A 61,138-nucleotide genomic window follows, 5' to 3' on the forward strand; every position below is an offset into this window, starting at 1 on the left:
ACACACACACACACACACACACATACACACACACATACACACATACACACATACACACACACACACACACACACGGACCTCGGAGCGTCGCGCAGCCCGAACCCAGACGTGACCAAGGCCCTCGCGTCCGGACTCCAGAGGGTCTGGGCCCGGGTGTCCGGCCGAGGCAGACAGACAGACAGACAGACAGACAGCGGTCAGAGGTCGCCTCGGGCTGGCGGATGGAGGATGGGTGGACTGCTTGCGGGAGTGGGTCTCTTCCAGGAGGGGAATGTTCTAGAATTAGGGTGCGAGGCAGCGGCACCAGGGGGCGGGGCCTGGGAATGGCTCCTGGCTGGCCAAGCACTCCCACACCCAGGTGCCCTCCCACAGTCCTTCGGGACCGGGGCAGCGCCATCACCCATGTCGCAGGCGGGGAAACTGAGGCTGGAAGCAGGAGCAACTCACCCCAAAGGCCCAGGGGCCGGGACCCAGGCTTCCTAACACCCTGCCGTACAGGAGACCCCACTCAGGGCTTCCTGACAGACGTGGGGGACCTCGACACCCCTTCCTGGGACGGACAGGCCCCGCGGCAGGACGGCACGAGGACACGTTGGCCTGAGGGCACTGGGAAGCCGTTGAGGAACAGGCCCCCCCCCCCCCCCCCCCCCCGGCACAGCGGCACTTCCTGTTCCCACGGTCCGCTCACCAAGAGCGGCCGCGTCCCGGACCAGAAAACCACCGAAGTCAGACCAGAAACCGGACGGAGGCTGCCCTGGGGCCACCAGGGGGCGGAGCCAGGGATCAGTGACAGACGGCGGGGACCCAGACAGAGGAGGTTAAACCACAGCCTCCAGGTGACACGAGTGAAAGAAGCCCCCGGAGGAGTCTGAGCGGAGACCAGGGGCTCTGGGTCGGCGGCCCTGCCTCCTCCTGCTGGGCCCTTGGGCAGTGCCGCTTCCCAGAGCTCCATCTGCTTCCTCAGCGGGGACCCGGGGAGACGGCTCCCCACCCCGTCCAGGAGGGCGATGGGAGAGAACAAGGCGGCCCGGCCGGCGAGGCTCAGGGGTTGAGCGTTGACCTAGGAACCAGGAGGTCAGGGTTCGATTTCGGTCAGGAGCCCGGATTGCGGGCTCCATCCCCAGTGGGGGGCGTGCAGGAGGTGGCCAATTGATGTTTCTATCTATCCCTTTCCCTTCCTCTCTAAAAAAAAAAATCAATAAAAATGTATTTAAAAAAAAAGAACAAGGCAGGGCCATGACACAGCCAGCACCGGGCACGCCTCCCAGACGCACCCAAGGGAGGCGGCTCTTCAGCCTCTGTTCTGTGCGAGGCTGTCCTGGCGAGCCCGGAGCCCGGAGCCCTGCCCCCTCCGGCCCCCGGCCAGCGGAGCCCGTGCCAGGGAAAGGCCTGTGACTGCCGAATGCTGAGCCTCCCTCCTCCGCGCCCAGCTGGCAGCCACCTGCCCGGGCAGCCTCCACCGGCAGAGCCCTCCTGTCCCCCAGCCCCCCCCACTCCCCCCCGCGCGGCACCTGCCCCTCGGGATGCTGGCACTGAAGAGGGGGCTCCCCTAGTCACGGTGCGTGCTGACAGCTGCTGGATGACCTGCTGGCATCGTCCTGGGGCCCCCTGACAGGGAACGCGCGGGCAGGTCGCGCCAAACCCTAGGAAAAGACCAGCTCAGCACACGGCCGCCTCCAGACCCGATTGCACCACTGGTAACGACAGCCCCCGAGGCCGCCGGCGATGCACAAGGCGCTGACTCACGCTTCGCGCTTGGAAACGCTCCGGGTCCAGCCACAGCCGAGCCCCCGGGACCAGCATGCGGCGGGGGACGTGACCGCCGCGGGGTGAGGGCCGGCTGCTGCCAGACTCGGCGGAGAAGTCTCTGCACAAAATATGCTTATTTGACAACTTGTCCAGGAATCTGACCTCCTCGCGCATCTGTGGACGCCCACGCTGCTTCTCTTCCCCGGGGCGTGAAGCCTCTCCGCGGGAGGACTTCCCAACGCGAGGACGCCAAGCAGGCCTGGTTCCCACAGTCCCGGGGCTCCCGCGCCGTCTCCTGAGCCTCACGGACGCCAGGGAAGGCGAACGGGATGACGCCCAGGCAGCCCAGACTCAGGTCCTCATTCAAGACAAGTCACGGCCCGGCCGGCGTGGCTCCGTGGCTGAGCCTCGACCTAGGAACCAGGAGGTCACGGTTCGATTCCCGGCCAGGGCACGTGCCCGGGTTGCAGGCTCCATCCCCTGTAGGGGGCGTGCAGGAGGCAGCCGATCCGTGATTCTCTCTCAGCCTTGATGCTTCTCTCTCCCTCTCCCTATCTCTGAGATCAATAAAAACATGTTTAAAAATACATTTTTAAAAAGCAATTGAAATGGCTGCACATCTCAGTTTCTCTTCCTTTTTCCTTTCTCCCTTCCCAGCGGCAGGGCAGGAGGCAGGTGGCGACTCAGGAGGGGCCTCACTCCCGGACCCCGGGCGGCAGCGAGGCCACCGGCTCGCGGAGCTGGTGCGACACCGCTGTGCTCCTCCAGGGACCCCAGCAGCCACCACAAGGCGGAGCGAAGCCCCAGGCCAGGTGCGTTTCATGACGACCCTGGCTTCACCCACCGACCGTTGTAGAAAGGAAACGAGCTTCTCCAGAAGCCAGCCGGCCTTCAGGAGGGACGGGTGACCACAGGTCCTCAGAGACGCGGCTCCTCCAGCCCCACAGCCCGTCCTGCAGGAAGGGGCCTCCGAGCGCATCCGTCCCCCACCCCCCCGCCCTGCCGAGGCCTGAGAGGTCGGCGGCCGGTCACCTGGGCAGGTGACAGCCAGGACGCGCCAGAGCCGTGTCAGCTGTCGCCCCCCCCCCCCCCAGCAGCCTTCCCAGGAACCCTCGGCCCTGCCCAGCCCGATTCCTCCTCCGAACCGAGCCGCCAGAGCTACTCATTCGCTGAGAATACAAGCTCCTGGAAAGTCTGACGGCTCTGTCCCCGGCACGAACTGCGACCAGATCCCACAGCTCCGACCGGCAGGCGCAGAGCCCGGCCCGCAGGCCTGCGCCATCGCGAACGACCACAGTGAGCTCACGGCCCCCCACCATCGCTCCCTGAAGGCAGTTATTTTTTTAATATGTTTTTATTGACTTCAGAGGGGAAAGGAGAGAGAGAAACATCCATGATGAGAGAGAATCATGGACCGGCTGCCTCCTGCACGCCCCCCACTGGGGATGGGGCCCACAACCCGGGCCTGTGCGCTGACCGGGAATCCAACCGTGACCTCCTGGTTCATAGGTTGCCGCTCAGCCACGGAGCCACGCCAGCCGGGCAGCGTGCTCTCTTTTGAAGGGCGACACAGTCCACCACCCAGAGACCCCGCACGCCTCCCGAACGCTGCCCGCCAGCCCAGGGACCTCCCTGCGGCACGCCCTGCCTCCCTGTGCTCACTCTCCGCTCCCGACAACCCCCGCAGGATCCCGCAAACCCTGGGCCCTCGTGTCTTGGAGGCTCCGTCCTCATCCCCATGCGGCTCCTCCTCCAGAGGCCTCCCCGACCCCCGACCCCCCCCCCCCCCACACACACACACACACACACACACACACTCCGACCAAGCCTGAGCCAGACCAGGGGCCAGCTCACCTCCTCAGTGACGGCAATGACCTGCTGCGGCCGGGCAGCAGCGGGTTGAAACCTTGGCTCCGGGCTCCTGCCCTCGGGGGCACCTCCGGGAAGCCGAGGGCCGCATGTTAGCGGGTTAGCCTAGCGGGTTAGCCGGCACATGGGTGGAGAGCCGAACCTCCCATTAGGGAGCGACTAGATGGCTGCGTCTCTCAGGCACCTGTTTCCTCCTTCCTTCCTTCCTTCCTTCCTTCCTTCCTTCCTTCCTTCCTTCGGCCATGCCCAGTGCCTCCTCTGAGCCAGGCAGGCGGACGGTCGGACGCACAGGGGGCAGGCACACTGCGCGCGGAGCTCCCCACACATTCGCAGGGAGAGGGAGGGTGGACACAGGACGCACCCCCTGCCTCTCCTCCCCGTCCAGGCCACGGGCACCTTCCCTGGCGGGCCACTCGCCTGCCCCCGGGAGCCTACTGCGGCCTCAGGCCAGCGGGACAGGGCCTGCCTCCCCACCCCACACGCCGGCTGTGGCACTGCCAGGCCTGAGCGGCTCAAGGACTCCACCTCCCTGGCCATCAACCAGGGGCCTGACGGGGCCAGTTACTCGGACCGGGCGCAGCGAGACCACAGCAGTCACGGCCGCGCAGTGTGGACAAAAACAGGCCATGTGCTTTCTAAGTCGTCACCTCACCCCAAAGCCACAGCAGCTCACTCCGCGCCGGGTGTGCAGCGCGTCCCCTGCCAGGCGCGTCCCCTGCCAGGCTTCCAGTGAGCGGCTCTGGTTCCGGAACATCCGCACACACAGCGCAGCCTGACCGCTCCGCCCGCCCAGGCTCTGGCCAGCAGCCTGGGTCCCTCCCGCCACCTCCTCACATGTCCCGTCGCTGCACCACCCTAAGCAGGGTTCTGCTCGGGCTGATGCCTGCTCCCAGCCTTCTGGAAACTTCCTCCATCCTGCCCGACGCGCCTCACCGCTCTGGGCTGAGCTCCCGGCCGGCGCGCTCTGCGTGAGGCTGTCTGGGTTCAAATCCAGGCTGGTGGCCTCGGGCAAGGAGTTCAACCTCAGTCCTCGTGCACTTGGGCACGCAGACTCGTCCCCCTGAGGACCCATGCGTGGCACCCCGGCACGAGGACGGGGCACAGGGTGGGCACCCGCAGGCGTGCGTTCCCTGCCCATCCAGTCCCTGCAGGTCACGGCTCTGAGGGTGGGCACCAGGCCCCCCTGGGGAAGAGACCCTCCCAGTCCTCCGGCACCCACTGGCACGTTCCTCTCTGCCAGTTACATTCCCGCTGAAAACCCAGACAAGCCCGCCCCCCGGCCCCCTCCCTGCACTGCCCGCGGCCGCAGCGGGGACACGGCCAAGCCAAGGTCCCGTCCGCCCGTCCCCTACAACCCGCATTGCTTTCCACCCGGTCTCTCCTCTGTCTGGAGGGAAGCCTCGCTCTGGAAGGTCGAGAGAGAGAGAGAGAGAGAGAGAGAGAGAGAGAGAGAGAGGGGGGGGGGGAGACTCTGCCCTTGCCCCCCCCCCCCCAGGAGCCCCGCTTGTTGACAGGAAGATGTGTGAGCGGACACTCTCCTCTCTGCCCCGCACATCGCCTCCCATTTCCTGCCCCGGAGGCCCGGAGGCCGGGAGGCCGGGCGGGGGGGGGGGGGGTGCGGCTCCTGGGGCGCCGGGCAGTAACCCCCGCGGGGCCGGTGCGCATCGGGGGAGACCTGGGCGCCGGGCGGCGACACGCTTCCTGTCCCGGCAGGACCGCGACACAGTGAACGGGGGGCTCACTGTAAGGGGGTGGGGGGGGCAGAGAAGTCGAAGGAGGAGCGCCAGGCACGAGCCCTCGTGGTCCCAGCACCCGGCTTCCTCCCACGCGGCGCGCACCTCCCGGCCCCAGGCCCCCGCCTGTCGGTGCCCCCTTCCTGCCTGTCCCGTCCGGTCCCCGGTGCTGGGTGGCGCCCCCCGGGCACCCAGCAGCCGCCCTCCAGGCGGGACCCTGTCCCCCGGACTCAGGACCGAGCGCGCGGGGCGCGCACTGCGCACGGAACCCACACGGCGGGTCCAGACGGAGGGGGGCGCCCGCCGCGCTCCCCTGCCTCTCGGGGTGCCGTCGGGCCGCGGGGCCGGGCTGGGCCGGGCTGGGGGGCGGAGGGGCGGCGGGTACCTGGGCCGCAGGCGCCGCGCTGCAGGACGATGACGGGCGGCCGCTGCAGGCGCTCGGCGCGGCGGCTGGCGGCGCGCAGCCGGCACGGGTTGGCGTAGGTGTTGGCGTCGCTGCCGCACACGGGCTCGCCGCTGGCGCACACGCAGAGGCCGGGCTGCGCGCGCCGCCGCACCGTGGCCGAGGCGGGCACCCCGGAGGGCACCACGCACTGCAGCCCCTCGCCGCACGGGCTCTCCGGGCCGCACTCGGCGCCCTCGGGCGCGCCGCACACCTCGCAGCAGCCGCAGGCGTCGCGGACGCGGCCGGCCTCGCAGGGTCCCGGCGGCCGGGGGCAGCGCTCGGGCTCGCAGCGCTCGGGGCAGCCGGCGGGGGCGGGCGGCGAGCGGCCGGCCCGGGGCAGCTGCGCCCAGACGGGCGCCGCGAGCAGCAGCAGCAGCAGCGGCAGCGGCGGGAGCAGCGGGGCGCGCGCGGGCTGCATGGCGGCTCCGGCTCCGACGGCGGCGGGAGAGGCTGAGAGGCGCCGGCGGGACCGCGAGGGACGGCGAGGTGCGAGTGCGCGGCCCGGCCCTGTGCGCGGCGAGGAGCCGCCGGGACGGGCACGGCGCCCGGGGCGGGGGCGGGGGCGGGGAGGGGCCGGCCGGGGGCGGGGCTGGACGGGACCGCCCGCGGGGGGGGGCAGGCGGGCGCCGGGCGGGGCGGGGCGGGGCGGGGTCCTGGTCTGCGGGTCCCGCTCGCTCTCCTTTTGCGGGGTCGCCCATCGCGACTCAAACTAGGAGGAGCCTCTGCAGAGGGCACCCTGGGCGGCCCCCGGAGCCTCGGCACGTCCCGCAGCGGCCCAGCCGGGACCCGCCCTGCTGCGGGGCGGGGCGGGCGGGAGGTGGCGGCGCAGAGCGGGGCCCCGCGGCCTGGGCCCCGGGCAGCGGTGCAGCGGGCGGCGCCCCGGGCCTGCGGGGATCCCGGCCCCGCCGTTAGCGGGGGATCGGCCCGGAGCGGGGACTGGGACACCATCCCGGTCCGATCCTCCTCCGGCGGGATCGCTCAGGAAGGAGGCGGGCGGGGCTAGTGGGGGCGGGGGGGGGGCTGTGGATTCTCACCCTCAGGATGATTTATAAACGTTGTTGTTTTTCAATAAAACGGCTCGCCTCTGCGCTTCCACTTGAGTGTTTGGTGCATCTTTGGGGACAGACGGGAGCCACCGGGAGGGGAAGAGGTGACCTTGGAGGAGGGTCTCCGAACTGGGCCGCCCTCAGGCCGGGCCCCAGGCCACGTGGGCCGGTGGGCTGAGCCCCACGCGAGTCCCATGAAGAGCGCGGAGGAACGGAACCGGCGCCGGGCTGTTGTCGATCTCTCCGCCCCAACATCTCCACCCCCAGGAACTGCTGCTTGTTTTAACAGATTTGTATGGATCAGAGAGGAAGGGAGAGGGATAGGAGCATCCATGAGAGAGAATCATGGACCGGCTGCCTCCTGCACGCCCCACACTGGGGATGGAGCCCACAATCTGGGCCTGTGCCCCGACCGGGAATGAACTGTGACCTCCTGGTTCCTAGGTCGGCGCTCACCACTGAGCCACGCAGCCGGGCTGCAGGGCTGAGGTGAGGCCTGAGCGCTCGCAGCCCTCAAGGCAGGTGCCTGGGGACCCGCTGGCCTGGGGACCCCTCTGGGTGACAAGGACTAAGCCAGCGTGTCCCCCCGTCCCGTTCCTTCTCTGCTCTCACTGGGGGTGCAGGGGGTGAGGCCAGGCTGCAGAGACCCCCAGGGCAAGTCTGGGGCTGGGGTGGCGCTGGGGGCCAGTGGGTGGGACAGAGAGGCCCCTGCTCGCCTGCACTGAGCACGGAGGGACTCGGTGTCCATCGGAACGGGACGTGGTCAGACCCCTGCCGTCACTCCTGGGCCACAGCCGGTCCGGATGGAGAAGGTGCGTGCTGGGGGCAGGGGGCGTGACGCAGTGACGCAGGTGCTGCCATCGGCTCAGGCCGGGGAGGAGTCACTTCTCAAGTCCCGCTGAGGTGCCCGGGCTGGGACACCCCGAGAACTCTGCCCCCAAAGCCCATGGCCGCAGGCAGGGCCTCCTCCCGGTCACTGGCCGAGGTCCCTGCTGCCCCGAGCCTCGCCCTGAGCGTTGGGAACCGCGGACGCCCCGGCGCCGGGCGGACCCTGATCCGGTTCCGTCGGTGACAGGATCGGGCCGGCGCCGGGTTCTGAGTCGGGTCACTTCCCTGCGGGGCGCGGAGAGCGGGTGGGGCGCTGCTGTTTACAGAAGATGCTGAAGGTTCAGAGGGAAAAGTCCTTCGTTTCCTTTTATTCCCGAACGTTCCGGAGGTGGAGAGATTGAGCAGGTGTGGCCGCGATGCAGGGACCCCGGGTTCAGGGTAAGTTAGGGTTTGGTCCTGGCTGCGCAACTTTTCTCCAAACCTAACGTGATTTCAAAGCTAAAAATAAACAACTTTCTAAAAGGAAAACAGGCCTGGCCAGTGTGACTCATTGGTTGAGCGTTGTCCTTGCACCACAATGTCGCCAACTCGATTCCCGGTTGGGGTGTGTGCGGGAGGCAACTGATCATTGTTTCTCTCTCCCTCACTCTCTAAAAAAAAAAAAAAAAAAATGTTAATGATTATAGTATTTTTTAAAGGAAAAAATACCCTATCAGTGAATCAAAAACTTAGAGAAGGCCCCCTGGGCCACGTGACCTCTCAGAGAGAAGGCCCGTATGTGTCACGTGACCCCTCAGGGAAAAGGCCCATATGTTTCACGTGACCTCAGGGAGAAGGCCCGGCTCGGCCATGTGACCTGGACCACGTGACCCCTCCGGGAGATGGCCTGGCTGGATCATGTGACCTGGACCACGTGACCCCTCGGAGAGGGGCCTCCACGTGACCCCTCAGGGAGAAGGCCCGGCTGGGTCACGTGATCTGTCATCAGCAAAGCAGGACCACAACCAGACACCACTGCACACGGGATCTCTGGCCAGAAGCACAGGTCCGGGGACAGGCGGAGAGGACAGGATGGGGAGCGGGGAACGTGGTGTGGCCACTTTGGACCACGGTCTGGCCAGTCCTCAAACAGACAGTCACCATGGGACCCAGCAGGCCACGCTCGGCACCTGCCCGAGAGAAGCAACAGCACGTGACCGCACAGAACCGTGCTCAGAGGCTCAAAGCGGTATCTCCCCCGAAGGCCGCGAAGACCCCCAAGTCCAGCGGCTGTGCCCTGTCTGTGCAGCGGCTGCTCCCCAGCCCGGAGGAGAGGGACGCCGATCATGCCCCAGCGCGGCGACCTCGGACACATCACCTCAGAGAAAGAAGCCAGGCACAAAGGCCACAGTTCGTGACTCCATTCACACGAAATGTCTGGAACGGGAATTTACAGAGAGGGAGGGAGGGAGAGAGAGGGGGGACTGGTGGCTGCTTAGGGCTGGGGGTGAGGGCAGAAAGGCATCGCTACCGGGTAGGGTTCTTTTTAAGGTGATGACATGTTATAAAATTCACGGTGGTGGTGGTTGCACGTATTTGTGAGCACACTTAAAACCTTCGCATGTGTACACTTTCACAGAGAATTGCATGGTATTTGAATTCCATCTCAGTTTAAAAATAAAAACAAAAACCCCTCGGGGGTGCAGCTGAACACCTGGTGCCAGGTTTTCAGGGACCCAGGGACCCCGGAGCCGCAGGCTGAGCCCACAGGCAGGCCGCTGCCTTGTAGTGACGTCATGTGGATACGTGTTTACACGCCTGTTATTCCCTGGCCAGGGCGACTCCTGAGAGACCCATCCCTTCACCCAGCCAGTCTGTTCCCATGAACTCCCCATCGCCGTCCCAGGGGCTGGGCGTGGCCTGGAGCCCGGAGCCTGCCTGGCCCGCTGTGCCAGCCCCACCACCCCCGCGGCGGGCACGGGCCGCCTCTTGGTCCAGTTAGAAGCTCGCAGTGGGAGCAGGTACAGCTCTGAGGTTAACCCATGTTTATCTTGATTTTTCTTTCCTTTCTTCCCTGAAATTGGTTCCATTTTTTAAAAATATATTTTTATTGGTTTCAGAGAGGAAGGAAGAGGGAGAGAGAGTCAGAAACATCCATGATGAGAGAGAATCATTGATCGGCTGCCTCCTGCACGCCCCCTACTGGGGATCGAGCCTGCAGCCCAGACATGTGCCCCAGACATGTGCCCCTGACCGGAATCAAACCTGGAACCCTTCAGTCTGCAGGCCAACGCTCTATCCACTGAACCACACCGGCTAGGGCTTGGTTCCATTTTTTATGTGACCTCCAGCTCTCAGCACTCCCAGCGGCAACGGCCCAGCAGGGCCTTCTCCCTGAGGGGTCAGGGTGCCAGGCCACAGTCTCCCGGAGGAGAGGGTTAGGGTGTGGTCTCTGCCGCCGTGGCGATGGCTCGGTGCTAGGGCTGGGATTGGCTCCGGTCCGGAGCCAGCTGTCAGCGGGGGTCATGCTGGGCGGGGTCATGAGGGGCGGGCTGGTTTCTGCAGTTGTTCTGGGCCTGGGGCTAACCAGCCCCGGGGGCCTGGGTGTTATCTCTAGTTTGACTGAAACTGTCTCTGTGACCCCCATGCCCCCAGGCTTCCTCCTAGGATGACTGGGTGCTGAGTGGAATGTGGCCCTGAGGCTAGACACCTACGTGCCGGGGAAGGGAGGTGGCGGAGTCGGGGTGCCGGGTGGGGCCAGGCTGAGTCACAAGAGAGGAGAAAAGGTCATGAGCACTGCAGAATCGCTGGTCCGCGGGCAGCCCTTGGCCCGGCTGGGAATTGGATGCGGCCTTTCTCTGCTGGGGAAGCCCTGGCCGGGCCCCAGCGATGTGTCCGCGGCACGGCTAATGCCTGTTCCACCTGCAGCCTACAGACAAGATCGCCCCAGGCCACGCTGTGGTGTCAGCACAAATCCCAGGACCAGGGAAGCTGGGCTGGAGGGGGTTGGAGTCAGCCCCGCCCAGGGCCTATTGCCCGAGCGGAGGGGAGCCGCCTCCTGGGGGGGAAGCTGCAGAGCCAGGACCAGGTCCCAGGGCCTGAGGCCGGGGAGGAGACCAGGGAGGGAGCTACTGTGGGAAAACTGCCTCAGGACTTGAGGGCAAAGGGGGCCACGTGCTCCCCTAACTCAGGGGAGGCCTACGTGACGCCGTGCAGAGCAGAGACCTCACGTGGCTGCGAAGGAGGGTCTGAAACGCAGGCCTCATTGGAGAGCAGTCTGTGGGGCGTAGTCACGTCCCAGGCCAGTGTCTGCCCTGACAAGGTCGGTCTCACCTTCCCTGAGCCCGCTGCCTCTGCATCTCAGATAACACCTCCGAGGCAGGGTCACTGGCGCCTTCCTCTTTCTGGACCACAGGTTCCCTCCCTCCTGGGTTGGTGATCTGGTTAATGCCGACGGTTCCCATCGGGCACCCACCTCAGTCAAGAAGCCTGTGTCTAGCATTTTACCGTTTTACCCCACCTCAGAGGGTCCCCGCTTGGCTTTCTCCCGCCCCCCTCGTCTATCACCGGTGGGTGTCAGGAACCCCCTTACGTCTCCTCCTTAGGTTGTAAGGTTAAAAGGGGAAAACCCGCCATTCTCCGGGGCACTGTCTCCTTACGATGGGATCGTGCTTCCCACAACTGTCCACAGTTTGGCTCAAATAAACCCACGGAATTCTTCACCGGTTTGAATGTTTCCTCCCTTAACTGATTCCCCTCGGGCTCCCACCCTGGTGTTTAGTGTGAAACACTGCCTTTCTCCGGAGCTCTATCCCAATCCCTGGAGAGCCTGCTTCCCGGCAATTGTCCGCAGTTTGGCCCAAATAAACGCACAAAAACTGTACAGGTTCGAATGGTTTGTGCTGTAACACCACCACGTGAGCAGGGGTGTGGCCGAGCCCGCCGGAGCCGTCACGTGAACGAGGGGCGGGAGGAAGAATTCCAATTCCTTTCCAAAAAGCTTTAGAAAACCTTCCAACTTCCTCCAGTGAGGCTGGACTGACACCACAGAACAGAGACATGCAGCCAGGTCCCATTTATGCAAAAACCCCAATAAAACAACAGCAAACAGCAAGCAGCCACTTAAAAAGCAACACAACCTAAGCAACCGGCGTTTCTCCCAGAAACGGGACCAAGTTAAACATTAGAAGATGAATGAACCCGGTCCGCCCCCCGAGGCGCCTGGGGAGGGTCGGTGTGTGCGGCCTTGAACCTGTGGCCCTGGCCCTGCGCTCAGCCACAGCCGCCCCCCGGGAGCCGGGCCTCCCCCCGTGGGGACTCCAGGGCCTCCGTGCTGCCGGGGCTGAGCCCCCACCCCTCGTTTTACTTTCTCTTCCCAACAGGCGGCTCACCCCGTCCCCGCCCCTCACCGCCGCGGGCCGTGTCCTCTGCGGGACCGGGGCGACCGGACCCTCCGCCGCCCGCCCTCCCCGCTGCACCTGCCCCCTCTGCGCCCGCCTGGCAGCAGGGCCCCCACGGGCACCCACGCACACTCGGGCCCGAGGCCACGCCCTCTGCTGGTGCGGGGAGCCCCCCCCCCCCCGCCCTGCCTCCTGAGGACCTGGTTCCAGCGCTCCCCCACCTCCCGCACCCCCAGTCCTGGGGTCATCCCTCCCCAAAGGCCCCCCTTCCGCCTCCGGAGACCTGGCCTCTGCTCCCACCGCTGCTGACCCCGCGGGCGGCTCTGGCCCGGCCTCATGGCTCAGTGGTGAGCGCCCACCTAGGAACCAGGTCACGTTCGGTTCCGGTCAGGAGCCCGGGTGGCAGGCTCGATCCCCAGTGTGGGGCGTGCAGGAGGCAGCCGATCCAGGATGCTCTCTCATCATCGATGTTTCTCTCTCTCCCTCTCCCTTCCTCCTTGAAATCAATAAAAAATATATATTTTTTAGAGACAGCTGTTTGCCCGCACCAGTCCACCCCACCTGCTCCTACGAAGGTCACCAATGGCCTCCTCATCGCCAAACCCCACAGGTGAGGCGTCTGATCACCCTCCTCCTCGTCCCTCCTCTTCACGGGGCTCCACACCCCCACACTCTCCCCGCCCTGCGAACCCGGGGTGAGTGCCACAGGGACCCAGGCAACACGCAGGATGTATGGGAAGGTCACAGCGGAGTGGACGTCCCGGGACCGAAGGACCCGTTTGGAAAGAACGGCAGCCTTGGCCGGTGTGGCTCAGTGGACAGAGCGTTGGCCTGCAGACCAAAGGGCCCCCGTTGCTCAGCTGCAGGCTCCTCCCAGCCCAGGCCCTCCCTGGTCAGGGCGTGTGCACGAGGCAACCAATCGATGTGTTCCTCTCACATCCATGTTTCTGTCTCTCCCTCTCTAAGATCAATGGGAAAATATCCTCGGGTGAGGATTTCAAAAAAAGAATCGTAAACACTTCGCATCGAGAAGTCCTGGGGAGTCCCCGCCCCGCCACGCCCTGCGGGAGAAACCAGCGACCCGTGTAAATGTCAGTTTGGAAGAGAAGGAAGCAACGAACCCTTCAAATTCTAAGGGAACATTTTACAAACCTCTTGTCCTGTCACGGTGTTTGCTCACAAGTCCCCGGCAGCGCCTCAGCCTCGCCCTCCCTCCCGGACCTCGCGGTCTCCACGTGTCACTTCCAGGCCACTGTAGTTTTCCAGGCTTGATTTTATCACGTGTTGCACTTTGTTTCTTTTAAATATATTTTTACTAGAGGCCCAGTGCACAAATTCGTGCATGGGTGGGGTCCCTCAGCCTGGCCAGCGATTGGGGCCAATGGGGGGCCGTCTCACCCAGTCTCATCGGGGCCGATGGGGGCCAGCCAGTTGGGGGGAGGGACTGCAGGAGGTTGGCTGTGGGAGCACACTGACCAACAGGGGGCAGCTCCCACATTGAGCGTCTGCCCCCTGGTGGTCGGTGTGAGTCATTGCGACCAGTCGTTCGGGCAAAACAGTCGCTTAGGCTTTTATATATATAGATTGATTTCAGAAAGGGAGGAGAGATAGAAACATCAAAGATGAGAATCATGGATCAGCTGCCTCCTGCACGCCTCCTACTGGGGATGGAGCCCACAACCCAGGCATGTGCCCTGACTGAGAATCAAACCATGACCTCCTGGTTCATAGGTCAACGCTCCACCACGGAGCCATGCCGGCCAGGAACGTGTTGCACTTCGCATCTCTGCAAATTCCTGGTGGGGTCTTCCTCGTCTTAGGTCTCCTGTGGGCTGTGCACTGGGACCTGAAGGTGCAGGTTCGACCCGGGGCCCATCGGGTGGGAAAACACCAGGCGACTAGCACGGTCTCCACAGCCGGTGCCAGGGCAACCCCGGCGCCACGAGGCTGTTGCGTTCAGTGCCCGGGTCGGCAGCCTTAACTCCACGTCAAAGGCCAGAGCGTACACTCTCTCAGGGTCACACTAGCCATTACTGCTTCTCAAACGTCACATTTAAATGTGTGTATAGAAACCTGTCCCTTTGAAATACAAGTCCTGTTCTGGAAAACGCCGAAAGCAGGTGGAATGCAAACTCAACTCATTTAGTAACCTGGAGGTAATGCGATGCAAACAAACGAAGGGTCGTTTGCAGGACTTCTGCCGAGGCAGGAATACCAGGATGGATCCGCGCCCAAACTTTGGTATAAAACAGGATTTTAGACCTAATTAGATTTGGGGCAAGTGACTCTTTATTTCCAAGGCCGTGGAACTGGCAGTGGGGGCCACAGGAGGGCAGCAGTGGGGGACCCTGTGCTGACGGATGCCCGGGGTCCTGACCGGATCCGTGTCAATGTGCTGGTTCTGTTTTACTCGTTTTTCAATGTTATCCCTGGGAAAACTGACCACAGGGCATACAAGAGCTCTGAGGTTTCCTTGTAACTAGTGAACTGAGTACAATTATCTCAAAAAAGAACTTAAAAAGTCATTTGCATATCTCCTCTAATCTTCTATGAGCAAAATAAAGTGAAAGACTCCTCAATTGCTTTACTTTTATTATTTCTTTAAAAATATTTTTATTGATTTCAGTGAGGGAGAGGGTAAGATAGAAACATCAATGATGAGAATCATTGGTAGGCTGCCTCCTACACTCCCCGCCCCCCCGACCCCAGGGGATCAACCTGGAACCCAGGCACGTGCCCTGGCCGGGAATCGAACCCTGACCTCCTGGCTCATAGGTTGATGCAGGGCCCAATTGCTTTAAATTTAGCAATGACACAACCAGAAGGTGGCGCCATTACCACATGACTAAGGGCATCATTCATTTTAAGCATCCTATATAATAAAAGGCTAACATGTAAATCAACCGGAACCACCGGTCACTATGACGCGCACTGACCACCAGGGGGCAGACACTCAATGCAGGAGCTGCCCCCTGGTGGTCAGTGTGCTCTGTGGGAGCGCCTCTCAGCCAGAAGCCGGGCTCAAGGCTGGTGAGCGCAACGGCAGTGGCGGGAGCCTCTCCTGCCTCTGCAGCAGCACCAAGGATGTCTGACTGCTGGCTTAGGTCCACTCCCCGTGAGCCTAAGCCCACAGTCGGACATCCCCTGAGGGCTCCCGGACTGCGAGGGGGCGTAGGCAGGGCTGAGGGACACCCCCCCCCAAGTGCACGAATTTCGTGCACCAGGCCTCTAGTGTCATAACGGAATAGTATGATTTTATCAATAGAAATTCAATGCTAAGCCCAACTCAGCCATATTTTCAATCCACGTTCTGTGTGAAGCTTGGAAGAAATACAATTTTCAAAAATCATCTGAAAACAACACAAATGCTTTTGGGTCTGCGTAGCACAGGCTGTAACTAGAAAGCAGACCCTCCAAGTGTGCTTTTCACCAGGGTCTGTGTGGGCTGGCAAACCCTGCCCAAGACCAGGAAGACTCCCAGCCAACCGGGACTCAGCGCCAGCACTGCCCTTTGCACACAGCACTTCCTGCCTGGCGGCGTGCCAGGCCTCTGACCGAGGTCCCTTGGGGAAAAGTCCCGAACAGCAGCCACCAGTGAGAGAGGCTGAGGACGGGACCGCTCCTTTGGTAAAAGCAACAAAGTTTAGAACGTTCTCATTTTTTAAAAAACCCTACACACGTCCTAGGGAGGGAGAGGAAGCTGCACCAGCTCATGAAGATGCCCCGCAGGTGCCCGTGGTAGATGCCCGTTACACAGCAGACGCCCTGTCCAACGGGTGTCCGTCCCCGCCTGGCACCGGGCGGGCCCTGACGAGCCATCCACAGCCCCTGGGCATCCATGCCCCCCCCCGCCCCCCGCCCCGTCATCTCCCCACCCAGCCTGCACGGCGAGCCCCGGCCATCCACCCATCTCTGAAGCCGACGGGTAACTTTCTCGGGAGACCACGTTTTACTGAACAAAGTAAGTAAGCTTTTTCCCACAGACTTTTGTTTTCCATGTGCAATGTCTTTCGAGGCTCACCAAGCAGCCTGCCCTCAGTCCATACATTCGTCATTAGCCACACCCACCTGCCCAGCTGTTCACTGTTCACAGAGCACAACCAGACCACGTGAGAAGGGAGGTGGATTAGTTCTGAGCGGTTTATTCTCGTTGTTACAGTGTCCCACCACGGGATTATAAAGACGCGTGTACAGGTAAATGCTGGGAGGCACACGCGTGTCCCCATTCTGAACGAAGGCATGTTACATGTACAGAAAAATGCAGCAAACAGTAAGGTGTTCAATTTCTGACAATTCAGATGTGACATGTTTACAAAGAAAGCATGTTTTAAAATAATTAAATAATTTTCATATTATTATAAAAGTACTGAGATAAATATCAGAAGACCCCAAAATCACAAGAATGTTTTCCTATGCTATTGAGTACAAGGGTAGTTCCATAAAAAGTCCCAAAATAGATAGCATTTTGTCACTATGAAAAACATCAAATTACCAAAATATGAGAAATAAACATGCGATGCGGAAGCGGTACCAAGACCTGTCCGAGGTTCCCAGCCGGCGTCCACACCAGCTCCCGGGCGTGCTGGGGGCCTCGGAGGAGCCGGCACAATGAATAAAAAGTGAGAGCTACTCACCACCTTCCCTCCTGACACTTTCAGATGGAGCTGCAGAGAAGGAAACTCTGAACAAACATTAAAGACATTAGCTTATGCGTCAGGAGGAGGTGCATTCTTCCCGCGCCGGGCGCTGAGGTGACGCTCTGGTAAGTAGTGTCATGGACAGTGACCTCTGGACCCACCCACCGCGGCAGCAGGAAGTCTCTTTCTCAGACAAGAACTCATCTTAGAAAATGAGGAGACACGGGACATGTATGAATTCAAAACAAAACAGGACTGGGAAATGGTAAAATGTCACAAAAATAGCAGCATGTGAATTCAAGAGTCTTTTCTGAAAGCAAATGTTTACGACTGAACTGCAAACCGGCACCTGCTCAGACGGTCTGTCATCAGCGCCTCGGACGGAGAGCTTTGCAGAGGCGCTGCTGTTTATGTTTATGTTTATGTTAACGACTCCCCAGGACAGTGTGGACTAACGTGTGTTCTCAAACAAAAATATTGCACGGGCAGTACACATCAGCATCTGGTATCTCTAACATAAAATGATGCCTTACTCAGCACAAGGGTTAAACCCATCAGGCAGGACTCGAGCACAGCGACGAGATGGCACACAGGCACTTGAATAGAGGCTGTTAGTGACAGTCGAGGCCCATCGCAGAACTAGGGAGGTGTCCTTACATATGAACCTGGCGTCTCTCACGGACCCAACACAGAAATCCGAACTTTGTACAAACTTTCATAGGAAAACCAGGTCTCCAGAAACGTCACACCAAATGATTTCCACTGAATACAGCAATGACTACTGCAGCCTTAACCTTTTTCAAACAGATGTCCAATAGACAGCTTTTTAAAATCTACTTTTCCTCTTTTCTCCACCCAGTGCAGCCTACAGCCCTCCCCAACAGACCAGGAACCCCCTCTGTGCGAAACTCACGCACCTGGAGACCCAGGGCACCAAGCCTGTCCTGTCAGACCTGCCCGCATCCTGGGATGGGTCACAGCACCAGACATCGGGGCTTAGGTATCTCGATCTGGCAATTTTCATTCAATGATATTAACCAGCAACAATGTGTAAATACTGATCATCTAAGAGGAAGTCATAGTAGCAATTTTTTTAAATGACCGAGATAACTGATAAGCATTTTTAATGTTTTAAATGGATAAACATGTAATGATCCAATTCATTAGGAAAAACCATCACACACGTTTTCATCACCCAAGTGAGGCCGCACGACACGGAGAGCGGAGACGAGACTCTGCTTCTGTCCTTCCGTTAAGAAGGCGCCGCCGCGTGGCCACGCCCGGCCCTGGTTCACCAGCTTGAGGAGCACGTCCGAGGCCGTGCGACAGGCCGTGGAGACCTGTCACCCTGTCATCTTTGGCTGAAGCCTCAGGAGAGGGAGGGCTGGCCCGGAGGCTGCCGAGCGTCCAGCTCACACGTCACTGACCGGCAGGCTCGCGTCGTCCAAGTCCAAGTCCACGGGGCCGCACTGCCCCTCCCGCGGGCCGTTCCTGCCGGGAGGGGCGGGCAGGGCGCGTGCGCTCACTTTGGAAGCTGGTTCTCTTGGAGGGACAGTCTGGACCTTGAAGCTCCCTGGCTTGACCTTGGCAAGAGACTCGCAAAGTCCTCGCTTCTCCAGGGTAAAGCTTGAGACCAGAGAGCTGCTGCGAGCGGCGGCGGGACGCGCTGCGGAGGCGCGGGGCGCGGGCCGGGGCTCGGGGCCACCGGGCTGCTCCTGGAAGGGAGTGGGGGTCAGACACGGTCAGTCACACACGACACGGTCAATAGCTCATGTGAGGCTTTATTCTCTGAGAAACAAGCAACACACACACACACACAGAGCAGAAGCGTGAGCCATGCAGCAAGCGTGTGCATGTTCTCCAAAGCCAGGCGCGTGCAGGAGCGAGTGTGAAGCAGTGGCGGCCGCCCTCACTAAGGAGCCAGCCTGTCCCGCGCGGCGCTGGGAGCCAACCCCGAAGGCGCAGCCAGCCTGCGAGGCGCACGGGTCCAGGCGCCCGCTCAGCTGTGCTCACGGCGGCCGGCTGTGCTCCTTCGTTTCAAGTTCGCGGTCAGTCAGCACTAGGAGGTCGGCGACACGTTCTACGTGTCCAGCACGCCTGACTGCCGCTGCGGCACGAGCACAGTCTCTTCTCTCTATGTAACTGCATGTCTAGTTCTGTGTGTCATGCATTCATCTGACTTAAGATTGTCAGGGAACACGGGGTACAGACTCAGCCAGTGGGGAAGCTGCGGGGAGTGGCTCAGCTGTGACTGCTGATCTCAATTCGCGTCCAGCGGGCTCAGACCCGCAGGTGCCTCGCCCGCAGCTCCTAGTGCGCTGCGCTCGTCCACGGCACCAGTGGCTCCGAGAACAAAGTGCTGCCAGTTCCCCACGTGACCGATGCCCACGGAGGCGGAAGGTCACCTGAGACTCAGTGCCATGCAAACTACAGCAGAGTCCGCCCAACACCCGGGCATGCACGACTGCACACGTTAGAACGAGGATGCGTGTTGAGTGGTGTCATGGGAAAATGTCAAAACACAGAAAATACAGAAACTGGCATTTCCACCAGTTGAGTTTTAGGCGACGGCATCTCCGGCCTTTCAGTCGGTCAAGTTGTTTTTCGCTACTTTTTCTGCTACTCGGACCTGAGGGCTGTTAGTGTCACAGGTTACGGCAACTGCAGGAGGCAGTTTGTTAGCTCAACTTTCTAGGACGGACGGGTGAGTAGGGAGTGAGAAGGCACGTGCGTGCGCGCCCACATACGTGCCGCATCCCCCAGTCCTGGGTGTGTACCTCTGAATACAAGGGTTCGACAGCCGTCTGGCCTGCCGCATCTGGAACACAGTGCAAAGCTGGGGTTAGAGTGGACCTACCCGGAGAGGAGGAGCTGAGTGAGCGGACAGTCCGCGGCCCGCCACCAGCACAGACACGCCCCCCCCCGCTCCTCTCCCCAGGCAGCACGCTCGCAGAACCTCACAGCGACCGGGGAGGTCACAGGCACAGGCGGTGACCGAGAAACACCGGGAAAGGGACTCTGATAGTCCAGAAAGGACGGGGAGAAGGCGTGATTAAGAAGCGAGGAAGGTGGATTTGTATGGACTGGTCTGTGGTGACTAAAAGCAGGAAACCATTAAAAGGCAACGTTACCGCCCGGCCGGCGTGGCTCAGGGGTTGAGCATCAACCTATGAACCGGAAAGTCACTGTTCGATTCCTGGTCAGGGCACATGCACAGGTGGCGGGCTCAATCCCCAGTGGGGGGTTTGCAGGAGGCAGCTGGTGTTTCTACCTCTCTCTCCTCCTCCCTGAATTCAATAAAAATCTATTAAAAAACAAAAGAGCCGAAACCGGTTTGGCTCAGTGGATAGAGCGTCGGTCTGCGGACTGAGGGGTCCCAGGTTCGATTCCGGTCAAGGGCATGTACCTTGGTTGCGGGCACGTCCACAGTGGGGGATGTGCAGGAGGCAGCTGGTCGATGTTTCTCTCTCATCGATGTCTCTAGCTTTCTATCCCTCTCCCTTCCTCTCTGTAAAAAATCAATAAAGTATATTAAAAAAAAAAAAAAAAGAAGGCAACATTACACCAGGGAAATGCATCACGTGACCAAGTTCCTTATCGGCCCACGTTCTGCAGACCTGAGGGGCACCGCGCGATGCCTTCCCGCCTCAGCCCATCGGAGACCAGAGACCGAGGGGGTCTGGAAGTGACCCTTACTCCTGTGCTGTACCTGAACGTGGGACATTAAAATTAAAAACATCCTCCTCACTATTTCTGAGCATGTTTAGCTGCTTTAATTTTCCCGATACGACCACAAAGCCAATTAAGATTGTGAACAAAAGCCGCCTTTCCAATTCGAGGGCAGAAACCGAGAAGGCCCGGGAGCTGAAACCCTGCCCTCGAGCCGTCGGTGCATGAGGCTCCGGCCGCTCGGTGGTCTCGGACAGGTGAGCCCACAAGACCCTCGCCGACACCACAGGCCCCCCCCGGCACTAAGAAGTGGCCGCTGTGCCAAACCGGACTGACCAGGGAGGACCTGACACCAGGCAGGGAGCCTCCTTCCCGTCCTGCTGTGCACGGAGACGGACGACGCGGCAGGGAGCTACGCATCCGTCCCCACGGGAAGCACATTAGAAATGCAGGGCTGTCCTGCAGGACCAGGTGGTGTGGAAGTCACCGTGACGTGCATCTCACCGGAAAGAAACCAGGAGGGGGAGGGGCGGGGAAGCGTGACGGGATGGGGAGCCCCGGGAGCAGCACGGCGCAGACACGTACAGAAGACGCCGACCGGCCGGGCCCGCGCTGCGCCACGATGGCCCCCGACACGGCTTTGATCCAGCTGTGCATCTCTTCGGGGCTGTCGGCCTGGGGGAGAAAGGGGCGTTCAGTCCGGTTCCCACACCAGCTCCGGCACTAAGACCCAGCCTCGGAGCTGGGAATCAATAGCCTCCACAACAAAACCATTCTAAGACAATGGCTTCAAACACGTTTAGAAATCACTTTAAACCAGGTAGGTGTTGCTGGGTAAGCGGCTTTTCTAGAAATAATTCAGAGGAGTGCCATAACCCTAACGCAAGTGCTGGCAGTCAGAGCCCACAGCACCTTCCTCGATGGGCCCGTGGCTCCCCACGTGGACTGCAGACCTCCTGTGACTTCCACCCCCCGACACGGGCCCAGGAGGGCGTGGAGACACTGTCCTTCACCTCTAGTCTGCACTCTACAAGGTCAAAAGTTTTAAAGAATCAAGATAGTATTTTTGAACCAAGGCTATTAAATACTTTTTAAAAGAAAAACTTCAAAGTAGGCAAAAGTAAAGCATATACCTTCATTCACTGCAAATAGGAGGACATGTCAAGAAATCAAGTTGGCAAAATAAAGAGGTTTAAAAAGGTTTGTGCACTAAGAGTTACTCTAGAGCTAGAAACTCATCCTGAAGAAGAAATTTATTTACTTAATCCTCACCCGAGGATATGTTTATTATTTTTAGAGAGAGAAACTCCCATCGGTTGTTGCCTCCCATACCCGCCCCAGGCAGGGATTGAACCCACAACCCTTCTGGGGTATGGACGACGCTCCAATGAGCCAGCCGGCCAGGATGCACTATATTTCATGACTCTACTTGTTTTACAAATATATGCCTTCAGAAAGGCGGTACAAGAAGAGAATGCTTGCCCGAGTGTGGGATCCTGTGTGTTTTATAAACCACCCTTTTCTTCACATTTTTCTATAATTTCTAAGTTTTCTGCAATAAGCATATGTAAGTTTTATAAAACAAAAACAAATCTTGTTTTTTAAAAATTCCAATCTGATTAATACGATGAGCAAAGAGTATGTTTTAAACTTAGATGCAGATGCCTATCTGCCATCAGTACCAATTTTACAAAATTGCCAAAAATGATGCACAAAAATTCCAAAATATGTGCAAAATAATCCAAGTTCAAAGTACACACTTAGCTTCTAAGTAAAGTAGATTTCCCTTCCTCCAAATACTACTTAATTCTACTCAACTAACTCACGGCAAAGAGCATCCTCGTTTGCTGAACATATGACCTACCAATAATTTCAAACATAACACTTTTTGATGAATTGCGGTTGTCAGGTTGATGGGGGACAAAAGGGGACATATGTCATAATTTCAACAATGATTTTAAAAAAAAAGCTGCAGTTGTCATTATGTTTTGCTTATTCTCATAACCTACAAGTTCACATCCCTCTGAAATTATTAATTCTGGGTGAAGAGGATCTATAACCTTCAAATAAGTATCTTACCTGCACATAGAAAGTTCGAGATGATGTTACAATTTCAAAGAGGTTGTCCCTCATCATTATGTCACTGTTAACATAAAAAATTTTCAAGTCTTAAACAGCAGTTTGATAGGTTTTTTCATTTATTTACCCAATACCAAATATCTATAATAAAAGTGTAATATGCTAATTAGACCAGATAGCAGAACGACCTCCCAGATGAAGCTGTGACGGCGGGGGCCAAGGCAGAGGCGGTTAGGGGCGATCAGGCAGGCAGGCAGGCGAGCAGTTAGAAGCCAGCAGTCCTGGATTGCAAGAGGGATGTCCGACTGCCAGTTTAGGCCTGATCCTGCAGGGAGCAGTCAGACATCCCCCGAGGAGTCCCAGATTGCGAAGAGTGCAGGTCAAATTTCATGCACCGGGCCTCCAGTGTATCAATAAGAAAATAAGTATGAGGTAAAATACTAATTTAACAAAACCAAGCTATCAATTTTTTCAACTTCTTTTTGCACTAAAGTTTATATAGTTATATGTATATTTTATTTTGTATTTATTTTTATATATTTTTATTGATTTCAGAGAGGAAGAGAAAGATAGAAACATCAATGATGAGAGAGAATCATCGACTGGCTGCCTCCTGCACGCCCCCCACTGGGGATGGAGCTCACAACCCTGATCGGAATCAAACTCGGAAGCCTTCAGTCCACAGGCTGACACTCCATCCACTGAGTCAAACCAGCCAGGGAATTATGTGTGTATTTTAGATAAGGTACATAAAACTGCCTTAAAATTCAAAGTTTTTAACATGAAGAAATCAGTTTGCACTGCATAATGACTACATTCTCACGCAGCTGTTCTGCACCAACCTTGAAACACTAACATGCTAATCACCAATTTGCCAAATATGATAAAGCTGTTCACACTGAAGTTTTTCCTTTTCATTAATAAGCTTAAGGATTGTTTCCTAATTTTTAGTTTTCAAACAAAAAAAAACTCACTACTTTAATCCGAGGGTTTTGAAAGGTCTAGCGTATCACAACTGTAAGAAGTGGAAAATGACACAAATACAGAAAACGCCATCTTGCAGCACACCCATCAGCCTGCACACGCTGTGCGCGTGACGCCAGCACACGGCGCGGCTCACCTCTGCTTGCACTCCTGGACTTTGTGCACCTCCTTCAGGGGGATCACGCGGAGAGGCTCCTTCTCCTGGCGGGAAAAGAGCAGACAGACAAACACGTGACGTCTCTTCTTAAAAGCCTCTTCGGCTGTCTGACCTGGAGACGTGCGTCAAGATGATGCTTCCTGAATCATGCAGCATCAGAAGAGCCAAAGACTACCCCGAGGTGCCAGGCAGTGACACCCAAACACTTTGAGCTGAGTGAGTATTTTAAGACGAACACTTTTATACGAATGCATTATTTTAACAAGCACATTTCATCGAACATTTACTAGGTGTCAGGGCATGTGCTAGATTTTAAAGGTCAGCTCCCTGGAATTTCCCACCCCCTACACACATGCACTAGTACTCACCTGAGGGACCTGAGGGTTAGATATGTAAGCACCTGACCCAAGGTTACAACACCAGACAGAAGCCCGGCCACAGGCCATCACTGGCCCTAACAGCGTCACCCCACACACTATGCTCCATCCAAGACTAGGACCGCAGGCCGCTGACGAGCACAGCCTGACCTGACGTGCTGCTATTTTACGAGCACCGAGGAAAAACGTAAACCACAGTCGAACACTTTTAAAATCACAAATCTTTAAGGTTTTACAAAACAGTTCATTTAAAAATAACTTCTGACTATAACGCTTCTGTATACCCTGCACCCTGTAGAGACGTGGTTCCCCTCAAAGGTCCCATCAAACAGGAAGGGGGGGGCGGGGTGTGAAGCACAGAACTGCACTCAATGTCCCCATCAGGCTATTGCAAAACGTGGGTCACGTGGCAAGGATCCCATATAATAAAGAGCTCATATGCTAATTAGACCGAACAGCAGAACGACCGTCCGGATGAAGCCAGGGCTGCGAGGGCGGCCGAGGCTGCGAGGGCCGAGCCACTTGCACGAATTTCGAGCATCGGGCCGGTAGTGTTTTAGATAAGGATGCTACTCAAACTGAGGAGAGGGAATTTCAATCTTTGATTCCTCCTTCAGACAGAACAAAACCATCTCGTGTGAAGAAACTAAGTGATCTGCTCCCAAAGCAAAGGTGGAGAGGGCAGGGCAGACGGCAGGACCAGAGGCCGATGCTGAGACCCAGTTCCTTCCGCTGCTGCCTCCCGCCTCCAGGCCCTGAAGGAAACCTGCAGACTGAGGGGTTCTGATGTTTTCAATCCTTTGAAGGTGAAATGTCTCTGAAGATGCAATCTTTTCATTTACGATCATTTACGATCCATCTAACAGAGACCATCCACCAACACCACGACGCTCCTCTCCAACCACATGCTCACTATCTCACCAGGAGAAAACAGGACTGAAAGCAGACACTGCCTGCAAGAACCACCACAGCGTAATGACCCTCCAGCACCTAAAAGCACGTTTACGACAAAGCGACGTACCAGTTCGGACTTGAAGTAGCCTATTGTGTTTTCGTCCAATTGGAAGTACCTCCTCTTCCAGTTCTTCATCTACGAGAGACCGGACAGACGTGAGACTCCGCCTCCGAGACGCCCGATGTTGATAACCACGACCTGCTCTGAAGCGACCCCGCCACAGGCACGCAGGCACGAGGAAGCCCCGCTGCCCTCCCCTGGGGGAGACGGAACTTCATCTCTTTCGCCATCAGGCCTTGAACTCCTAACTCAAGCACGGTCCTGGCCTTTAGCTTTTATCACGATGGTATAATGGAGCTTCATAATTTCAATGCTCTAAAAGTAAAAAAAAAAAGGGCACTTCCCCATCCTCCCACCCCCAGTCCCCACAAAACAAATGCTCTCACGCGGTCAAGAGCAAGAACAGGAAACGGTATGAAACCACACCAAGCGTCTCCATCTGCAGGCACTTTATACTCACTAGCAGGACAATAAATATCAATAAAGTGAACCTTCTTTGTACAAACACTTTTGCCAACGACATGTAATTTCTGTGAACGCACTTGGCATTTTGGACTCCAGAGGAAAACAGAGAAAGGAGCGTCTGAAAGCCTCCACACCAGCGAGCACGGCCCGGGGGCTGACTGCACCGCAGCCGGCGCAGGGGAGACCCTGCCAGCCCGCACCCCGGTCTCCCTGAGCCGAGAGAGGAGGTCAGACCTTCCCCTGCTGAGCTGCGCTGATAGTGAGGAGACGACGAGGGACCTGCAGGATGTCAGTCTTTCTCCACTCAGAGAATTCGTCTCTTTCATTTGAAAACGTTTACTTTCTTATGAAATTCTAAAGACTTAGTTCGCTCGGACAGAATGGCTCCCTTCAGGAAGGTGCTGCGAAGGCCGGAAATGCTGGGATGCACGGCTCTCCCTCGCTCCACGAGGCGCTGCTGGGAGAGCCGGGCGGCCTGCAGCGCTCCCCGAGGACCGGGTGCGGGGCGGGCTGGCCCACACCTTCCGCACCTCGGAGGTGTTTGTGATGTGATTTTCCTTCCACAGAAACCAGAGGCTGAGGGTTAAGGAGGCCAAGGCCACAGAGCTTCCGAGGGAGGCCAGCCCAGCATCAAGCGGGTGCTGATGACTTCCACACCCACACCCCACGTGACCCTCTCCCAAGGCGGGGAGGGGTCAACAGAAAAACTTCCCGGAATAAACAGTACAACTCCTAGGAAAGGTCATCTGACATCGACGGCCGGCCGGGGGCACTAGGCATCATTGCCCAGCTGCTCACGGAGCACGACGGTCAGAGCCCTGAGTGAAGAGGCCCTAGAACAGCACCCCCGCCCCCCGCCCCCGACTCCTCAGCTGCGCTCTCGCTTCAGGTCCTGGTGCAGAACCAAGCCTTGTAGCCGAGGCGGCTCACACCCACTTCCCACTGTGCGCGCACTGGCCCGCGACTCACCACGGCTCCCTGTTTGACACAATAGCCGGCTTTGATGACGGCGCTGTCGGGGGGCGGTTTGGGGGGGAAGTAGGGGAGATGGCTTGGTGACCTTTTCAAGGGGTTTCTGTCAGCGCTCTCACCACAGTCGCTGGCCTCTTCTTTCTGGAGGGAAGCGGAAAAGAAGGTCTTTTCTTGGCACTCAGCTTCCAAGCACACGTGCGGCCCAGCACCGGGAGCAGAGACGGGACACGCTCGAGGCCACGCGCCGAGGATGCCGGGAGCACCAGGGACCACCGTGAGCACATGCCTGCCCCGCGTGCGCTGCGCCCCTGAAGCGCACACAGAACAGACGGGGTGAACTGTGAGGGAAACACGTTAAAAACCTAAGAAAGGGGAAGCGGACTTGTAGGCCGTGTGGTCATCCTAGCAGGATCTTCAACTCCATCTCGGCTGAGTCAGGAGCACAGGTTTGGAGTGAAAGTGTCCCAGCTGATTTATGACACTTTATCGTGACTGTCCACTGACTCACCACACCTGCCTGTCTCTCTCTCTGCAGCAGGCCTGTCACCAGCGCTCTGTGTGAGGGATGGGCAGTGGGGTTTAACTTTTTACTTTGAAATAATTATATAGTCACAGGAAGTTACCAGGTAATAATGCGGATTTTTTTCAATAGATGGAGTTACACATATGTTGATATATATGCGATTTGATATGTATACTATTTTGTTGTATTGACAGCAAGCTTCAAAACTTCATATATTTTTACACTTAAAAATGTCAAATTTCGTGCCAAAAAAAAAAAAAAAAAGCATTTGCGGGAAGTTTTAATTCATTACTTTATTTTGAAGAAAAGTGCTGCTGAAAGTTACCGTTATACATCGGGAAGTTTATGGTGAACATGCTCCATCTCAAGATACTTGTGAATGCTAGTTTAAATGCTTTAAAAGTGATGATTTCGATGTGAAAGACAAAGAACGTCCAGGTCAATTTGAATCACGCTTTGTTCGTAAAACGACCAGAATGGGCCATAAGACACAGCAAAGTAATTTTGCTTCATGGTAATGCACCATCACACACTTCAAAACCAGTTAAAGACACATTAAAAGATCTTGCCTGGGAAGTATTAACCCATGTGCTGTATTCACCAGACCTTGCTCCTTCAGATTACAAATTGTTCTGATCAATGACACACGCACTTTCCGAGCAGCACTTCAAAACGTACGACAAAGTGGAAAATGGGGTCTCTGAATGGTCTGCCTCAAAACAAGAAAAGTTCTATTGGGACGGCATTCACAAATTACCTGAAAGATGGGGGAATGTGTAGCTAGCGATGGGCATTACTCTGAATAAAGCACTTTTGATGTTTCTCTTGAAATTATCGTGTTTTCTTTGATTACAAAATCCACATTTTTAACTGGTGCACCTGGTACTTTAAAGATGTACAGAAGGGCCACCACTGGTGTGGCTCAGTGGTTGAGCATCGACCCGTGCACCAAGAGGTCACCAGTTCGATTCCCGGTCAGGGCACTTGCCCAGGTTGCAGGCTTGATTCCCAGTAGGAGGCATGCAGGAGGCAACCAATCAATGTTCTCTCTCATTGACGTTTCCATCTCTCTCTCCCTCTCCCTTCCTCTCTAAAAGCAATCCTATCTAATAATAGACAAATATGCAAATTGACCGTACCTTCACTATGCCCACGATTGGCCAGGAGGCGCGGGGGGGCGGGACTCGGGGTGGCCAGGGTGGCCGATTGGGCCAGCAGGACGCTGAACTCGCGTCGCCAGCGGCGGCTCGAGCTCAGCGTCTGCGCCATGGCTGTGCTGCGGCACAGAAGGGGCCTCTGGGGCAGTGAGCTCACATCCCACCGTGGACAATCAAAAGCGGGGGAGCTGGGTGCCTGTCCGCTCAGGCACCAGACCTTTCAGAAGCCTCCGCCGAGCCGGAGGCTTCTGAAAGGCCTGGTGCACCAGCGGACAGGCACCCAGCTCCCCCGTGATCGAAAGCAAAAGCGTGTAGGGGACCCTACACGTGCATGATTCAATCATGCACCAGGCCTCTAGTCTATAATAATAAAAGCATAATATGCTAATTAGACCGGACGTCCTTCTGGATGAAGCCGGGGCTGCAAGGGAAGCCTGGGTCCCGGGTGCCAGAGGGAAGCCGGTGCCGGCAGCTGGGGGGGAGGGGGGGGAGGGGAGGGAGGCCTACTCTTGCACACATTTTGTGCATCGGGCCTCTAATAAAAATATATATGTATTTTAAAATGTACAGGAGGTCCTAGCACCCTTCAAGCCAGTGCCCCAAACAGGGAAACTGTGTAACTACAAAGCATGATCAAACCTGACACTGGAATTCACGGGACTGACACACACTCATCTGTCTGTGTGTGCACCGCATCCAGCCACCACCACCATCCAGCACTGGCCTCCCAGCTCCCTCTCGAGCCCCCTCCCCAACTCCTTGGCAACCACGAATCTGTTCTCCACCTTCCTAGTCTACCATTTAGAGAACATAATGCAAGCAGAGTCAGGAGGGCCTGTGAAAGTGGCTCTCTTAACCCAGCACAATTCTCTGGGGATGCAGCCAGGCTGCTCCTTGGCCCAGCAGCCCACCCCTCTTCCTGCTGAGCAGTTCTCCTCGTTTGACCGCTGTTTAACCACTCACCCGCTAAACAGCATCGGCGTTAGGTCCAATTTGGGGCTCTTAGGCATAAAGCTGTCATGAACATGCATGTACAGGTTTCTATGTAAACATACGTCTCATTTCTCTACAATAATGCCTAGGAATGTAAATGCTGGGTCATATATTAACTGCAAGTTTATCTTTATGAAAATCTGCCAAACGCTTTTTCAAAGTGCCATCCTACTTCACATTCCCACCAGCAATGTGAGTAACAATCTCTCGGCATCCTCGTCAGTGTCGGTGTTCTCATAACTTTTGAAACTAGAGACAACTACGTAAGCTTTCTGTGTTCACGACTACTGCACTAATTCAGGAGCCGCACTGCTTCCGTTTCGATAGCAACACTGACTCCACTCCGTAATGAAACCATCACAGCAGAGCACCCTGGATTACCTGCGTCGGCGTGATGATGGGCACCCCGCCCACAATGTCAGTTCTGTAGGACACCTGCTTCTTCCCACAGTCCCCCGGGCGGCTCGGGTTTTCAGAATGAGGCTGTGAGTCTGACTGCTTTGGCACCTAAAACAGGAAGGGAAATGAATGCTTTTGCAACCAGCATGCCAGATACCCTTTTATCACACCATTCCCAGCTTAGTCTGCCTACATAAAACTAACACACGTAAGAACTGTCGATAGTGTGCGAACTCTGTAAGTGCTCACACGACTTTTCCTTATAGCACAGCCACCATTTACCGAGTGCTCACGAGGGCAGGACTAGTTCCCACCTACTCTCACCTCATCGTCCCATCCAGCCCTCTCCCGAGGCTGGGTTCCCGGCAACCCCGAGACAAGGCTCCAAGGCCCGGGAGACACTCCGTTCCCGCGGAGTCAGTGCGACCGTCACCCACACTCAGCCACCACACTACACCCGCTCACCCGGGCACTTAACGCGTGTGCGGCTCTGAGCTGCCATCTCTTTCTTCCCCCCAGCCCCACCCAGGACTCTGCCATGTCCCTGTGGACAGGGACGGTGGCGTATTCATCATCTCTGGCTTTAGGGCAGAGCTACTACTGGAAAATACGGAGTATTCAACACATGCTGAAAGACTGACTCAATGGACCAATCTAAAAGCAGGAGAGAAGGAAATACTTAAATTAAAAGTCAAAGTGTTCCAAATAGCTTAAAACTTTTAGGAATTTCTTTTTATTTTTATATATGTTTTTATTACACTTGATCTTAGCCAAAAGGCCGAGAAGCAATATATATATATATGTGTGTGTATATATATATATATATATATATATATATATATATATGTATTTATTGATTTTAGAGAGAGAGGAAGTGAAAGGGAGAAACATCAATGAGACAGAAACATTAACATCAATTGGCTGCCTCCTGCACGCCCCCTACAGGGGGTCGAGCCGGAATCGAACCAGCGACCTCTTGGTGCTCAACCACTGAGTCACACCAGCCGGGCAAAACTTCTTAGGAACTTTAAAAATTCTTAAGGCATTCCAATACCTGTATCCGTGATAAACCCACAAGAATAGGGAATGACTGTTGATATAGGAATTCCGTAGGTGAACGAACACCTCACTAACGTGGAAACAAAGGCATTGCAACTGCTTAACGTCCTGCCGACCGGCCGCGAGCTGACGCAGAAGGCCCGCGAGCCTGGCTGCTTGTCCCTGCGAACTGTCAGCCCGGCCAAGGGCCTGGCCCGTCTCTCAGGGGAGTCCGGCCGAGACTGACAGGAAGAGGGGAAGCCGTCAGTGCGAACCGTCAACTCGGCCGAGGGCCTGGGCCGTCTCTCTGGGGAGTCCGTCTCTCAGGGGATTCCGTCTCTCAGGGGAGTCCGTCTCTCAGGGGGACTCCGGCAGAGACTGACAGGAAGAGGGGAAGCCGCGGTGCCGGCCTCTTAGGACGCGTTCTGCTGAGTCAGTACGAAGTGGCTTTCTCGAAAGCGCCCACCGGAAATAACCTCTGCTTCTGGCCGGAGCCGATGCGTGCGGGGTCTGTCAGTGGCGGCGAGCTGCTCTGCGAGAGGCAGAAGCGCGGGCCTTCCGCTGAGCACAGCTGCAGGTGTGACTCCGTCCGGAGTGCGACGTCAATGTGGACCGAGCACATGTGACTTCCACGGCCATGTTTTTGGAGAACAGCTGTCTGGGTCAGTAAACACACAGGCTCCCACAGGAAACCCTCCTGCCCCTCCCGTGCAGGCCCACTATGTGCTTCTCCACCAGCGTGTCGGGAGGGAAGAGGTGAGGAGTATCACGGGGTCAGACCCCACGTCCTTGCTGACCTCCCCAGTGGGAGGACAGAGCAGGGCGCGGGCTGGCTGCCGTGGGGCCCTTCACAGCCGGCGGGGCTCACAGCTCCCCTCACCAGCCAGGCAACCTGTGCAAGTCACTCAACCCTTTTTCTTTTATTGTATTTATTAAACGTATTGGGGTGACACTGGTCAGCATGAGGATACGGGGGTCAGTCTGGGTCTCTGTGTGACGGGATCTCTGTATGCACTGCGTCCCCCCAGTCACACCCTCTCCCGTCACCTCAGGTACTAAACCCTCCCTGTCTCGCGCCTCCACCTGCGTCAGGTAAGCCTCAGGGAGGGCCCGGCGCAGGTGACAGCCCAACAAGCTCCTGTCCATCGGAAGGCCAAGAAAGGAAGCCCACTCGGAAGAGAAGTCACCGCACAGAGCAGGGTGTGAGGGGAGCAAGTGCTGGCACGCAAGGGGGGAAAGCGGGCAGGCCAAGAAGTTTAGAGCCCGAGACCAACGCCCCGAGGCCCTTCCGATCCGTCCCTAAGCCTTGCTCAGTCCCAAGCCCTCACACCCGCCACGCCCCCAACAGCAGCCCAGTCAAGTGGGGACGGGAACCCTACTCCCACTACTTGGGTGGCGGCAGGAAGACTCTTGCTCTGGGAAAAAAAAGCCCCACATGCCTCCAGGCAGAACTCCCCACGCATTCCCCCTAGAGACGTTGCTACAAGCAGTGCCGGACCCCCGGACGCAGCATTCCTGGGCGGGTCGAAGGGCTAGTCACCACCCACAGGAAATGCATTCACGTTCTGAACACCGATCTCGTCCATAAACCGCAAGAAACAACCTATGGCAATTCAGTCATTATCCAGTAGGTGTGTTTTCAAAATGTACAATTACTTCCAAACATTAAAACTTTAAAATACAGATACTTACTGTAATTTTTATAGCTTTGTTCAACACATTGACCCATTCTACTAGGTCCTGCTGATCATTAGCTTGTAGGAAATATTTCCTCATCCCTGCGTTCATAACTGTTGAGAGAGAAAATAAACTAAAATACATGAAATTGGGCACTTACTACCTCCAAGTTTATGTTTGTAGCAGATGAAACACCATGCGAGGGTCAATGCTGTGACCCCCCGTAGCACTGCTGTTATCACTCAGTAACCAGGGTAACATTCTTGTTTCTAATGGCCACGTCTTTCATTAAACAAAAATACCACAACATACTCGACCCACCCCTAACGATGGACATGTAGGCTGTTTCAACTTTTGAAATTATATAAACTATCCCAATGAAACATACATTTCTCCATACTTAGGCTAGCATTTCTATAGGTAAGTTTCTGAACATGGATGTGTTGGAGCAAAGGGAATTCACACTAAAAGTTTTTACAGAAATTGGCAAGTTGTCTCCCAAAAGGTTGACTCCTTTATGTCCCGCCAAGGGCACACAGAGACCCCCCCACCGAACGCTCCTCCCGGCACTGCCCCCGCGCCTGCGTGGTGGGCCCGCGCTCAGCTCCCCGCGCCTGCGTGGTGGGCCCGCTCTCAGCTCCCCGCGCCTGCGTGGTGGGCCCGCTCTCAGCTCCCCGTGCCTGCGTGGTGGGCCCGCTCTCAGCTCCCCGCGCCTGCGTGGTGGGCCGCTCTCAGCTCCGCGCGGGGACACTGGGCCGGGAGCCTGCCCAGCATTTCCCAGCGCCCCTGCCGGCTCAGGCATGCTCTGCCCACAGGAGGTCCTGACGGGAGACGGCAGGGGCTGGGACTCCAGCAGCAGCTACAGCAACACACAACCAGCTGGTCTGTTCCCTGTCACCCCCCAGCTCCCGGCGGCCCCTCCGCCCAGGCTCTGGGGATCCCGCCTCTCCCGGGATGTCGCCCAGCCCCGGGGGCGGCGGCTGCTCCGCGCACTTTCCACTTTGTGGGTCACTCAAGCATCAGTGGAGACAGAGATGAAAGCATCCGAGGCTGCTGGGAACAGCGACGTGGCACCCGCTCAGACCTGCTTCCTACCGGAGGCCCATGACTGCGCAGGACGCGTTCCCTCACTCCACTCCTGTCCCACAGCCACCTGCCTCAGGCAGGACAGAGGGCTTACGTCAGCCCTGCCCCCGCGTGCCTTCCCTCTCGTGTGGACACACCTCCTGAGACCGCTGCCACTCCTACCAGGCCCCTCCCACCATGGACACACTGAGGGCACCGAGCTCCCAGCCCTCGCCAGCGCCCCGTTCCCACGGATCCCAGCGTCTCCCACTCTCCATCTGCAAGCTCCACCCGGGCCGTCACCAGAACATTCCACTGTTGGTCTCCACCATTTTCCACTCCTACCACCCCCTCACCGCCCTGATCGCTCTCCGGGATCCTCACCTCCCCCCGCACCCCACTGTGCAGCCCCAGGCCCTGGACTCCCCCTAATGGTTCTCACCCTTCCTCTCCTCGCCGCCACCACCCTCACCCAGGCCCATCTGTACGGGGAACAGTTTGAAAGCCACTTAACTCATCTACCAACATCAAAACTCTCTTATCCATACAAAAAAATAAAAAAAACTACTTTCACCTTATGCCTACTTTCCAGACGCTAATTCCTTACCTATCGTTTAAAAATAACCACTTGTCAACAACATATTAGGCCCCGACTCCTGCCCACGTGCTCACCTCAGTCTCTCCCCTCCCTCCAGCTTCACAAGCGTTCCTCTCCCCCGCGCGCCCCTCCCCCCTGCGCCTGCCCAGGAGGCCCGCCCCCCTCTTCTCCCCAGGGCAAAGGATAGTCAGGTGAGCGGCCACCACCTCCAGGGTCCCCTCAGTCAGTGTGGCTCCCCTGGCTCCCGAGATGCCCAATGAGAATCTGAAGCTTTACACCCCTTTCCTCTCCCTCCTGATGTAACAGACACAGGTACCAGGCTTGGTGCCTGCCTGGGAGACTCAAGGCAGCAACTGCTTCTCGTTCCTCTCGCAGCCCCAGTGCCAAGCATAGGGGAAACCTATCAGACGTTCGTTAGTGCCTGTAACAAGGTCATCAGCTACCCTCAGCTAGCCCGGGGGGGGGGGGGGCGGGGGGGACAGGACGGGACTAGGTGAGACTCTGGAGAGTGGGGGAGAGCAAGCGGGGAGAGCGGGGTGGGGGGTCGGGGGGAGCAGCAGCTCTCCTTCCTCCCCTGAAGGTGGTTCCGGGGAACCTGCCTGCGAACAACCCATCAGCCCTCGGGAGTGCGCGCTTCCTTGACAACAGGAGGCAGTGACACTAAACTTAAAACCGCGGCCACGTGAGGTGGCTACTCACCGAAACAGAACTCCGCCTTTGGCCTCAGCTTCGTGGCATCGCTCACCTACCGAGAGAGAGGAATCACTCGCTGCTGCACGTGCACCGCAGCAGCCCACCCGGTGCCCACGGCCAGCGCACGCTCCCCGTCACCGTCCCCTCCGCACACGGGGGGGAATAAACTCTAGAGCAGCTGACAAAGGTCCGCCGTTTACAGGCGGCGCGGGCCCCCTCGTGAGCGGCGACAGCAAACAATGCTCCCTGTGCGCAAACCTGTTTTCTCCCAAAGGAAACGCGAAAACTGAAAGTAAACCTCTGGGTTTCATGTCAATCACACATATAAATATTTGTAGTTTAACTACTTTTCAAAATACCTCTACAAAACTATGACTCCTTCCCAAACTGTCCATTTCTAAATTAGCTGTGAACTCTGAGAGATGATGGTGGGAGAGTGTATGCTTAAGAAAGTCCAACAATCCAGCAGGCATGAAACCGCGACGAGGAAGGAAGAGCTGGCCTGGACCCTCTGGTACGTGAGAGCAGCGGTCGCCAGCCCGTGGTCCGCGGGCACGGGTGGTCCGTGAGGTCCGAAAGGTGGGCGACCGCTGCAGCGGAGCATCGGGGGTTAGGGGTCCCCTTACTATGCAGCACGGGCTCCTGTCAGAAGGTGAAGCACCCGACCGCCCGGCGCGCTGCGTCCACAGCCCGCTGTGCCCAGAGTGGGACCGACAACTGGAGCATCTGTTTCACCTTCAAGTCCGGGCTCCACGTGATCTCAGCTCTAAAGGCACAGCTGAGTCACACTGCAGTGTGTTCCAGGAATACATTCTGGGGAAAGTGGCATGGCTACAGCGAGGACAAACCCCACCCCTCACACTTGCTAAGCGGGGGGCAGAGATGAAGTTAACAACTCCACAGAGAAAGTGACGTCCTCAAAGGGAAGCGACGGAGAAGCAGCTGGCCGGGCAGCCTGCTGGCTTAGTTAACGGCTCATTTTCACAGAGAGCCCATTTTCCACCTGAGACCCACACAAAGTTATACTGAAGGGAAACTGTCACTGAAAAAATAAAAATTAAAGAAAGCATCCTTGATTAAAATCAAGTACAAATAAAGTGCCAATATAAAGAATAAATAAGTAAAAGCACACTTTACCTTGGAAAAAATTTTAGAAATAAAAAGCGCTTCCGTTTTTGAAAAGACCAGGCAATGAGCAACTGTGGTGAAGACACAGCAGATGGGCAACGGCTCCCTCCACTGCCAATCCCGGGAAAACGGCTTTCCCACCCCGTCTCCGTCTCACTGAGGGACAGGCGGCACGGGGACGCCACAGTGCACGCACGTATACCAGGCGGTCAAGCAAACTGGGACCCGGGTTTCCTGCCCCAGGAATTCCATGCCTCCTATTAACAGTTTTTATAGAATTTAAGCTGCAAGCTACGCTGAAGTATTTACTAAATGTCTTAATTTAAAAAGAGAAAAAAATAATAAATAAATTTTTTAAAAGTCTTAACTTATAGGAACACTTGAGGTAAACTTAAACATTTGTCTCATAAATTTACATTATATGGCCTTAACATAAAAAGTTGCCCTTAAAATATGTAATCTTTATTGTCCAATGGCTAATTCTTTTTTTTTTTTTAATATATTTTACTTATTTTTTACAGAGAGAAAGGGAGAGAGATAAAGTTAGAAACATCGATGGGAGAGAAACATCGATCAGCTGCCTCCTGCACACCTCCCACTGGGGATGTGCCCGCAACCAAGGTACATGTCCTTGACTGGAATCAAACCCGGGACCCCCCAGTCCACAGGCCGATGCTCTATCCACTGAGGCAAACCAGTTAGGGCGACGGCTAATTCTTTTGTCAATGAGAATGAATAGTTCTATTGTTATACTGATAACGAAGTATTTTATTTATAAAAATACCTTTTAAACAGAGACACATTGTAAACTAGTCTCTTGTTGAAGACCTTGCTAACAAATCCCGACATATGCAAAATAGTAAGCATATGCATCTTCTTAAGCTACTGTGTTGCTACTTTTCACATCTCAGATCTTAAATCATCCACAAAAATATTACTTAGTGTAAAACACACACACAAAAAAAACCCAGAATAGAAAATACCTGACATTATCAAATCAAAATTTTCGAAAAGAAAAATAGTATTACAAAAATGCCAGAAAAGCCCAGCTGGAGCTGGTGTGGTTCAGTGGTTAAGCATTGACCCACGAACCAGGAGGTCACGGTTTGATTCCCTATCAAGACACATGCCTGAGTTGTGGGCTCGATCCCCAGTGTGGGGCGTGCAGGAGGCAGCCAATCAATGATTCTCTCTCATCACTGATGTTTCCATCTCTCTCTCCCTTTTCCTCCCTCTCTGAAATAAAAATATTTTTTTAAATGCCAGAAAAATCAACAAACAAGAAAACAAATTAGTAGAGAGAAAGTGAAAGATGAGGGGGGGAAATCATTCTTTTATCATAAAGACTAGAGGCCCATTGCACAAATTCGTGCACCAGTGGGGTCCCTCGGCCTGGCCTGCGGGATTGGTCCAAAAATGGCTCTCCAACATCCCCCAATGGGTCCCAGATTGCGAGAGGGCGCAGGCCAGGCCGAGGGACCCCACCGGTGCACAATCGGGGCCGGGGAAGGACACGGCTGGGGAGGGACTGCGGGAGGGCTCCAGGGCATGTCTGGCCCATCTCGCTCAGTCCCGATTGGCCGGACCCCAGCAGCAAGCTAACCTACCGGTCGGAGTGTCTGCCCCTGATGGTCAGTGCACATCATAGTGAGCGGTTGAATGGCCTTAGCATATCATTAGCATATTACACTTTGATTGGTTGAATGGCTGACCAGACGACCGGACACTTAGCATATTAGGCTTTTATTGTATAGGATGGTTCATAATTTCCTCAAAATAAAGCATAAAGAAAAAATAAAGGAAATGGGAACAGTTTAAGTAAATATAATACAGACTTAGGAAAATGTTCTCCGTTCCCAAAGATAGAACCTAATTGCTCACTGATTTCTCTCCTTCTGATGTTCACTTATCTCATCACAGAAGTTACTGTAAACGTTTGCAATGTGTTACAATCCTGTAAGTTAATTCCATATTCTTCCTAATTTTATCAAAAACAAGCTAAACATAATATTCGGGTCCTATTTTCAGTACGATTTGAACCTGAACATCATCATTAAATGACATAGAAAGGAAACTGTTCCTTTTGTTCACACTGTCATTCTAAGAGACTTCAATTCAAGCATAAATGTAATTAGTACAGAAAGATCACCTTTGAAATGTAGGTAAGTTTAATGGCTCCAACCCGTGATGATCCAGAAGGGAGGTTCTAGAAGAAATTATTAATACATAGTTAATATCCAACCTCATGACTTCGTTGTAATTCTCTACACATTTAAAAAGTTAATAAATTAAAGCTTTTAGTATCACATTTTATAAATCAGCCTTTTCAGTTCAAGTACCTCCTAGGTCTGCAATCAATTTGTTACCCATTTTGACAATGTGGACAACAAACTAAGTCTACTCTGTTTCACCTTAACAGATTCTGTAACTACAAAGGTGTTCTTGTCACTGTAACTAAACTCTTCCTGAGCGTAAAAACCCACCCACAAGCCCTAGCCAGCGTGGCTGTTGCTGAGCATCACCCTGTGCACTGAAAGGCTGTCAGCTCACTCCCTGGTCAGGCACGGTCCCAGGTGGCAGACTCAATCCCCAGTAGGGGGTGTGCAGGAGGTAGCCAATCTATACCTCTCTTTCATTGATATTTCTCTCTCTCTCCCTCCCTCCCTCTCCCTTCCTCTCTGTCTCTAAAAGTCAAGAACTTATTTTTTATAATATTTTTTTCAAAATCTATAAACAAGATCAGATTTTGTTCCTGAAAGCAATGGGAAAAAATATTTAGAGACATAAAACCATTGCAAGAAATTTCAAAAGACTATACGCATTACTTTGTTCTATTAAAAATTTTTAATTATCTTTAAAAAAAAAAAAAAGACTGAATTATCTCCTATTTAAAAACTTTATCTATATTGATACTACTTATTTTTTTTTAAATTTAGGTTATTAATTGATACTCTTTAAACCATGCCAGGGAATGTACATATTGATACTTTCACACTAAATATTTTTATTCCTCCCTTAACAAGTTTGGAATGTGATTTATGTCTTGAAAGAGAGAATCTTTTCTGGCCAAGGCTATCGGGAAAGACTCTGCAGGAAGAAACGACGTTTGAAGGAAAAATGTGAAACACAAGAGCAAGAGAAAGACTATTCCAGGAAGAGAACAGCGCTCCAGCGCAGAGGGACTCTCAGGAGCGCGGCCTGGCAGAGGAAGTGGCTGAGTACAAGGGCCCGCGGGGCTGCAGGAAACGGGTGGAGAGCCTGATGGAGAACCTGCTTAGAGGACCTGAACGAAAGGCAAAGACCACAGAGTTCACTGGCAAGAATGTGAAACCATTAAAGAAAGCTTGTGAGCAGTTCTGTCATCAAAATTGTGCTTTAAGTAATACATCTTGTAAAATAATACCTTGTAAAAAAATAAACCGGATGGATTATAGAGGGGTAAGAAAAGCAGATAAAGGAATCTGGAAAGAAATGTATAAAATAAAAGACTGACAGAATATTTCAAAAGGAAAATTAAAACAAGCTTGATTTTTAAAGTTTCCTCCACTGCAGATTAAGCAAGATAAACTTCTACTGGACTTTATCATAATGTAATTAAAAACCTCTGGGCTTGTTCTCATGAGTGAGTACGAAGGACATTTCTCAGGCGTCTCTACACTAACTGCATGGAAGCTAAAACACCTCCAACCAAGACCAGACTCCCAGACACGAGCCTGGTGCTGTTGACAGGGACAGGCCTTTTCTCACCTTTCCCTCCCACGTAACATAAAACTGCATACGTTTTGCTTTAAACTGTATACAATGGACAGGCTTCCAAATATAAACCACAAATAAATATGGACATAAAATTACAATTTTTAGTGGGTAACTTTTAAATGGTTGTGTTCTTATACAAAATGTTTTACATTTAGAAGGTTTTGTCTGATTGCTTTTTAAATTTGGGATAAGGGAATTAAGTGTTAAAATGTCTTCAGGCCCTTCTAATTACTACCAAAGTGATTTTTTTTTTAAATATGTTTTTATTGATTTCAGAGAGGAAGGGAGAGGGAGAGAGAGCTAGAAACATCAATGATGAGAGAACCATTGATCGGCTGCCTACTGGGGCTTGAGCCCGCACCCGGGCATGTGTCCTGGACTGGAATCAAACCCAGGACCCTTCAGTCCACAGGCCAACGCTCTATCCACTGAGCCAAACTGGCTAGGGCCAAAGTGACTTGTCAAACACTGCTACCCTTCCCTTCAAAATCGATCATGTCCTGTAAGTCCTCCACACGCCTCTCATCTAACCGGATGACGCAGCTCTAAGCCTGTGTGCGGAGGAGTGAGAAGCTATGTTGGGGCTGCATGGAGTGGGGTCACCGATTAGCCAGCACAAGGACGGAGAAGTAGCTGGGCATGAAGGCCATGCAAAGCACCCAGTACCTATGGGCCGGCACGGCTGCTGCCAAGTTCAACGGAAAAACGTGGGTTTCAAAGATGGTGCTGGAAGACGAACAGGAAATAATAAACTAACATGACATTCAAGATAAAAGCAAGGTAAGCCATTTGTTCTTACAGACTCCATTCCTGCAGTCTTTTTGCCGAAAACCTCTTTCAGGTTTCTCCGAATTCTCTTCCCATACAGCTACGCAGTTACTGGATTCCCACCACTATCCCCGCCCCCAGCTGATCCCTAAGAACAGACTAGAGGGGTTTTTTAAATCAATGGCTAGTGATAAAGAAAACAAAACAGAGGGAAAATGGCTCCCTAAGAACAGGTGAGCCACACGAATGCCCTTTCATTACTGGGGTTATGGTGGTCAGTGTAACACGTTACTGCACTGCAGCCATAAGCAACTAGGTTGAATCATATGAGATTGCCGTTTTTAGTGCATGAAAATCCTGGAGCATTGGCAACTTCATACGGTTCAATCTAATTGAACACTCTCAGCACGGCATTTTACTAAAGTTTTCATGCGAGATCAAAGTCTTTATTAATACATTTAAAAGTGACAGAAGGCTGTAAAAGATTCCCTTCAGCTGAAATGAAGCGATCCATTTACTGAGAACTGAGTACAAGGACAGGTTTAAAATTCTGCACTACATCCGAAAAAACCCATGTGTTCACTACACCACAGAAATCCAAGAGTTCATGTGAAGAAGACCTGGCTGAGTGCAAACTCGAACATGCACCCTCCCGGCTCCAGCCAGGCCGCGGCCCCGCCTCTGGGCCAGAATCACCTGTGGCTCCAGGTCCATTTCTCACGTCACCGCCTCCAGGAAGGCTTCCCTCCCCTGCTGGCTGCAGCCACAGCCCCTCTCTCCACCCCAGTTTGCTTCCTTCCCTGTCAGAAGCATGTCCTGCTTGGTGCCTGTGGTCTTCCAGCTCCGTGAAGTGGCAGTCCTGACAAAGGGAGGGGTTCTGAGGAGCAGACCTGTGACATGTGAAGACTGAAAAGCCACCCAGGACTTCACATAAAGCCCAGGAGGAGCCAGATGCAAGCCGGCCAGGTCCTGTGAGACGCGTGCCTGAGGGAGAGCAGCAGAGGGCGCACGGCTCGCGGGGTGAGGAGACCAGGCAAGGGCCCGGCACACGGCCCTGGGAAGGTGCCAGGGGACTGGTGGCTTCCCCTGGGCTTTGGGAAGGGTTTGGGAGGGGCCTGTGCCACAGAAAAGGGGGGGCGGTGAAAGGGAGGAATCGGGCGACGTTAAAAGCAAAGTAAAGATGAACTTGTGACTGGCGCTGCCCTCCTCCTGCCACTGCCTCTCGTCAGGCAAACACAGGTGTGAATCATGTGGCTGCGTAGCCAGGTCACTGCCCCCAGGACAGCTGGCTACACCCAGAGGTGAGGCAGTCCACCTGGGGGTCAGTGAGCTCTTAAGAATAAGCAGAGCCCTGGCCGGTGTGGCTCAGTGGATAGAGCACCGGCCTGCAGACTGAAGGGTCCCAGCTTCGATTCCGGCCAAGGGCACATGCCTGGGTTGCGGGCTCGATCCCCAGTAAGGGGCGTGTAGGAGGCAGCTGATCAATGACTCTCTCATCATTGATGTTTCTATCTCTCTGTCCCTCTCCCTTTCTCTCTGAAATCAATAAAAATATATATTTTTTAAAAAAGAATAAGGAGAGAAAAGATAGTTCCTGGCAAAAAAAAAAGTCTCATCCACAGCCTGCACTCCAATAATATCATCGGAATTAAAATACAAATTATCCCCCAAAACCTGAAAGGCTGCGTGAGGGCAAAGGTCTGGACTTACTTAACGGAGAGTCAAAGGGCAAAAGGAGGGCTGGTGGGGAGAAGACACAGGAACTGGATCATGGCTCACAGAACAAATAACAAAGCGTCTCACACAGAACAGGTACTTCTTAGCAAAACGCAGTCCAAACAACAGGAAGGTGAAGACCAGGGTAAGTGGGTTTCTTGCATTCAGGAGGTTGACAACTCAAATTCTCTATGAACACATACAAACGCGTGAGCGTGCACGCCTGTACCTCACCTAGCTGGTGCAGGGCAGTAAAGACTAGGCCGGTGTCGGATCCAGTCCGCCCTGCGCAGCCCAGACCCTCCTCCGGCCTGCTCCCCGGCTGCAGGCCCCTCGCCTGCACAAGGAGCCCACTGACCAGAACAGCTCAGAAGTTTGCTAGGGACTCACTCCTCTCTTGGTCTGCACATGCTTCCTGGCAACATTCATCTCAATTACTAAAGAGTCTCAGGGAGAGAAGATACAGAACTGCCCGGCAGGTGCTCTCTAATCCAGGTCTCTCCTCTGCCGTTTACAACTTCTACCCCCGGCGACTCACCACACACCAATAAACCAAGTGGGTTTCCACCAGGAAGGGGGCTGCACTGGCTGACACGCCAGTTCTCACGCGCCGTGACGAAAGGCCGACATCATGCGAGAGTGTCGGCTAGAGCGCAGCGTGTTTCCAAAAGACAGTCGCCCCCCGGAGACGGCGGCGCACACCGAAAGCAGCGGTCGCCAGCCGGTGGTCCGCGGACTGTGGTCCGTGAGGTCCGAAAGGTCGGCAACCGCTAATCTAAGTTTTCTACCAGAGCTCCTGTTTCTCTCCCAGGGAGGAAAGTGACGCATCCATTTTTATCAAATAAATTTCGTTTCATCTTCTGAAACTCAAATGAGACGGCAGGAGCTGGGGGCAGGGCGGAGAGAGAGCCCGCGTAGAAACCAGTCTAAACACAGACTGTTTGGAAGACAAATCCCAACACCATAGAACGTCAAATACTTTGACAATGAAACTCCGGCATGCTTTTGAAGAAAGGAAGCCCCTTGGATTTTACAAACCTGTGGGTTATCCATGTACCATACAAAACTATCTTCTCTGGTATCCAGTATGAAGTACCTTCGAAGAAATTTACCACTATTTTCATTTTCTTCGATGTCTAGAAAACCACAAATGCGATTCTGACGATCCACATAAGGCATTTCTGAGCTTGCACATCACACTGTAAGACAAAAACAACAAGGGTCAGTACTTCTCAGTGGACGTGAGGACACACTGTGCGATGGTAGGGTTGTTCAACCCCCTTCCGACACCGGGTGGAGCCGGTCCAGGTGAGCACAGACAAAGCCTGGCAAAGTCACTTCTACAATCCGGGGACTGAGTGGTCACGAAGGGCAGCGGCTCTCCCTGAGGAGGACGGAGGAGGCTGTGTGCCTCACCTGAGTAACCACAGCACTGACTTTTCCCTAAACAAACCCAAGTGAGCCGAAGACTCAGCCACCCCAACGTGCATTTCCTCACTTGTAAGTCAGGGGCGTCTCCCTTTGAGGCTGCTCCGGGATATTTGTAAACACAAACAACAACAGAGGCGCACTCCCACTGGCCGCTTCCTGTCCGCTGGGCTCTGCGCCTCTTCTCCACGCACTTTCTCATTTGACCCTCGAAGTGATCTGAGTAGCACCATCGTTCCCATTTCAGACAAGAAACTTACCACTGAGGAGGAAGTGCTTTCCCAAGACGAGAGAACTAGGAGGAAACGGATCAAAACATGACCCAGATCATTGGACTCTACGGCTTGTATTTAATCTCTACACCACCCTGCCTCTCCAAAACCTTTCAATGCTTAAAACTAAAACGAATCAAAACAAAGCCAGCGACCATCATGAAGAGAGAAGCAGGCACGACGTGCCTCCTGATGGAATGCAGCATCGCCGATGACGTGAACATGCTGCAGCCAAGAGTAAGCTGTCACCTGGATCTCACCAGGTCTCTCGAGCTCCCTATTCCCAACTACCGATCCACAGGACGTGAAGGACACCGAGGAACCCGATGAGCTGGGTTCAGTCACCAAAGCCACTCTGGGAAGGGCCAGGACACAGAGCCGTTCTTCAGCAGAACTATGGCTACAGGGACAGGGCGAGCGACTGCGGAGACACCGCGTGCTGTGGTTCTGCGGGGCTGGCACTGCTCTTGTGCTGATGAACGGGAAAACCAGGACGTGGGTTAAAAACAGCGCTGACAGGCATTTTCTCTAGAAACGAGCAAGGGCTCCTTCCTGGTGTGCCTGGCGCCTGTGTTCCAGCACCTCTGGGCAGCAGAATGGACTTCTCTAACTGGCTCTGCATTTAAAGGCTCGGGAAGGTTTAACTCAGTGAAAACTCCGTTAGGACGAACAGACTTGCACTACTTGATTTCAAGATTTGCAATAAAGCCACAGCAATAAAGACAGGGGAGGGCTGGTGAGAAGATAGCTCTGATAAATCAATAAAACCGAAGAGCACCCAGAAACAGAACCACACGTGTGCTGTCAATATTTTCAACGAAGATGCCAAGGAGTTCCACGGGGAAGGACGGTCTTTCAGCGAGTGGCGCTGAAACGACCCGCTGTCCGTGTGAAATAAATCAGCTCGAAATGGTCAGGGCTCTGCCGTAAAGGCTGCAGCAGGAAAGCTTCCCAGAAACACCAGGATCAAGTCTGCAGGACCCTGTGCGGGGCCAGACGCCTCAGACAACTCGCGAGGAGCTGGGCCAGGTGACGGCTCCTACACTGGACGGAGTTAAAGTGAAGAGCTTCTCTTTGAAGGAAACACTAAGAAATTAAAGGAAAAAAGGAAGAAAAAATAAACAAACAAATAAATAAATAAATCCAAAGACAAGCCACAGATGGGAGAAAATATCCAGTACACTTATCCTCAAAGTGACCGATATCCAAGAACAGGCAAAGAATTATTATTATAATTCAGTAACAAAGCAACCAACCAAACAGAAAAATGGGCAAAAAACATGAAGACAAGCCAACAAAGAAATACATCTATATATGGTAAATCAGCACATAAAAAGATGATCGTCATTACTCAGGAAGGTATTGCAAAGAAACACCATAAGATGCCACCACATACCTACTAGAATGGCTAAAACAAACAAAAAACACCTAAAAACAAACAAACAAAAACCTGACACTACCAAATGCTGACAAGCATGAACAAATGAACACTCTCGCATACACTGATGGAGGGAATGCAAAATGGTTCAGCACCCTGGGAATACAGTTTGGCAGATTCTTATAAAGTTATATATATTCTTACGATATGACCCAGCAATCCCACTCTTAGGTATTTACCCACGTGAATCGAAAGCTTATATTCACACAAAAAACCTGCATGGAAATGTTTATAGCAACATTGTCCACAACTGGCAAAAGCACAAACACCCCAAATGTCGCTCCATCTGGTGAATGAACGAACTCTGGTACGCCCTGGACAATGGAATACTATTCAGCAACATAAAGGACCAAGCGACTGATACACACCACATGAGTAAATCTCAAATGTCCTTTGCTAAGTGAAAGCAGCCAGACCAAAAAAAAGAAAGAAATTGGGACAGCTCATAGCTCAGCAGGTGGAGGGAGGGGGTGACTTTGAGGGTGAGTCCTTCCTTACTGACAGTTTGTTTCTCTGCTGGAAATACAGGCTCCAGGAGAGCAGGGACTTGCGTTTCTGTTTACGAGTGCTTTTCTAATGCCTGAAACAGCTGCTGGCACATGGGAGGCACTCAGCAACAATTTGTTGAGTGAAGTATTAAGAAACCCATAATTACTGCAACTAATCTGAATGTTTAATTTTCCAAAAACAAACTTGCATTTTCCTCATCAGACAAGAAATCATTCAGCAGATTTATCGAACTGGTTTGTTTAGATGACAGAAGGAAAAAGGTTCAAACACTATATTTCTGTTTGGATTTGTATCATTTTTAGTGAAGTTAGTATGAGACAAGAATAGATAAAATTATATGATTAAAACCTCCCAATATTTATCCTTCAGCATTACTTATGCTCTAACATATCCTATATAATAAAAGGCTAATATGCAAATTGTCCCCTCGACTGGGAGTTCAACTGGGAGTTTGACCAGGGGGCGGGGCCGGCCAACGGCCCATGGCCCCTCCCCCCGGCCAGCCCGGCCTGATTGGCACAGGCTGCCAGACCCCACCTGTGCACAAATTCGTGCACCAAGCCTCTAGTGATTAGATAATACAACCAGCAATAAATTAACAAACTCGTAGTTAATACTTCATCAGGCAGGAACCAGGAAGTAAGCCAAAAAATGAAAACAAAACAAAAGTCAGAGGCAGAAAAGAAAAAGAAAGGAGTTAAGCTCTGCAGAGTGAGACCTGGTTAGGCCCTCAGGACCTTGCGATTCTGTTAACTGGATGCTGGGTGAGACCATCCTGATTCTCCCCAAACTGCTGACAAACACACAGCTGAGCATGTGTGGACCTCGGGACCAAACCTCTGGGAGCCCACACGGACCCCCACAGACCTCTGGGCTCCAGCACCCTGACCAATGCTCCCCATCGTTCCACACCACACAAGCAGCTGACAGAGAGGAAGCACTCAGAAGTCTTCCAAGTTCGGGGAAAGCACGGAGGGGTACCCACCCCAAACGGGCAGGGGACACCCCAGAGCATCATTCGCGAGAGGAGAAGGGCTACAGGAGAGTCGGCACCTCGTTCTCCAGCTCAGTGTCTGCGCAGGAAACGCGGGGTCAGGAGGGGCCGACGGGAGCAGCCTGAGGCCACCGTTCGGCGTCACGAGGAAACGAGTGTCAGTGGTTCCGTGGAAGCTGCAGGAGGTGACCCCCTGGGGCTATCTCGCTGGCATGAACAAAGCCTGGCCGCACGAGAACACACCCCAGCCACCTCGGCACACGCGCTCCAGGAGCCAGGGGAGGACTGAGGCAGGGCCAGGAGGGGGGTGCAGGTAGCAAATGTCAGGCCTGGGAACTCTGGGCGAGGGCGCTCCAGCACACTCTCACCAAAGTCCCGTGTGGACTCCTGTCAGAGGACCCTGGCTGCCACGGTTAAATAAGAGAGCTTTATTCTTTTAAATATATTTTTATTGATTTCAGAGAGGAAGGGAGAGAGAAAAACACCGATGAGAATCATTCATCAGCTGCCTCCTGCATGCCCCCTACTGGGGATCGAGACCGCAACCCAGGCACGTGCCCTGACTGGGAATCGAACCCTGACCTCCTGGCTCATAGGTCGGCGCTCAGCCAGAGCCACCACGACCAGGCGATAAGAGAGCTCTGATACTCCCAGGTCAGAAGTGCTGACCTTTCACTGCTTCTTCGGACCAGTCCCCATCCAGGAGATCCCAGAGGAGGGCCCAGAAGGCCCTGTCCCGGGGCCCACCACAACCCCGCCCCACCCAAGGCTCCTGCAGCAAGTGGCCCCACCCTGGGTAAGTCAGGGAGAACAGCTTCCCACTGCACAGGAGACTGAAGGTTTAGCCGGAAACAGGTTAGGCTGGAGCTTTTAACAGCTGCACATGCGGAAAAGCCATCATCTGCCCACGATGCCATGAGGCAGGAGCGAGGGGGAGAAGGACACCCTACAAAGCACAACGAAAAGCGGTGGGCGTCAGGAAAGACTGGTGTGTGTGTGTGTGTGTGTGTGCGCGCGCGCGCGAGTGCGTTCTCAACAGCAGCACCACTGCCCTGGGAGGGGGAGGAGGCACACCTGGCCCGGGGCTCCCAGACCTGTCCCGGGTGAGACGCTGGGGGCACGTCCCCTCAGTGCCCGTGGCCGTCCTTTCTCAGGAAAAGGGCCACGGACCCAGAACCCAGAACCGGGCTCCATGGCGCCCTCGACAAGTCTAAGCCACATGACGGGGCGCAACCACAACTGCGGGAGGGCACCCCTGCCAGACTGACGCGGCAGGTACGGTCCCAGGGCTCCCCGTAGGAAAAACTACTTCAGACCCTCAGAGTTACTCACAGACTTACGGAGACCCTAAGTGACTGATTTCCTCTCACGTTCAACAGATTCCAGCTCAAAAAGCTTACGCTATAAACCCCCCAAACACGATCTTCCTGAATCCACGCACTCCGTCTCAGCAAAAGGCTCACCAAACACACAGCAGGCGTGTTGGCTGAAGTATCGTCAGGAATTACCAGGTCATACACACAGGAGCTACTAGGAGAAATATTACTCATTAAGCATAACAGAGTCCTATGGCTGTAACAACTATCAACAGGAATTTTGAGTTTTAAATAAAAACACCCCCTATTTTTATGTTCCTAAAAATAACTAAGCATTGTAGACAAGCATCTACAGCGACCCATGTGTCTGCCTGAAGAACCTGCTTCTGATACTACATCAGTTTCCAAATGTGTGTCCTCACAAATGGTCAGAAGAATGAAAAGTAACTTTCGTATTTACCTCCTGCTGAAGTCATTTCATTGTATCACTGGAGATCTGAATGAGAGGAGTCACCTTGAGGTGTAACAGGGAATTCTGACATTACCAACAGTAAAGGCTCCAGCAGGTGAAATAGTGCTGGTCTCCGCTCACAGGGGAGGCAGTTACGGCTCTAACACCTGAACTTTTCTACCAATAAAAGCAGAGTATGAGTAACTGTGGTCACATCTGAATAATCACTACATTCTATTCAGAAAACCATTATCTTCCCCATTCTTTGTTGTTGTTGCTAATCCTCACCCTAGGGTATTTTCCCATTGATTTTTTAGAGTAAATGGGGGTGAGAGGGAGGGAGAGGAAGAGAGGGAGAGGGGAAGGGGGAGAGAGCGAGAGAGGAACCCCTGAGAGACACATCCTCCCGCACACGCCCCAACGGGGGCTTGGGATCGAACCTGCAACCACAAAGGTACCTGCCCTTGACCAGGATCAAACCTGCGACCCTCTGCTGTGTGGGCAATAGCTCTAACCACTAAGCACACCGACCAGGGCCTTTCCCATTCTTCAATGACAGAGGTATTTAAATAAGAACAAAAAGTAATGCCTGACCAGCGAGGCTCAGTGGTTGACCATCAACCCATGAACCAGGAGGTCACTGGTACAATTCCCGGTCAGGGCCCAGGCCCGGGTTGCGGGCTCGATCCCCAGTACGGGGCGTGCAGGAGGCAGCAGGTCAATGATTCTCTCTCATCACTGATGTTTCTATCTCTCCCTCTCCCTTCCTCTGTGAAATCAATTTTTAAAAATACATTTTTAAAAAGAGAGCAACTATTTAACACCAAGCAATATTTCAATGGCAAATTCTGACTTAAATTATTCTAATAAATTAGTTAATAGATTTCATTCTGGGTTATAAATTACCATGGAGTCAAAATAAGTGGTTTTTGCAGTGTGACTATAAGAACTTTCTTTTTCTAAAGCTGCATTAAATGTTTCTGGGGAAAAGCGCCTATAAAAACATGCAATGTTCCCATCTTTCTCAAGTCCGTCCTCAGGAGTCTCCCACACCATCACAGCCTACACAGGACAATCGAGTGTGACCGCGGTTCCGCCCGAACAAAGCCCGGCTATTCTTACCGTCCCGCTCCTCTCACAAGGGCCTTCCGCTCGCCGGCTTCCGCGCGATTGTGCGCTCATCCTGTTGTGCGGTCCCTCCGGCCGCTCCCCACCGCGGGGGGAGGTCCAGCCTGCCGCCCCCCCCCCAAAGCAGCCATAAAACGCAGCTTTATCATAGACCACAGGGGTAGGGGCCGTCTCAGGACACACCACAGCCTCGCCCCAGAAGGTGACCGGGAAGGACCGGTCAGCACCTCCCCCGACGCAGGTGGCTCCTCCGGGGAACCTGCCGGGACCACGGGCACAGCCGTCAGCGAACCAGCCCGGAGCCCGCTCCGCTCGCCCCACACCTGCGTGGGCGCACCGCATTCGGACCGCATTCCCGTGGGGAGAGGTGGCCGTTCGGAAAAGGGGGATTCAACAAACTCTCTTTTTTTTTGGGGGGTGGGGGTGCCATAGTCTGCTAAGATGAAGATTTGCGTGTGCAATGTAACAGGCATTTCCGTCGAATGAGTCGCACCCCTTTTTGAAATAACAACTCCAGTCCTTCAGACGGTGAAGAGCCACCGTTTTACAAAAGGGTCTTCTTAGCTTTTTCCGGGATCCCGGAAGGCGTGCCCCCATTTTGCTGTCCAGTGCTTCCAGGGCAGGACCCACGCACACGGTGCAGCCGAGGGCGCGGGGGGCACGGGGTTCCCTCGCACGGGCCGCCCGTCCCCGCCGCGAGCCCGGGAAGGGGGCTCCCGGGAGGAAGCGAGCGCGGGCAGCGCCCTCGCGGCGGCGGCGGCGGCGGGGACCGTCCGGGAGAACAGGTGTCCCGGCCGGAGGTGAGGAAGGCGGGCCCGGCCTGCTCCTTCCACCTCCGCCCCCGCGCGGCCGTCGGGCTCCTTACTCACCCCCGGACGCTCGGCGCGGGCGGGGCCCCTCGGACCCTGAGCCCCAGGCCCCCTCGGACGGTCTCCCCAGGAGGGTCCGCGGGGAGCACAGCTGGGCCTCCCCCAGCGGCGCCTTCCGCCCCCGCGCGCCCGGGGCGGGCCCCTCGCCATGGCCGCCGCCGCCGCCGCCGCCGCCGCCTGAGCCGCAGGTGCGAAGGTGACGCGCTCAGGCCGCGCGGTTCCCGGGCGCAGGGCGGGGCCGGCGGGCACCGGCGCGTCCCAAAGGGCAAGCTTCGCCCCAAAGCCCGGACCCGCCGCCCGAAGGGGGGCCCGCGGCGCAGCGCTGGGGCCGGGCCGGCGGGGGCCCCGGGCAGCGGCGGGCGGGGACCCGGCGGCGGGCGCGGGCGGCCGGGAGAAGGGCGCGGCCGCACTGGGCGGCTGACCCCGGGAGGCTGGTCCCCCCGAGGCCTCCCGCCCGTGCCGCCCGGACGCCCGGAGGTCGCATGAGGCGCCGCGGGGACAGGACCCGCCCCTCCCGCCCGGCCGGTCCCGGCGCAGGTGAGCGCCCGCGGCCTCGCCCAGGTGCGGGGGAGAGGCCGCCGCCCGCCGCCCGCCGCCCGCCGCCCGCCCCGCACTCACCAGCGCCGCCGGCCCCTCGGCGGACCGCGGCCGCCTCCTGCTCCCTCCGCCGGCGCGGCGCTCCCGGGCCCCGCCTCGCCCCCGCCCGGCACGCCGCGCTCCTCACGCCGGCTCTCCGCGGCCTCCGCCCGGACCCCGCACCGCCCCGGCCGCGCTCCCTCCGGCGCCGACTGCCCGAGCGGTGCCCGCGACGGCCCCTGCGCACTGCGCACGCGCGCCGCGCCGCCGCGGCCCCCAGACGGCGGCCGAGATTCCCGAGCGGGCACTCCCAGGCCACGAGACTACAATTCCCGGCAGGCCCCGCGCGGCTCGGCGGGCCGGGTATCCGGTGTCTTCCGGGTTCCCGGGGAGGAGGCTTCGGGCACGTCGGGGCGGGTCGCGCGCCGAGCTCTAGGCCCCTGCGCGGCGGAGCATCCTGGGATTCGTAGTTTTCGACCACAAGGGGCTTGGCTCGGGGGCGGGACTCCGGATTCTCTGATGTCATCGCCGGGAATAGAGCTTCGCGGCGCCGGGTTCCGTAAAGACGGGCTTGGTTCGTTTGCGGATCATCTGTTTGCCAGCTGTCCCATCACCAGTGCGGGAGGCACGAACGCAGCGGCTGTGGCATGACCCGCAGAACCACGCTGCTCAGCTCCGCGCGCCAATTCTGCGCCCTCACCATTCCGACCTAGAACTGTAGCTCCACCTCCTCCCCTAGGGGACCCGGGCCTAAGGGACACTTCAAGGGTCCGTTGAAAGTCTTTCGGGAAAAGATGGAGAATAACCATGTCTTTCCATAAGTATTTATTCAGAGTTAACATCTCTGCTGAGCACCTGCTCTGTGCCACGTCCCGTGATGGGCACTAGGCCTCCATCTGAGAACGGGACAGACTCCATCAGGCCTTCACGGAGCCTGCAGTCTGCAAGGGGAGCTAGGCCTTAAGATAATTATAGATGTTGGTGCCACGAAGGAACTGGGCAAGTCAGAGAGAGCGTGGGGGAGGAGAGGCTCGGTAGTGGGGGTGGTCAGTGAAGGCTCTCTGAGGAACTGATACTTGAGCTGGAACCTGAAAAATGAGAATTATGCAGTCATGCCAAGGGCTGGGAAAGAATGACATGCCATGCCTTTCACGGTGCACGGCACACACCGGGCTCTCGGGCCCAGTTTGTGCTGTGTGTCCTCCTTCCTTTCCTTCCCCTGCACAGCCTTAGATCACATCCTTCCCTCTTCACAGCCTTAGATCACATCCTTCCCTCTTCACATCGGTATCCCTCCGTTCAGAACATCCTTCCTACAGGAAGACGTGCAGGAGACAAACCAATGCCCGGCAGGAGGACACGCGGCGGCGGCCAGGACAGAAGGTGCAAGTTAAATGCCACTGAGCCTGTGGCATGGCGGGAACTCTCACTGGGTAACCCCTCCTGTAGCTGGGAACTGGGTTAAAAGTCTGGGCCCGCCTGGCCAGCGTGGCTCAGGGCTTGAGCATTGACCTATGAACCAGGAGGTCACGGTTCAATTCCCGGGTCAGGGCACATGCCCAGGTTGCAGGCTCCATCCCCAGTAGGAGGCGTGCAGGAGGCAGCCGATCCATGATTCTCTCTCATCATTGATGTTTCTCTCTCTCCCTCTCCCTTCCTCACTGAAATCAATAGAAATATATTTTTAAAAAAATAAATAAATAAAAGTCTGTGCCCTCAGCCTGGCCTCCTGACTCGATTCCGTTCATGAGGCAGAAAATCAGATTTGGGGTGTCTTTATTAGGATCCTAAAGGAAACTTCGACTTTTTTTTAAAAATATATTTTATTGATTTTTCACAGAGAGGAAGGGAGAGGGATAGAGAGCTAGAAACATCGATGAGAGAGAAACATCGACCAGCTGCCTCCTGCACACCCCCCACCGGGGATGTGCCCGCAACCAAGGTACATGCCCTTGACCAGAATCGAACCTGGGACCTTTCAGTCCGCAGGCCGACGCTCTATCCACTGAGCCAAACCGGTTTTGGTGGAAACTCCGACTTGATCTCCTCTGAATCCATGGGAAGTGGAAGACAGCTGAAGACTTACCTGCGGAGACTTACCTATGTGACTGTAGCAGCTCGTGGCACCTCGCTGTAGTGGCCCTTAGCGACCAGCTGCTCACCTTCCAGCGTGTTCAAAGCCCCGTGCACGGATGGCAGTGAAAACACCTCGCAAGCTTCAGGGAAGGCTCTGGTCCCGGCTTTTACAGACTCACCTTCCACATTCCCAAGACCACTCACTGGTCCGTTTTCTTTCGGGAACCCCTGGTCGTGTGGCCCTGCAGACACCTGTCTCCTCCAGGCCTCCTGTCCGCACCTGCTCGCCAGGTGAAAGTGTTTGGTTTCACCACGGTTTGTGAGCTGCCCAGAGCACTCTTCCCTCTGGTCCACAGTGGCCTTTGGGTGTTTTTTTTAAAATATATTTTATTGACTTTTTTACAGAGAGGAAGGGAGAGGGATAGAGAGTTAGAAACATCGATGAGAGAGAAACATCAATCAGCTGCCTCCTGCACACCCCCTACTGGGGACGTGCCCGCAACCAAGGTACATGCCCTTGACCGGAATGGAACCTGGGACCCTTCAGTCCACAGGCTGACACTCTATCCACTGAGCCAAACCGGCTAGGGCTTGTTTTGTTTTTTAATTAAATGTATTTTTATTGGTTTCAGGGAGGAAGAGAGAGGGAGAGAGCTAGAGAAACATCAACGTGAGAATTACGGATCGGCTACCTCCTGCACGCCCCACACTGGGGATTGAGCCCACAACCCCGGGCATGTGCCCGACCGGGAAATGAACTGTGACCTCCTGGTTCATAGGTCAACGCTCAACCACTGAGCCATGCCAGCTGGGCTGGGCAAAGTTTGTTGTTGTTGTTGTTTTTAACTGAATGTGTGCCTTCATTTAAAAAGTAGGGAAATTTCACATAAAAACCCAGATGTCACCTGCCTGACCCTCTCAACATCTGAGCTTGCCTTTCCTACCTAGAAGTTCTAGAAGGGGTCTCCACCTCAGGAATTCTAGAAGATTCTAGATGGGATATTTGGGACATACTTAAAAAAAAATCCCTTGTTTTTCTAAAATTCAAATGCAACGTCTTGTGTTTGATCTGAAAACCCTCTTAGAGATCAGCCCACAGGGGCAGAGGGTCTCTCACACCCCTGGGGAATCTTAGTCCTCCTCGATCTTCTCATTTGGCATTATTAACTGAGGGCTTTTAAATTCTCCCTTTGCTTGTGTTGCCCAGCAAACCCCAAAGGCTGTTTGACATTGAGCGAGGGGAGCCAGAGATGGGACTCAGGCAAGGCTGCAGAGTTAGGGTTAGGGTTAGGGTTAGGGTTAGGGTTAGGGTTAGGGTTAGGGCTAGGGTTGGGGTTAGGGTTAGGGCTAGGGCTAGGGTTAGGGTTAGGGTTAGGGTTAGGGCTAGGGTTGGGGTTAGGGTTAGGGTTAGGGTTAGGGCTAGCGTTGGGGTTAGGGTTAGGGTTAGGGTTAGGGCTAGGGTTAGGGTTAGGGTTAGGGTTGGGGTTAGGGTTAGGGTTAGGGCTAGGGTTGGGGTTAGGGTTAGGGTTAGGGTTGGGGTTGGGGTTAGGGTTAGGGTTAGGATTAGGGCTAGGGTTGGGGTTAGGGTTAGGGCTAGGGCTAGGGTTAGGGTTAGGGTTAGGGTTAGGGCTAGGGTTAGGGTTAGGGTTAGGGTTGGGGTTAGGGTTAGGGTTGGGGTTAGGGTTAGGGCTAGGGCTAGGGTTAGGGTTAGGGCTAGGGTTGGGGTTAGGGTTAGGGCTGCAGTGTAAGCAGGCCTTGGGGACAGCCTCCTGGGAGGAGGACTTGGGATCAGCCAATAAATGCAGCAACAAATATAACAATCCTCTTTGGGCTTCTCTCTCCTCCTGCCTTTTTTGGATGGAGAGGTTCGTTATGTAACCGTGCTTTCTTAAGTCCGTGGAATATTCCCTTGTTGAAATGACAGCCTGGGAGCCAACCAAGAACATTCAGGACCCACAGGCAGCGCCGAGGAATTCTGGAATGTTCCACGGAGACTGGTCATCTGAAGAAAATGGCGAGGAGTCTGAAGTCCGGAATCTGCCGTTTACATTTATTTATTCATTTATTTTTAAATATATTTTTGTTGATTTCAGAGAGGAAGGGAGAGAGAGAGAGAAACATCACTGACGAGAGAGAGTCATTGATTGGCTGCCTCCTGCATGCCCCGCGCTGAGGATCGAGCTCGCAACTGTTGACCTCCTGGTTCCTGGGGAGACCCTCAGCCATGGAGCCACACTGGCCGGGCTGCCATTTACCTTTATTTTATTTTTTTTAATGTATTATATTGATTTTTTACAGAGGGGAAGGGAGAGGGATAGAGAGCTAGAAACATCGATGAGAGAGAAACATCGATCAGCTGCCTCCTGCACACCCCCCACTGGGGATGTGCCCGCAACCAAGGTACATGCCCTTGACCTGAATCGAACCTGGGACTTTTCAGTCCGCAGGCCGACGTTCTATCCACTGAGCCAAACCGGTTTTGGCTGCCATTGACCTTTAAACCGTCGCGTCCGTCCCAGCGCCAGGCCCCGTGTGTGTAGAGCGAGCACTTTGAAGCTCACTCAGCCCTTGTCCGTGAAGTGAGGAGAGGGCATGTGACCGGCCCAGAGTCCCACAGGACGGTGCTGAGCACGGTTGCCCCTCGAATATTTGACCTCCCGCCCAGCATCGACGCGTCCTGTCTCCCTGCCCTGCTTGCTTTCTCTCCCCTTCGCGATGATCACCTCCTCACACGCTGTTTATCTGACTCTCTGCTCGCCTCACTCCAGTGTAACCTACACACACACACACACACACACACACACACACACAGTCTCTGTTTTGCTCATCACTGTTCTCAGCTCCCAGAACAGAAATGCCTGTTGGGTGATGAGTGCCACCAGCCCGTTAGGAACGGGGTCAGAGCCCGAAGTCAATGAGAGGAGCACCTCCAGACCTGACCCCCCCCCCCCCAGCCCGTTCCTGTGACCGGAACACACGGTCCGATGACTCAGCCAAAGGACCCCGACTCAGATGATTTTATGGGAAGGAACGTGATTGGGAGCCAGCAAACGAGGAACATCAGCAGTGGGTCCCCGAACAAAGGGATGAATTCGTCTTTACTCAGGGAAATTCATGCATAAACATCAAGGTGAGCCTCATCGTCACATGTGTAGGTGGAGACCCCTGGGCCTGTGAACATGCCTACACATACATCACGTGGTCAAAAGTGGCGAACAGCCTGGCTGGCATGGCTCGGTGGTTGAGTGTTGACCTATGAACCATGAGGTCACGGTTTGGTTCCCGGTCAGGGTAACATGCCCAGTTGCAGGCTCGATCCCCATTAGGGGCCTACAGGAGGCAGCCGATCAACGATTCTCTCTCAGCATGGATGTTTCTCTCCCTCCCTCCCTCTTTCTCTCTCTCTCTCTGCCTCTCTCTGAAATCAATTTAAAATTTTTTTTTTTAAATATGGCAAAACATCTCCAGCCCAGGGAGAGGACTGCAGTATGATAGCGGGGGGCAGGGAGAAGGTCCTCAGGAGGTCAGTAGAGGGGCTCCCAGCCACGCAGACCAGCCCCGTGGTCTCCCCGGGAAGACGGGCTGGCCGTTGTCGAGGTTAAGGATGGCGCAGGCAGCAAATCACTGGGTGCTGTTCGCCCAGCTTCTAACCATCAGGGTGAACTGCGCGGGTTCACAGGGGCCTCGACGCCAAGGTAGGAATTCCAGATGAAAGTTAGTCCACGGTGGGCTGCCGTCCAGGTGCCTGCCATACACTAACACACACACGTATGTTTCATGTAGGTATGACTTAAACACGAACCTCACACGCTCTGGACCCAGCTTTCCCCTGTTCGTCCCCTGGAGAAGCTGGGCAGCAGAGAGTTAGAAACAGCCCTTCCCTACTTTTCAGAGTAAAAATGAAAGCTGCTGGGAAGGGAACTCCGTGGGGCTGGCTGTCCAGTCAGAAGGCGTCGGCCCGGCCCCCCAACATGCCCGGCTTCAGCCAAGGAGAGGAGGACGGGGCTGGGTCATTGCCAAGGTGGGCTGGGATTAGGTGACCTGCCCGGGATTGTCCCTCTGGAACTAATTTATAAAAATATTTTTATTGATTTCAGAGAGGAAAGGAGAGAGAGAAACATCAATGATGAGAGAGAATCATGGGGCTGCCTCCTGCGCCCCTCACTGGGGATGGAGCCCGCAACTCCACAGGTGCCCTGAGGGGAACGGAACCCTGACCTCCTGGTTCCTAGGTCAACGCTCAACCCCTGAGCCAGGCCCCGGGCCGTCTTGACCTAAGTTAGGTTTCATCTGAGCTCTAAGTGGGAGGCCCCCCGGGGACTTTCCCGGGAGACGGGGACTGGGGAGAAGGCCTCAGCACTGTGCCCAGGACCTGGAGGGCTGATGGACCACCCTTCCCTCACCTCCATCGATCGCTGCAGATTTTCAATCAGCGTTTTGTTTGTTTGTTAATCCTCACCCGAGGATATTTTTCCATTGATTTTTAGGGAGAGAGGAAAAGACAGAGAGAAACATCCATGTAAGAGAAACACGTCCATACGCTGACCTCCTGCTGGAGCCCTGACCGGGGCCCTGGCCCGAGAGGGGGCTGCAGGGGGTGCTGCCCCGGACCAGAATCGAACCTGGGGCCCTTCGGTCCGCAGGCCCACGTTCCATCCACTCAGCCAAACCGGCTGGGCTCACTGTCTCTTTAGAAACAACGCATTTTCACCTAAAAGCTGGGAGACTTCCCCATCTCCTCCCCCTCCCCCTCCCCCTCCCCCTCCGAGGACAGCACGGGCCCTCCCACCCGGCAGTAAACCGCCTTTGTCCCCGGGTCCTGGCTGCCCTTCGGCCCAAACAAAGGCTCCCGGCCCGACCATGGGCGCCCGCGGACCGCACCGCACCGCCCGGCCTCCCGGGCTCCCGGCTCCCATTCACCGCTCCCCGCCCGCCCCTCCGGCCCGTTCCGACCCCGCCTTCCGGCCTCCGCGGCTCCCCAGGGGCTGAAAGGGGGGCCGAGTCTGACCTGCCAAGGGCAGCGCAGGTGCGCAGGGGCCTGACCGCCTCCCCCCCGCCCCCCGCACTGCAGGCCCCTGACCGCCTCCCCCTCCCCGCCCCAGCCCCACAGTGCAGGCCCCTGACCGCCTTCCCCCCACTGCAGGCTGCGCGGTGCAGGCTTCCCTGCCAGGTTCAAGTCCTAGAACCTCTTCAGGAAGGACCACTCCAGGGGCCTCAGGCCCTGCTGCCTGTTAGAATCATTGGGAGTCCTTCCTTCCTTCCTTCCTTCCTTCCTTCCTTCCTTCCTTCCTTCCTTCCTTCCTTCCTTCCTTCCTTCCAATCCTCACCCAATAATATTTTTCCATTGACTTTTAGAGAGAGTGGAAGAGAGGGAAAGACAGAGAAACATGATGTGAGAGAAACACATCCATTGGTTGCTTCCTGCATGAGCTCCGAGGCGGGCAGGGGAGGAGCCTGCAACCGAGGTAGGTGGCCCTTGACCACAATCGAACCCAGGGCACTCCATCCACTGAGCCAAACCGGTTAGGGCAACTTTCATGTTTAAGTAAAACTGAAAAATAGTGTTATGGACTGAATGTTTGTGTTCCTCCCAAAATTCCCATATGTTGAAGTTCCCACCACCAATGTAACTGTGCTTGGAGACAGGCTTTTATGGAGGTAACTAGGGTTCAGTGAGGTCATGGGGTGGGTCCCTGATCCAAGAGGATTAGTGTCCTTCTAAGAAGACACTCCAGAGAGCTCACGCTCCTCCCTCCCCCCAAACCCTGGGAAGACGGAGCCAGAAGGCAGCCGTCTGCAAACCCAGAAACAGGTCTCCCCAGGAACGGAGAAGCAGGTCTCCCCAGGAACGGAATCAGCCGGGACCTTGATCTTGGACTTCCCAGCCGCCAGGATTGTGAGCGGTAAGTTTCTGTCTAAACTACCCCGCGTGTGGCCTTTTGTTATAGCAGCCCAAGGCCTAAGACACGTGGGAAAGTCTGAAACTCTTTTTTTTTTTTTTAATCCATTTTAGAGAGGAAGGGGGAGAGAGAGAGAGAGAGAGAGAGAGAGAGAGAGAGAGAGAGAGAAACATCAATGAGGAGAGAATCCCTGGGGATGGAGCCCGCAAACCGGGCATGTGCCCCGACCAGGAATCGAACTGTGACCTCCTGGTTCACACGTCGATGCTCAGCCCCTGAGCCAGGCCGGCCGGCACGTCTGCAAGTCTTCCGTGTGAAGCCCCATAAGGCGTGGCCACCGCCAGCTCAGGCGCACCGCTCACACCCCAAAGGCTTCCCACGGCCCCCGAATCGCTCTTCAGATTCCACCGCCCTAGGTCAGGGTGCCCGTCCGCGAACCTCCTGTCCGTGGAGCCGCCCCCTCCGTCACGTTGTCTTCGGGATCTGACTTCTGTCCAGCGCTCCGTCTGTGAGATGCGTCCGGGCCACGGCGTGCTGTGATGGTCTGTTCCAGGGGTGCTCAGACTTTTTAAACAGGGGGCAGTTCACTGTCCCTCAGACCGTTGGAGGGCCGGACTATAGTTTAAAAAAAACTATGAACAAATTCCTAAGCACACTGCACATATCTTATTTTGAAGTAAAAAAACAAAACGGCAAAAACACCCGCATGTGGCCCACGGGCCGTAGTTTGAGGACGCCTGGCTCTGTTCTTTCTGTCGCTGTGTGACCTTTCACTTCAGGAGCGAGGCACCATTCATCTCTTCTCCTGTTGACGGGCACCAGGTCGGGGGGGGGGGGGAGTTCCCCTTTCCCTTTCTCTTGTTGCTTCCTCGGCCCTCCAGCTCAGAGGGGGCTGGTGGCCTCGTTGCATGTCTCCCATGTCTCTCTCGTCCTCACGTAAGCCCCGTGAATAAGGCCCTCCGTGTGGTTCCACACCCACCGGGCCTCGCAGCAGCACTCGGGAGGAAGGCCCGCCTCTGGTCCACAGCCCTTCGCCGGTTCGTGCTTTTGGTCTAGGACCATCGGCCTTGTTTACACGACGGACAGGTGGGGAACGCCTGGCCGCGGGGCCTGTCAGGTGCATGACGTTCATGGGGTCCGGCCGTGCCGCGGCGTGCGGGGCGAGTGCATGGAATGTGTGGCCAGATCCAGCCGGCTGCCTCTGCAGGGGATGGTTTTGTCCGGCCTGCGGATGATGTCATAAATGGCCACATGGCCCTTGGCAGGAACAAGGCGCCCCACCCCTGGTCGAGGACATCTGCTTGTGCAGAGGACTAGATGGCCGCCGCTCTGTGACCTCCGCCCTGGCCCAGGGTGCTGTTTGGAGGGGCTGTTACTGGTGCCAGACAGGCCTGAGCCCCGGCCCCTCTCCCTCCCTCGCACCAGTGAGCCCCTCACTCCAGGGCTGGGAGCATCAGCTTCCTCATTGGCGGATGAGCCCTCCGCGGCCCACAGGTGGTGAGGATGGGGTCCAGCGCATAGTAGGTGCCGCCAGATGGTGCCCACCGCCCGTCGGCAGAGCCATGTGCCCTCTGCCCCGCCCCGCCTCGCGCCTGGGTTCCCCACCTTCCCGTCCTGACAACAAGCAGGCCGCTCTCTGGAAGCTCTCCTGCGTGTCCTGAAATGCCCTCCTCCACTTTCACTCTGGTGCCCGCCTGCCACCCCCCAGCCTGTTTGTTTTGGACGTGGGAGGCCAGCCAGGGAGCGGCGGGCCTGCCCCTGCGGCTCCTCACAACAAAAAGCTGCGCCTGACTCACGGCTGGGAGAAGCCAGCACGGCCAAGCAGCGCCACAGCCCCGTGGGCCGCGGGCTCCCCGTGGGCAGGACCGCTGGCTGGCGGGGGGGTGTGTGCAGCAGAAAGGACGGGGACAGGTGCCTTTAAGCCAGGCACGGGACTCAGGCTCTGTCCTGGAGAAATGAGAGGGGCCGCTGAAGGGGCTTTTTTTTTACTTAAACTGTTGTTTTTTAAAATATAGTTTTTATTGATTTCAGGGGAAGGGAGACGGAGAGAGAGATAGAAACATCAATGATGAGAGAGAATCATGGATTGGCTGCCTCCTGCAACACCCCACACTGGGGATCGAGCCCACAACCCGGGCCTGTGCCCTGACCGGGAATTGAACCGGCGATCTCCCGGTTCATGGGTAGATGCTCAACCCCTGAGCCACGCCAGCCGGAGGGCCCTGACCAGTGTGGCTCAGTGGATAGAGCGTTGGCCTTCAGACT

At 55.5% G+C, this 61,138-nt stretch overlaps 2 protein-coding genes across 6 annotated transcripts in view; both read right to left on the reverse strand.

Annotated features, from left to right (window-relative positions):
- The window catches only part of HTRA1 (HtrA serine peptidase 1), a 24,004-nt gene extending 17,676 nt beyond the window's left edge, over window positions 1-6,328 (reverse strand). Inside the window, exon 1 of the mRNA XM_079793943.1 lies at window positions 5,589-6,328. Within this exon, the coding sequence (XP_079650069.1) occupies window positions 5,589-6,214 (626 nt within the window). The 5' untranslated portion in view covers window positions 6,215-6,328. The remainder of the gene's footprint in view (window positions 1-5,588) is intronic.
- Window positions 6,329-16,170: 9,842 nt separating this feature from the next.
- On the reverse strand, window positions 16,171-51,133 carry PLEKHA1 (pleckstrin homology domain containing A1). 5 transcript variants are annotated; one of them, XM_079794018.1, is made up of 13 exons: window positions 50,940-51,133; window positions 42,954-43,114; window positions 37,825-37,881; window positions 34,554-34,599; window positions 32,207-32,304; window positions 29,459-29,584; window positions 26,402-26,545; window positions 24,974-25,042; window positions 23,555-23,619; window positions 22,435-22,498; window positions 20,941-21,030; window positions 19,464-19,504; window positions 16,171-18,401 (listed from the first exon to the last, which is right to left on the reverse strand). In XM_079794018.1, the coding sequence occupies exons 2-13, from the start codon at window positions 43,092-43,094 to the stop codon at window positions 18,209-18,211; spliced, it is 1,134 nt and encodes a 377-aa protein (XP_079650144.1). In that variant the 5' UTR covers window positions 43,095-43,114; window positions 50,940-51,133; the 3' UTR covers window positions 16,171-18,208. The 5 variants fall into 5 exon arrangements, with proteins under 5 accessions (XP_079650144.1, XP_079650143.1, XP_079650141.1 ...); XM_079794017.1 differs by having other exon boundaries at window positions 19,434-19,504; XM_079794015.1 differs by lacking the exon at window positions 19,464-19,504.
- Between the last annotated feature and the right edge of the window lie 10,005 nt (window positions 51,134-61,138).

The sequence above is a fragment of the Cnephaeus nilssonii genome (assembly GCF_951640355.1).
Source record: "Cnephaeus nilssonii genome assembly, chromosome: 16".
NCBI lineage: Eukaryota > Metazoa > Chordata > Mammalia > Chiroptera > Vespertilionidae > Cnephaeus > Cnephaeus nilssonii.

Excerpts from the sequence above, each read along its gene's own strand:
- PLEKHA1 (XM_079794015.1), bottom strand. The coding sequence starts at position 43,094 with ATGCCTTATGTGGATCGTCAGAATCGCATTTGTGGTTTTCTAGACATC. Across the intron at positions 37,882-42,953 it reads GGTACATGGATAACCCACAG|AACCTCCCTTCTGGATCATC; the intron begins GTTTGTAAAATC and ends AATTTCTTCTAG. Across the intron at positions 21,031-22,434 it reads CTCGAACTTTCTATGTGCAG|GCCGACAGCCCCGAAGAGAT; the intron begins GTAAGATACTTA and ends TTTCTCCCCCAG.